We start from the raw sequence: 72,089 nt of genomic DNA on the forward strand, positions 1-72,089 counted from the left end.
TCCGTGAACATATTTCTGCAGCGGAAGACCTGCGCATGACCGCGGAAAAAAATTGCATGTGTGTTCGGTTTTCTGCACGGACGTACCCTGTATTGTTTGTGTGGTAGAACGCAAGCAGGGAATGACGTCAGAAAATTGTCCAACCTCCTGGAAACACCCTTCCATCGCTCAGGTGACCGCCCAGGGACACTCTTGTGCTGTCGTGGAGACAGCTGTTCTGAGAGCCTTCAGAATAGGATACTGCTCTCCAGGCTTGGCTGGTTTAGAATACTTTTTTGCAAGTAGTATAAACCACATTATTAAAAAAAAACGTATTCCTGTGGAGGAAGAGCCCAGAAGAACAAGCAAAGGTTGCAGACAGCAAGCTGGATGGTGTGTTGCTCCCCTGACTCTGTCCTGCATTGTCTGCACACACATTCTCCTTCTTTATACCATTTGTTATCTGGTCTCCTAGAAACATGCGTACGAATCTGCATCCATACACAATTTAATTTCGTATGCACTGCGGATCAATGCATACATAGAGATCAATGGCGCTCCTACGCACATCTGCGGTAAAATTCAGCCTGCTGCGATTTTGCTTTCACTCACGCAATCCGCAAGTGTGAGTGAAGCGGCGAAAGTCAACGCATTTGATTGACCGTGTATCATTCATGCAGATGTGATGGTGGTATCCGCAATTCAAATCCATTTATGTGAGATTAGCCGTAGACTGGTGACAGTGTAACACAGTCCTTTTGAGCAAGCTTGTTGCGACACGATTATGAACACGCTATAACGAAGCGCTGCATCTGTACTCCCAAGACAGGGTTGTTCTCTTTTTCCAGATGCTATGCTCTCAATCAGGGATGTGTCCCACAATGCCCTTAGTCCTGGCAGTGCCATCTCTTATCAGGTCTGTGCCGTCAGACACTCTTCACATGAGCATCTCTCTAGCCCTTACACCACTTCATGCTGAGCTCTAGAGACTGTAGGACCTGTGGGTAGTCCTTTACATTACACTGCACCAAAAAAGCATATTTTCCACTCCATATGCATGTAGCCTTAAAACTACAATTCACCCCCTAAAAGCAATCCTCACACAGCTCCATTAAGTGAAAGAATAGGTATCGCACGTCGAATATTGTGATTGTTCTCAGCAAGAGAAACAACGTAATCTTGTAGATATGATACCTTTTAATGGCTAACAAAAATACATGATGTAATAATAGCGAGCTTCCGAACCAACGCAGGGTTCTTCTTTAGGCTTATGGATTGGATCTGACGTCGAATATTGTGACACATAGCAGATGCTTTGATTTCAAGTTGGTTTTACAAAAAAGATATACACTTGCTATTGGGTGTCGCACCAACTGCACCACTATCTGGGCACAGCTTCCCAGATAGGGGCCAATAGGAATTTGAGAATGGAGTAATGTTAAGCAGGTGATAAAATTGTAGACTACTGCAGGTGCTGACGGCAACGGCCAAGATTGCCCCAAGTCCTCCCTGTCGCACCATCTTCTGGAAATGTACTTTGTGCCTGACAATTGTTGTATGTTACAACTTTAATGAAGTTACAGTAAACGGACATTACCAACCGTTCCCGGTTAGTCCGGAAAGTATCCCTGTTTGTGGACTATTCTATTTCACCATCAAAATTCACGGCAGAGGACGGAACGTTTGCGTCATGAGTGACGAGACAATTTCAGATAACCTCCGGTTACACTTTCCCTGTGACCTCCCCCAGAAGTAACTTGGACAGGTCCACAGCTGCCCCTAGGGGAGGAGATGGTAGCGCCACCGTGACGGGCCCTCATCTGCCTCGTCATCTCCTTCGCTATGGGCATGCTCCTTTGACGCTGCACAAGATATGTACCTATACTGTTTGCACTTAAAAGAACATGGAGTACGTGCTGTAGCAGGTTTATACATCCGGTAGAAATTATGGTGCTACGGGTACACAATTCCTAGTTATTGGTAGGATCATTTATGGTAGTATGGATTAATATGATTAGTATAGAAGAGATCATTTGTGTAGATCCACATAAAATATAAAACCATGTTCATGTATATAAACACCTTATTTTAGTATACAAATGCAGAATATATATAAATACGATTTTTAACATGTGAATCGTGGATTGCTTTTTATTACATGGGGGGAGGCAAACAAAAGAAAAATAGCAATTATGACCATGAATTTTGTGTGCCGATTGTCACGTGCAAATGGCCCTTAAGCCACTGTCTTAGATGTATGTGACGGTTTAAAGTACATTGGTTACTGCTGTAAAAAACGTATTGGTGCTCACGAAATGGTTAAATGGGAGTGGTATGCTACTAAATGTCAGGGATTGGGGGGGTGGGGGTGAGAATCTTTCACCAACCCTCCTACACTGCTAACTATGTATAATGGTATGCCCATATGCGAACATAGGATATAAGAGGAGCCAGCTAAGAAAATCTATGGTCAACTGTGCAGCCCTGAGAACTTGTATGACCTGTACTGTAACTTGCAATACTCGCACTGCTGCTCTATAGAGATATATTACACACAGGTTTATGCCACCTTTCTAAGATGTCACACAACTGGTTATTATACTAGACGTCTTAATTTAGGAGGAGTGTGCGGCGTCTTGACTCTCTAAACATAGACGTTCCAGTCTGGTGTGAAAACTTCTCAGCCTGCCCTGACCCGAGTCCTTGTTCATGGGGCCAGTAGTCGTAGTACTGCCTATAGGAGGGCAATATTTTAGTAGTTGCATTTCACTTGGGCCACTGGGTCAGTGGTTGTTTGTGTCTTTTTTCTTTACTTAATATTATTTTTTTTTAATGAGTTTTAATTAGAGATGAGCGAACGCGTTCGTCCGAGCTTGATATTCGTGCGAATATTAGGGTGTTCGGGATGTTCGTTATTCGTAACGAACACCATGCGGTGTTCTGGTTACTTTCACTTCCTTCCCTGAGACGTTAGCGCGCTTTTCTGGCCAATTGAAAGACAGGGAAGGCATTACAACTTCCCCCTGCAACGTTTAAGCCCTATACCACCCCCCTGCTGTGAGTGGCTGGCGAGATCAGGTGTTCGCCTAATATAAAAGTCGGCCCCTCCCGCGGCTCGCCTCAGATGCGGTGTGAGTTAGATGAGGGACAGTGCTGTTTATACCGGAGCTGCTGTAGGGAAAGAATTGGTAGTTAGTGTAGGCTTCAAGACCCCCCAAAGGTCCTTATTAGGGCCACTGATAGCTGTGTGTTGGCTGCTGTTAGCAGTGGCATTTTTTTTTTTCTCAAAATCGCCTCTGCAGACCGTTGCACCTGGCATTAGGGACAGAAGTGCTGCATAGGCAGGGAGAGTGTTAGGAGTGAGTGTAACCTTCAAGAACCTCAACGGTCCTTTCTAGGGCCATATTTATCCGTGTGCAGTACTGTCCAGGCTGCTGTTAGCTGTGCTGCATTTTTTTTGGGCTTCTCAAAATCGCCTCTGCAGAGCATTCCACCCTCCATTGATACTGCAGGGAAAGAATTGTATAGGCAGGGCCACAACACAGTTATTATTCATAGAATATACGCAGTGCTGCCTGTTGGTGGGAAAAAACTGAAAACAAATCTATTTGTCCAGCCTCTGTCCGTCCTAACGCCTGTGGACACGTGTGAGCTGCGTGAAAAACATTGCTAAATCATACGCACCCAGCTACGCTTTACTGCTGGGTTCGCCATTTGCTTTCCTTAATTGGGAAAAAAAATACCTGCTCTGCCAGAGTTATAATAACTCTGCTACCCTCACGTTCTGTGACACATAAGCAGGGACACAGCACAGTTATTAAACTTCTCATGTTCATTGAATATACGCAGTGCTGCCTGTTTGTGGGAAAAAACTGAAAACAAATCTATTTGTCCAGCCTCTGTCCGTCCTAACGCCTGTGGACACGTGTGAGCTGCGTGAAAAACATTGCTAAATCATACGCACCCAGCTACGCTTTACTGCTGGCTTCGCCATTTGCTTTCCTTAATTGGGAAAAAAAATACCTGCTCTGCCAGAGTTATAATAACTCTGCTACCCTCACGTTCTGTGACACATAAGCAGGGACACAGCACAGTTATTAAACTTAGATTATTCATTCACTAGAGGCAGTGGGGCCTTTCGTTTTCCCAAAAGGGCAAAAATCATATTTGGCCTGCAGTCTTGCGCCAATTTATTTCCTGCCTGTTAAATCAAATCACTGGTAATACAGCATGCTGAGGGGTAGGGGTAGGCCTAGAGGACGTGGACGCGGCCGAGGACGCGGAGGGCCAAGTCAGGGTGTGGGCACAGCCCGAGCTCCTGATCCCGGTGTGTCGCAGCCGACTGCTGCGCGATTAGGAGAGAGGCACGTTTCTGGCGTCCCCACATTCATCGCCCAATTAATGGGTCCACGCGGGAGACGGTTATTAGAAAATGAGCAGTGTGAGCAGGTCCTGTCCTGGATGGCAGAAAGTGCTTCGAGCAACCTATCGTCAACACGCAGTTCTGCGCCGTCCACTGCTGCAAATCCGAATCCTCTGTCTGCTGCTCCTCCTTCCTCCCAGCCTCCTCACTCCACTACAATGACACCTGCTCAGGAGCGGGAACACTCCCAGGAACTGTTCTCGGGCCCCTGCTCAGATTGGGCAGCAGCGGTTCCTCTCCCACCAGAGGAGTTTATAGTCACTGATGCCCAACCATTCGAAAGTTCCCGGGGTCCGGGGGATGAGGCTGGGGACTTCCGCCAACTGTCTCAACAACTTTCTGTGGGTGAGGAGGACGATGACGATCATACACAGTTGTCTTGCAGTGAGGTAGTAGTAAGGGCAGTAAGTCCGAGGGAGCAGCGCACAGAGGATTCGGAGGAAGAGCAGCAGGACGATGAGGTGACTGACCCCACCTGGTGTGCAACGCTTACTCAGGAGGACAGGTCTTCAGAGGGGGAGTCAAGGGCATCAGCAGGGCAGGTTGCAAGAGGCAGTGCGGTGGCCAGGGCCAGGGGTAGAGGCAGGGCCAGACCGAATAATCCACCAAGTGTTTCCCAAAGCGCCCCCTCGCGCCATGCCACCCTGCAGAGGCCGAGGTGCTCTAAGGTCTGGCAGTTTTTCACAGAGACGCCTGACGACCGACGAACAGTGGTGTGCAACCTTTGTTGCGCAAAGCTCAGCCGGGGAGCCAACACCAACAGCCTCACCACCACCACCATGCGCAGGCATATGATGGCCAAGCACCCCACAAGGTGGGACGAAGGCCGTTCACCGCCTCCGGTTTGCACCCCTGCCTCTCCCCCTGTGCCTCAACCTGCCACTGAGATGCAACCCCCCTCTCAGGACACAGGCACGACCGTCTCCTGGCCTGCACCCACACCCTCACCTCCGCTGTCCTCGGCCCCATCCACCAATGTCTCGCACCGCACAGTCCAGCCGTCGCTAGCGCAACTGTTGGAGCGCAAGCGCAAGTATGCCGCCACGCACCCGCACGCTCAAACGTTAACCGTCCGCATCGCAAAATTCATCAGCCTTGAGATGCTGCCGTATAGGGTTGTGGAAACGGAGTCCTTCAAAAGTATCATGGAGGCGGCGGCCCCGCGCTACTCAGTTCCCAGTCGCCACTACTTTTCCCGATGTGCCGTCCCAGCCCTGCACGACCACGTCTCCCGCAACATTGTACGCGCCCTCACCAACGCGGTTACTGCCACGGTCCACTTAACTACGGACACGTGGACAAGCACAGGCGGGCAGGGCCACTACATCTCCCTGACGGCACATTGGGTGAATTTAGTGGAGGCTGGGACAGAGTCAGAGCCTGGGACCGCTCACGTCCTACCCACCCCCAGAATTGCGGGCCCCAGCTCGGTGGTGGTATCTGCGGAGGTGTATGCTTCCTCCACTAAAGCACCCTCCTCCTCCTCCTCCTCCTCCTCTGTCTCGCAATCAAGATGTGTTAGCAGCAGCATGTCGCCAGCAGTCGGTGTCGCGCGGTGTGGCAGCACAGCGGTGGGCAAGCGTCAGCAGGCCGTGCTGAAACTACTCAGCTTAGGCGATAAGAGGCACACGGCCCACGAACTGCTGCAGGGTCTGACACAGCAGACCGACCGCTGGCTTGCGCCGCTGAGCCTCCAACCGGGCATGGTCGTGTGTGACAACGGCCGTAACCTGGTGGCGGCTCTGCAGCTTGGCAGCCTCACGCACGTGCCATGCCTGGCCCACGTCTTTAATTTGGTGGTTCAGCGGTTTCTGAAAAGCTACCCACGCTTGTCAGACCTGCTCGTAAAGGCGCGCCGGCTCTGCGCACATTTCCGCAAGTCCCACACGGACGCTGCCACCCTGCGCACCCTGCAACATCACTTTAAGCTGCCAGTGCACCGACTGCTGTGCGACGTGCCCACACGGTGGAACTCTACGCTCCACATGTTGGCCAGGCTCTATGAACAACGTAGAGCTATAGTCGAATACCAACTCCAACATGGGCGGCGCAGTGGGAGTCAGCCTCCTCAATTCCTTTCAGAAGAGTGGGCCTGGTTGGCAGACATCTGCCATGTCCTTGGTAATTTTGAGGAGTCTACCCAGGTGGTGAGCGGCGATGCTACAATCATTAGCGTCACCATTCCTCTGCTATGCATCTTGAGAAATTCCCTGCAAACCATAAAGGCAGCTGCTTTGCGCTCGGAAACGGGGGCGGGGGAAGACAGTATGCCGCTGGATAGTCAGGGCACCCTCCTGTCTATTTCTCAGCGCGTACAGGAGGAGGAGGAGGAGCATGAGGGGGAAGAGACAGCTTGGGCCGCTGCTGACGGTACACCGGCTGATTGCCTGTCATCCTTTCAGCGTGTATGGCCTGAGGAGGAGGAGGAGGAGGAGGAGGATCCTGAAAGTGATCTTCCTAGTGAGGACAGCCATGTGTTGCGTACTGGTACCCTGGCACACATGGCTGACTTCATGTTAGGATGCCTTTCTCGTGACCCTCGCGTTGCACGCATTCTGGCCACGACGGATTACTGGGTGTACACACTGCTCGATCCACGGTATAAGGAGAACCTGCCCACTCTGATTCCCGAAGAGGAAAGGGGTTCGAGAGTGTTGCTATACCACAGGACCCTTGCGGACAAGCTGATGGTAAAATTCCCAGCCGACAGCGCTAGTGGCAGAAGGCGCAGTTCCGAGGGCCATGTTGCAGGGGATGTGCGTAGATCGAGCAGCATGTACATCCCAGGCAGTGCAACAGTCTTTAAGGGCCTGGCCAGCTTTATGGCTCCCCACCAAGACTGTGTCACCGCTCCCCAGTCACGGCTGAGTCGGCGGGAGCACTGTAAAAGGATGGTGAGGGAGTACGTAGCGGATCGCACGACCATCCTTGGTGACGCCTCTGCCCCCTACAACTACTGGGTGTCGAAGCTGGACACGTGGCCTGAACTAGCCCTGTATGCCCTTGAGGTGCTTGCTTGTCCTGCGGCTAGCGTCTTGTCGGAAAGGGTGTTTAGTGCGGCTGGGGGAATCATCACAGATAAGCGTAGCCGCTTGTCAACCGACAGTGCCGACAGGCTAACACTCATCAAGATGAACAAAGGCTGGATTTCCCCAGACTTCTGTTCTCCACCAGCGGACAGCAGCGATACCTAAGCAATACGTAGGCTGCACCCGCGGATGGAAGCTACGTTCTCTCTCACCATCCAAAACGGGGACATTTCTGCTTCATCAATCTGTGTCTAATATTCCTCCTCCTCCTCCTCCTGCTCCTCCTCCTGAAACCTCACGTAATCACGCTGAACGGGCAATTTTTCTTAGGGCCACAAGGCTCACTCAAATAATTTTTCAGAACAATTTTTATAAGTTTCAATTAGCTTAAAAGCGTTGGAACTTTAACTTGAACCAATTTTTCGTTACACTGGGCTGCCTCCAGGCCTAGTTACCACTTAAGCCACATTAACCAAAGCGATTCACCTGCCATCTTGGTTGGGCATGGCCAATTTTTACTGAGGTACATTAGTACTGTTGGCACACCAATTTTTTGGGGCCCTCACCTACAGTGTAATCATAGTAATTTCTATGTTCTTCGCCTGCACTCATGGTACAGAAAGGTGTGTGGGGTTGGCCTACTGTTTAGCTACATAAATGTAACTTGTGCCTTGGCTATACTAAGGCTACTGAAATGGAACTAAGACTGCGCTCCCGCTATACTGCTGCTTCAGAATTGTTACTGGGGCCTGTCTTGAGTGCTACTATTGCTTACATGGAACGAAGACTGCGCTCCCGCTATACTGCTGCTTCAGAATTGTTACTGGGGCCTGTCTTGAGTGCTACTATTGCTTACATGGAACGAAGACTGCGCTCCCGCTATACTGCTGCTTCAGAATTGTTACTGGGGCCTGTCTTGAGTGCTACTATTGCTTACATGGAACGAAGACTGCGCTCCCGCTATACTGCTGCTTCAGAATTGTTACTGGGGCCTGTCTTGAGTGCTACTATTGCTTACATGGAACGGACACGTGGAGAGGACACGTAGTGCCTCAAAAACATCCCCCTCCTCCTCCAACAGGGAAAACATTGTTGGCAAATGCCTTTGCATTGGTTCGTCTGGTGGCAGTCCAAGAATTTCACCTTTACCGACACTACAAGAGAGCCCCGCCACGGCCCACTTAATCCTGGCCACATTCCGAAAACCAACAAAATACAACCGTGGTACTAGGTCCGCAGTCACCACCACATTACCACCAACGCGGTTACTGTTAAGGTGCATATTACCAGTCTGACTGGGGCATGCAGACACCTTGACAGAATGAATAGTGTGTGGCACATAGGTTCCCCATTGCTATGCCCACGTGTGCAGCTCCTGATGGCGGTGGCACAGGATTCTATTTCTCATTGCTTCTGTACAGCATTGTGGGCTATCGCCCCGCCCCTATTAAAGAGGGTCGCTACCTAGCCGTGCCAACCCTGTGCAGTGTGTGCCTGCGGTCCCTCGTCGTGGCAGACGCACTTCTAAATAGACATGAGGGTGGTGTGGCATGAGGGCAGCTGAAGGCTGCGCAGGGACAGTTTGGTGTGCGCTGTGGGGGGGAGGGGGTGCGGTTGGGCAGCATGTAACACAGGAGAAGTGGCAGTGGAGTGTCATGCAGGCGGTGATTGTGCTTTGTTGGAGGTAGTGTGGTGCTTAGCAAAGGTATGCCATGCTAATGAGGGCTTTTCAGAAGTAAAAGTTGTTGGGAGGGGGGGGGCCCACTCTTGCCGCTATTGTGGCTTAATAGTGGGACCTGTGAACTTGAGATGCAGCCCAACATGTAGCCCCTCGCCTGCCCTATCCGTTTCTGTGTCATTCCCATCACTTTCCTGAATTGCCCAGATTTTCACACATGAAAACCTTAGCGAGCATCGGCGAAATACAAAAATGTTCTGGTCGCCCATTGACTTCAATGGGGTTCGTTGTTCGAAATGAACCCTCGAGCATCACGGGAAGTTCGTTCCGAATAACGAACACCCGAACATTTTGGTGTTCGCTCATCTCTAATAATTATAATATTTTTAAGAAAGTTTAAAATGGGGAGGTATTTTTATACGTGTAAAAATGCACAAAAGATAGAAATTTCTTTAGGAAAATCACAAGCAAAACTGGGTTTTTTTTGTTTTTTTTTTGCTGACCAAATTTGCAAATTCTTATGTGACTATACCCTAACAGTTGGATTTCCTGAGAGTAGAGGCTGCTGAAGTGTGACAAGTAAGCTGACTAGAGTAAAACCGAGCCAATCAGTTGCTTCCGCCAGTTAGAATACCTGTATACCGCTGTTTCTCTTCAGTAAAGGAACTGTTTGAGCAACATGTGGCGTTACTTGTTTTCCGCTGCACCATTTGTTTAACCCCCTACTAGACATTGGCTGTGACTCTGTTAAAGTATTACTGCCTCAAAATGATTTAAACCTGTCTGATGTCTGAAGTGTTAGTGGGGGGACAGGATTCAATATATTGCTCTGGGGCTTTTATGGGTTCTAAATACTTGCTAAACTGCAGAGAGACTTTGTTTCCATACAGTTCTAACTGTAAGGGGTTCATACAAACTTTGAGGGTCACTTACATATTTCTGTTTTGTCAGATGGACAGGAAACCTATACGTTTGATAGAGACTGTGGAGATGCCGATCAATGTAACGCCACAGGCAGCATAACCAGCTTGTTATCAGTCCAAACTCATAGTACATGTTGTGATACAGACTCCTGCACACCACCGCAGCCAACCTGTGAGTACTGGAATCTTGAACCTCATGGGATAGAAGTGGCTTTCTCGGAACTGGAGGAGAAACATCCACTTTCCTAATCCTTGTCAACCTATTATGACCAGCTTCGGTTCAGGGTGGGCATGCTATACCTTAGAAATGAGCATATGTGGGGGTCTAGGGACAGGTATGGCGGTCCTCCATCAGCCCGTGCTCTGCTGGACCTCTTCTTTGAAATTGCCAGAGCTCGGTGAGTCCAATCACCTTGTCTATTGGAAAAAGGGGATCAGGACACTGTATTTTTGCTGATTTAACTTTTATTATAACGGCAATGAAATGGTTGCTTATGGCTCTGGTGCAAATGCCGGGGTTCTAGTTTTGAACAAATCTGTTACAAATGGGACAGCCAGTGCAATGCGCAAGTCTCTGTATTGGCAGATTAGTCTGAAAAAACTCCAGTACTTGACTTGGTATGTGGAGTTCTGGCTCTAAAGGAGAGGCTCACCCAGACATAATGTGCCTTGATGTGCAGCAACAATCACAATGGCAGTCCCCGTTCCATGCCTCTTGGCTCTGTGGTATATAGCTTCAGCTTAGCACTGGTGTGTTTGAGAAACTTCAGTGTCACCGAAGGAGTCAGGACTCCTTAAAAGTAGTCAGAGGTCCATGCAGAACATTGATGCCAACCAAGTTGCTTCTGCTCGGCTTAATATGGTGCTGGCCTTGCTTCTGCTTAGCGTACAACTAGGTGAGATTCTCCTCACATTATGCATTTAAATAAAGGAAATAACAATATCCTGATACAGCATGAAAGCGGAATACCTTATGCAAGGGTAGCCCAGAGGGCACTTCTTACAACTTAATTCGTGATTTTATAAAATGACCTTTGGTTTGTACAGTCAGTCTATTAAAAACTGGTACAAGACCCTTAAAATGGATTTCACAATAGCTGACCTGCAGAATTGAATCGCCACATATTACCAGTTTGGTCAGGACCATAGGTATGCAAGCACATGGATGTGGAAAGGTCCCGCTTCATTCTTAATGGAGTTCTAGGCATACTTTCTGACCTTGCCAAAGATGGGGAAAGGGAGCTGCAATAAGGAAGGCCGGTGTCACAGATTTGACTAAAAAAATGCCGGAAAAATAGCCAAGCAGCTGGTCGGGGAGCAGGCAAACTATTTAGCCGTGGGGATCCCCCTTTCCTGCTCCCCAATGTAAATGTGAACCAGACTAACAGTGTGTTTCTTCTTTGCTTTTTGTTTTTTTTGTTTTTTGCTTCTCAGTAACTGATGGAAAAAAGTTATCCAATGATATCCAGTGTCCCGTCTGCCTCGCTCGTAATGCAGGACAGTGTTCTCCCTTGAATGTCCAAAACTGTACTGGAGATGAGGAGTACTGTGGAGTTTACAAATTAACGACTGAGACAGGTGGGTTTGCAGGTCAAAACCTACTATATGTATTCTGCAAATGGCTCTTGGTGGTCAAACAATGATTTTCATGTTAGGGGCGCCTAAAATAAATTCTGTAAATTTTAGCATAACAATGGTCCTTCAAATATTACTAAACAGGGCCCAAATGGCACCATACAGTACTAAGTTTGGGGTACTAACTATGCACCCTAATTCACTGCTGGCCCATCCCCTCATCATGTGAGGGGGAGGGAGGTTGTTTTTTGGGTTTTTTTGTTTTTTTGTCTGATGGGGCGTTCACAGAAACTATTGCAAAACTCATGCTTTTGAGTGCAAAAAAAAGTTATGTCAAGTAATTTAATATATCTATGCCTGAGAACTTAGTTCTACTTATATATTGTGGCTAGTATGGGATGGAATGATGGCTGTATGAATCTGTCTTTGGTGAGCTCCTTTAGTAACCGCTGTATCGGTGCTAGGGTAGCAATTAAAACCAAATCTGCTGTATAGCAGTTGTGTGCTCTGCCTCTATTGGAAGTATACCATTGCACTCTGGCCAGCATTGACCAAGATTGCCCAGTTTTCCCCTCTTCCATATGCTTTGTGGAAGTGCAGAAGACGTTTATACAGTTGGTGTCCAACAGGATGAAGCTAAACTAGTTTCAAGGGAAACTAGTAGAGTTTTGAAAATGTCCCTAGATATTTCATGATGTAGCTTAAAGCATCCCTTCCAGTTCTGGGGACAAAATGTGAAGCTAGACTGAAGAGAGGGTAAATAATGACCAGGTGCACTCCATTTGCCATGGTTTCCATGCCTCTTCTGTTTTCTGGGGTGGCAGCTGTGCTCTCCTCACTACTTGATGCATACTGTGTATTGATAGTACCTTGGTAGTCTGAAACACTTCACATTTTTGTATTGGCCAGCACTTGCCAATCTAAGTAGTCAGGGAAGTACTCATGCCATTTCAGAAGAGAGGCCCTGGAACGGATAAACTCAGGGCATCAGGTGATACTTACACACTCACCCCAATCTAGTATTTATGCTGACTGATACTGTGAAAATGCTGGTGAAATTTGGTGAAAAAACTGATACTGTATATGCCTATAGAGTGGCACACCTCATCTGTAGTTGAAGGCAAGTTCAGGCTCATAGATATGTTTGACACATGAATTAGGAGTAATGCTATTGCTGGTCAATGCTTGATTCACTTTAAACTATATAGGTTGTGCCCAAGAAATTTGTGGGCAACTTACATTGGACAGCATACGGACACCAATCTGTGTGCTGCCTGATGTATACGGACCCCACACATGTGCTATTCTCCTCCATAAAATGGGACAAGAATGGGGCATGGAGCTATTTATATATCTCCCCCCCCCCCCCCCCCTTACCCTCCCCCGCCAGACATTATATTCCCACTATTATATATTTCCCCACACTGGACATTGGTCCTTGTGAAAAATTGGCTATTGTGGGGCTGTTTGCTATCTGTGGAATACTAGAAACACACGGCCTGAGTAGGACTGTGAATGGGACCCTTAGGGGATGGGGGCAAGCGATGTTTTATATAAACAGTATATAGTGATTGTTCACTAGCTTAATGTATTTCTCAGTGGAAGAATGCTAATGACACACTGTATACTCTTCTACAGCAGCTCGAAATCCTTTTTACTGACTACTATGTCATTTAATGTCAAAAGGTGATAACCTATTAAAAGTATCATTTTAATAGGTTATATAAAATGACAGTTCTTATTATAACAGTCATTTTATATATCAATCAACGCAAATATATTAATAAATCATCCACTAAGAACAGGATGAAAGTCTTTGTATTTTATAATCCACAAAGAATGGCTATATTATGCACTGGGGGCTGAATATACTGTTGTGGATACCCAAAAGCACAAATCAATAGAAGTTCATTGTCCCAAAATTGATGTTTTGAGCAATGTTGGGTTGCTGAGGTTGGTTGTTAAGTCTTGGCTATATACCGAGCGATCACTGCATTAGATACTCCTATTCAATAACTGGTTTCACATGTCGGGAGGGAGGGGGTTGACAGACTTCACAATATGATGAACATCCTGCATACTCAACTTCACACATGTCTGCTGCAGCAACACTATCAGTTGGATCTTCAGCCATGTGTCCAAGATCCATTGATGCCTTTCCTGGGCCAATGCAAGTAGATTTGTCTAACTTGTCTGCTGTTGTACTGCTGGGTCAGTTGGTCCACCATTAAACATTGTTGCTGAGATAGCAGATGTGCGACCAGACACACTTTTTTAGGATCAACCACAATTGGCCTACCACTGTGATTTTACTTGGATGGTTGTCCATGGTTCAGCCAGTCTTCGCACACTCTTAATACTGTGGTTCAGCAACAGCCAATAAGTGTCACGGTTTCAGAAACACTGGCACCACTCCTCCGGGCACGAACAATCTGCTCACTGGCAGTGTTACTCAAGTCACCGTGTTTACCCATGACTGCCAAATGTTTCCTTCTGCTGTGCAGAAAAGAGGTAAACTCCTTATCTGATAGCGGATCGTGCTACCATTGCGTGGTACTGCATTACTGATCTCAAAACGGCACACTCTATTCTTCCTAATGCAGTGATTGGTCAGTAGATTGTACAAATATTCCCTTTGGACAATGTATTTGTTGCTATCAGACCTGACGTACTGTGGCATCAGTTATCGGAGTATACAATAAATATACTCCTGGACCCCTTTAAGTTTACTGTCTGAAAAATGTGGTATTTCAGTATATGGATAGATATGTTGGCACTTGTGACGGCTCTTATTGCCTTACTATATATTTCCTAATTTTCTCTCTTTGCCTCCACTTTACCTGCTAATCCCCTAATGGTGGAGTGCTCATTGCTGCCACCGCCATTTTCTTGTTCCCCAACTCCTCTATGGTCCAGTTACCAGATTATTTTCCTCTTGCTCATATATAATATTGTTTTCCAGAGAGTACCATCCTTATGGGCTGCGCTAGTGAGTCTTTCTGCCATACAGCTCAAAGTCAGAAACTCGTTAATGGAAAAATCACAAAGGTGACAGCAAGATGTATTCGAAGTTGGAGCGACCGTCTGAAGGCCCAAATCTTCCATCTTCTCCCTGTTCTTCTGGGGACACTGGTTTATATTATCTGATATGTACAAAACACCCTGGCAAGCTGATTATTGTTTGAAGGAATCATGAGATTGAATCTCCTCTTCTCTTATGAGACCTATGCTAGGAGGGGGGTTCTATGACTATGGAAGACCCTAATTGGATAATGACATTAGTCTTCCTGTTTGAAAAGACCATGAAACCTCTTTGGGTTTATATAAATATTAATGTTATTTCTATGTAATTTAATGCATTATTTTTTTTTATAAATAAAGACACTTGGTTTGAGGTACAGTCATCATGGTATTTGAGATCACCAAGATCTGTATCTACAGTAAACTCATTTTCTTAAATGCATTGTAGAAGTGCAATCCATAGAGATGGCCGAAAGTCTGAGGTCTGTGTCAGACCAGGCTGTAGTGCAGCCATGAGTCTGACAGGTATGGCATGCCGTAAAATGCATAATGAAATGGCAGTTGACTGGGGACCGGGGCTAAAAGGGTTAATAGTGAGCACAGCTTAAGGGGGTGGAGTTAGTTCAGGAAGTGAAGTGGGAGGCAACGGAAGAAGATGATCAGAAGGAGCAGCGTGAAGAGAAGGCGGAGGGAGCAGGACAAGACACCCACCCTGGAGGGGTGAAGGAATGATGGACAAGAAGTAAGCAGGATACAGGTTTAGTAAGTTGTCACAGCTAGTGTTAGGCCTGGAGCTTTCCATGCTGGCTACGGGAAAGGAAGGTTTGCAAGCCTAAGGAGATTTGAGCTTACGAACGTCCTTTGGACTGTCACAGCTTAAAGTTCATTGGGTTATGGCATGGAAAGGGTTGTTGAAAATAAAGTTATTTAAGTATCAATATATGTTATAGTTTAATAAAGCTGTGGCCTACCCCACGTTTTACAGCAAGAAGTTGTTGGCGGGTTTATTTTACAGTAAGTGAGCACTCGGTTCAGGTGTGTCCTCAGTCAGGATGCCCCCAGACTGACACCCTGATTGAGTATGCTAATGGACATTGTTGACAGGTGTAGTGCTAGATAGTAACATAGTATGTAAGGCTGAAAAAGGACACATGTTCAGCATATTATTCCCCAGTGTTGATCCAGAGGAAGGCAAAAAAAAACCCAATGAGGTAGATGCCAATTTTTCCCATTTAAGGGGAAAAATTATTTCCAGAATCTAATCTGGCAATCGGAATAATCCCCAGATCAACAACCCTTTTTGAAGTTATTAATGATAACATGTAATATTGTATTGTTCAAGAAAGTAATGTCAGTGTATAAACCTTCTTTCTTCTAAATGTAGAGCATGCCTCCTTGTTCTAGTCACAGTCCTGGGTATAAATAGATAAGGGGAGAGATCTCTGTATTGTCCCCTGATATATAGTTGCAAAAACACATTTACTAACATGATCTAACCCCTGGCATAAGTTCTTCCACACATGACTCATTTACTGGACTATGTGAAAATTTATTTGTAGCCCCTTAGGGCTTAGTCAGACGGGCGTTTTTTGCCGCGATTTGCGCATGCGTCCGGTGATTTTTTAAAACCATTGCTTCGCAATGGTATCGGACACATGAGCGCTTTTTATGCGCTCGTCCGAAAAATTATAGAACAAAAAATCGCAGATCGCACCTATCTGCGATCTGCGATTCCTGTTCGCTTCTGTATATGCGCTCAATGGGGCCGGCGGCAGCAGCGCCGACCCCATTGAGAACATATAGAAGACAAATCATTCTTCTCTGCCACAGCTGTAACAGCTGTGGCAGAGAAGAACCATGTTTGCCCATTGAATTCAATGGAGCGGCAATACAGCCGCTCCATTGAAAGCAATGGGCTGCCGGCGTGCGCGGGGTTAATTGTCGGGAAGGGGTTAAATATATAAACCCTTCCCTGCAATTCATGCTAAAATGTGTTAAAATAAAAAAAAATTGTATACTCACCTTTCCGCTGCAGCCGGAGTCCAGCCGCGGCCGCTGTCAGTTCTCCTGAACTGCTTCTCGGCACTATTCAGCCGGCGGGGCTTTAAAATCCCCGCCTGCTGAATGATCTGCTCTGATTGGTCACAGCCTGACCAATCAGAGGCCGGTTTCACTCACACACCCATTCATGAATTCATGAATGGGTGAGTGACTGCTGCCTCTCAGCGCTGAGCCAATCAGGGGCAGGTCTGACTCACATCCATTCATGAATGGGTGTGAGTGAGGCATGCCTCTGATTGGCTCAGCGCTGAGCCAATCAGGGGGCAGATCTGACTCACACCCCACTGCATGACAGCTGCCCGGAGCTGCAGGCAGAAGGTGAGAATGCAATTTTTTTTTATTTTAACACATTTTAGGATGGATTGCAGGTAAGGGCTTATATATTTAAGCCCTTACCGACAATTCATCCCGGGCTCGCCCGCAGCGCATTGCTTTCAATGGAGACGGCTGTATTGCCGTCTCCATTGAATGCAATGCGCTGGACAGCTCCGGCCCGTTTCTAATGAAACGCGGCTAGGAGCAGATTTTCGGGCGATTTGCGGGCGACTTGCGCGCACCGGTCACGCGATTTGCGGATGCGCATCCGTCATGCGATCCGCAAATCGCGGCAAAAAACGCCCGTCTGACTAAGGCCTTAGGCTGTGTTCATGTGTTTTTTGTTTTTTTTTTGGAGGGGGGGGGGGGGGGGGGTGTTGTTGAATTTTGTGAACCACAATTAAGCAGATCAAAAAATTTCAGACAGTATTCAAAAACCACATGTTTTTAACAAACTGATGCGCCATTAAAAACGGCAAGTGGATTTAAACAGTGCATGTGACTTTTGATGCATTTTTTTAAAATTGTGTGCAATTGTATATAGGAGATGTATAACTTATACCAGCTGTACATATATAATTATATACAGGAGATACACAGATTATACCAGCATGGTCAATATCACTATATACAGGGATATGTATAACTTCTATCAGTTGTACATGTATAATGTATATAGCGATATTGACCATACTGTTATATAATTATATACAAAAGATGCACAGGGTATATATACAGCTGGTAGAAGCGGGGAGCTGTCACAGAAGATGAGAAGCCAGCGAGTGCTAACGTGTATTTTTAAGCTGACTGAAAAGTCAGTTTAACCAACCGGAAATGGCAAGTGAGCAATATTTTCACTTTACTCTGAACAATTTTTACTCATTATTCTTTGTAAAAAGGTCTTAATCAAAGTGCTAATGACCACTTGTCCGTTAGTGTGTGAATGCTTCAAATACTTCGCCCCTGATCACATGATGGGATGTCATCGCAGGTCCTAAAGTACATATAAAACACAGAGCCTGACAGCAGCCATGTGCTCACAGGACCTGTGATAATGCCACGGTCATGTGATCAGTCGCATGACTGAGTTCCGCCCTCTGATTACATGATGGTGACATCATTGCAGGTCATTCACTTTATTAAAACCCTGCAGAGCCCGACAGCAGGCACATTAACATCTTCATCAACACTTCTGTCCTATTCAGCAGTTCCAGCAACCTGATTGGTTCTGATTCACAATTTCAGCAACCTGATTGGTTGTTTGGGTTGGCTGATTCACAATTCCAGTACCCTGATTGGTGATTAGGGCAGAAGTATTGATGAAGATGTTAATATGCTGCCAGCAGCCATGTAATGATAGGACCTCTGATTATGTCACCACCATGTGATCAGTCACATGGTCTCTGAGCTCCACCCCTGATTACAGGACTGTGACATCATCTCAGGTCCTAAACTAGCAGACCCTGATCACATGATGGTGATGTCATCACAGGTCCTTTATTCTTATGTATTGAATGAGGGATTATGGGTGGACTACATTCCCTGCAGCCTCAGTTGCTATGGATACACCAGTACTCAGTCTGGCAGTTTGTAGCTAGGTGTGAGACAGCTGCACACTGGTGTGGAGAGTCTAATAATTGACACCTCACAAATGTCCCCTTACATAGCTGGCGCTGCATATTGACTAACAACATTGAAGCATAGTCCTTCACCACTATCGTCACATCCCCTGAACGTGATATCATGTCATCTCAAGTGCTAATGCCACCAACAGCAGTCCAGCCTTCATCTAATCGTCAACCGTTGTCCAGTGTTGAAACAAACTGTTGCTGTCGTGCAAACATGACACCACAGAGACTGACACATGTGAGAAACATGACACTGTGACAAGCTACGATTTCACCTTGACTGAAGTCTGTAAATCTCGTGCAGCAGATATGCTCAAGCTACGAGCGAACATGTCTTCTCTGTGAGCAGCTTAATTACATGCAGCTAGTATGTGAAAGCAATAAGGCAAAATGTCTCTTCCGTGAGCTGCTGAAGTTCGTAAATCCCTATTTCCAATGTTCTGAAAAATTGTAAATAATGCCAATAGCTTACTATTTGCACAGAAATATTTGTACCAACTCCAATTCCTTACACTATATATTAGTAAGTGGTGCAGTGCATCACCAGAAACACTGGTAAATGTTGCAGCATCGGTATTGCTATTTTGTACATTTACTGACATTTTCTTACTTGTAGATGTTTGCACTGATAAGCAAAATTGCAAATAATGGCAATAGCTTACTATTTTCACAGAAATATTTTGATCAACTCCAATCCTTTTCACTATATATTATATTAGTAAGTGGTGCGTTGCGCCACCAGAAACACTGGTGCTATAGATGATACTAGTACTACCTAAGAATCACAAGAATTGGTATACACATTAAATAACTTCATTGTTTTATCAAATAGATTAACACAATTATGTTTTCCGTACAATGAGCTCTATCATGTTTCTACAGAAAGTACTAATTCAGAGATGCAGTTTTCCACATATTATCTGTATCTGACAAAGAAATTACCCGAGGAAGGTAAACCGATGTGTTTGGTACAAAGTTCCAGCACAGCTCTGTTATCACCCGCAACATACAATTGCCAATAAATGTGCTTGTGTTTGACTGTATAGCGTAATGTCTATCTCTTTCTAGCAGGCCTGCTTACGGTCTGTCCATGTTTACTTATGTGCGCACACTTGGTTTTTGAGTTCCATCTTCCCTTACGTCTGCGTGTCCCTTTTACTGTGTTAGTAGTAGCTCGTCTCCCAGAGCATGATGACTTCCAGTCCAACAAGTGGGTGATCATGTATCAATCTGATGAGTTAGGCCTCATGTCCATGGGACAATTCTGATTTAAAATCCGCAGCGGTCTTCCCGCACGCAAATCAGCGGCCCATAGGGATGCATTGGACACCCGCAGGTAAGTACCTGCGGATGTCATTTTTCCCTTCAGGCGCGGATCCGTGTGCGGGAAAAAAAACGCGACTTGCTTCATTTTAGTGCGAGTCTCCTGTGGGGATGGCTCCCGCAGGCTTCTATGGAAGCCGTCCAGATCCGTGGAACACCCACACCAGAATTAAAACTCACCTGTCCTGGACGCTGCGGGTCTCCCCTCCGTCGCGGCCGGATCTTCTTTCTTCGGCCCGGCGGATGTGCCCAGCGCATGCACGCGGCATGCTGCCGGTGGGCCGAGCACATTCGCCGGGCTGAAGAAAGAAGACCCAGCCACGACGGATGGGAGACCCGCAGCGTCCAGGACAGGTGAGTTTATTCTTATTTTTAGGCCTCATGTCCGCGGGGCAGGAGGGACCCGCTGCTGATTCTGCATGGAGAATCTGCGGCGGGCCTGATTTTCCCCGTGGACATCAGGCCTTACTCTATTGTCCTGTGTCACATGCCCAACAGTGGGGACCTTACTGTTGTCTTTGTGCTCCAGCGGCATATCTTCCTGCAGCTTTTCACCTCTAGGAATCTTCCCTGAGTACAACGTTTGCTCTGACAGTGGTAAGCAGCACACCTAGTCTCTCAGTGGCCACTGCACTCTTCATCACGAGCCAGATCCCATGCTCACTCTATGGGGCTATGTCATTAAGGAGTTAATAAAGTGATCTGCATTGGTTTCTTCACTGTAATTATGTTAATTGTAATACATAATGATACTCTCTTTACTGGAATATTCTTTTGTTTGCAACTATATTTAGTCATGGAGCAACGCCAGTTTCATACAAGTGCAAAATCTGGATTCGACATGTAGCTAATGAGCTGAATTAACCACGTCATCAAGATAATTTGTATGATGCTTATGGGAAAACTGGCTTAAGGACTCATTTTCACATACACTGATATGTATAGCTGAGAGAGAGAGTGCACACTCAGGAAGTGCATGTGCTGGCTTCACTCCAATAGTAATAGTGGCCACAGTAGAAATTGACCCCATAGTAGTCCTAGGGATGCTGCTCAGCCAGAGGCAAAAAGAACCCCCCCCCCCCTATTGGCCTTTGTACAGGCACCATCCCTACAGGCTTTACGATCGCCCCGCCTGCAACTCTGGTCCGGAACCACTGCTGAGAGTGTGACCGCTGACCCCTCACTTTGGCGCAGAGGTCAGCGGTCATAGACTTAGACTGCACCACCAGCCGGGAGCTGCAGGCAGGGTGAATAGAATTAATTTAATGTTATCCAGGAAGTGCCTGCCGGGGTACATTGGGGTTGGAGCGGAAGCACTGCTCTAACCCATGCAGTGGCCAGCGTTCATAATTTCAAGCTCATGTCTCGTTAAAATCAATGAGACCCCAGCATGCAGCTAAAAGCTCAGCTCCCATTGAGTGCTGCGCCTGAAATTATGAGTGTCGGCCTCTACACAGTGCTTCCGGCAGACCTCAATGTACCGTGGTGGGGGCTGCCAGCATAACACCTGGTTGAGGTTTAACGCATAGCTGGCAAGCCACATAAAGTAAATCATGTCCCGATATCGTGCTTGCCAACATGTGATGTCCCCGCGGATGCGAGACGTTTTTATATCAAAACCGCATTGCATCAGTTCGGGGAAGTTGCGATGGCAGAGCACCTCTTATTGTTTTAAACGTAGAGACCTTGCATCTAACTCACGTGCACCTAGCATTTGATGCTACCATCAACTCTATTGAAAACAGGTGATGCGATGTGAAAGCCCGCCCAAAGATAGGATGTGCCGCAATTTTTTTCCCATGTGTATGACCCCATTAAAAAGAATGGGGTACATTTTTGTGCATCTTGCAACGCCGAAATCTCCCGTGAGAATCTCGCCTGTATGAAGCCAGCCTATGGGTTCATGAACATAGCCAGATTAGAGGAAGAGAGAGAGCTAGCACCAAGCATACATAAGCAGTCCCCGCTGTGCTTGGACCCTGTTGCCCCCATAGTTGCAGGTTGCAGAGGTCCAACATCTACCAGACATAATCTATATGAAGCTAGAGCACTTTCACAGGTCGATGATATCATCATCCGAATCTCTGGGTGGCTGTGCCTTCTCTGTACGGCAGACACCCTTCTAATTGATGGTTGTGCAATATTAGTGACTTAACTAACCTACTTCTTTGCACTTTCTGAGGATATAAGAACATATACAGTCAGCAGCTTTAACACAGAAACCGCTGGTTAGAAATTAGAGGATCTGAGGCCACTCGCCATGAAGACGCTTCCTATAATACTCATCAGCTACAGTGTGACCTTTCTCCCCACAGGTGAGAACTCGCTCTTATGCCTGAGGGCATTGTGATACTGCAGGTTCTGTACCTTGTAATTTAGTTGTTTATGAGGTGTTTTACAGTATAGCTGCTTTAAGCAGATGCTGGATTCTTCCACGAAATTGCCAAAATATTGCACTGTCGTAGACAATATTAAAATAAATTACTAATATATATCACATTATTTTCACATCTCGTAATGCTTCTCGGTTTCGTCTTGTGAGATTCTATCAACTTCCAGTTTAGTAATAGTCATGAAATTGATAGTCCTGTATGTGTTTCTATCATATACCTGATTAAAGGAATCTTAGGCTCTATTCACATCTGCAGCGAAGGCTTTATTTTTGGGTCTCCATCCTAGATTCATCCAAGAATTCTGGGCGAAATAACACAGCATGCTGCGCTATTTCATTCAGGAAAGTACCAGAGGGCAGGTGGAAGTCAGGTGGACTCCGTTATAGTCAATGGCGTTCATCTAGCGCTGTTCAGTTCTGGCGTTGCACGTTTTCAACTTCCAGTTTTTCTGTTCCTATGCTGGAACAAAAGAACGGAAAACGTAGCACAGATGTGAACATAGCTTTACTATAGTTTACATCAATGAGATCTTCTGTTATCTGTTGGCACTGTTCTTTCTATAACTGTTGGACTAAACCATGGTGTGAACGCCCAAAGTGTTGGGGTTCCAGCTATGGGTTCTGCCTGAATCGCCACCAATGGGATTCAGATGGACCCTGGAGTGAAACTATAGACTTTAATAACTGGATACCAATAAGGTCTTAGTTTGATCAGGTTTCTGTTTGTGGCATTTGTGTTTGAACAACATTGTATATTCAACTATGCTGTTCTGTTGGTCACAAATACAAAAAACGAGTGGAAACTTAGTGAAACACAGATCCTATTGGTCTCCATTTGTCTAATTAAAGTCTATGGTCCAGTTCAGGATTCTGTTTGAAGCTTTTTTTCCGGACTTCAGATGGAACCCCAGGACATAGACTGAACCAATTCCTTCACACACAGATTTCTTTTGGCTTGTAAAAAGAAAAATAATCATGTTTTTCATGCATTCTTTTTATAAGGCTGGGTTCATACGGGGCGGATTTGCCGCGGAAATTCGGTGCGGAATTTCGCCGCAGCGAAATCCCGGGATTAGCCAGCCATGTGGACGAGATTTCTCAGAAATCTCGTCCACACGGGACAGCAAATCCGCTGCGGCTAAGCCGGCAGAAGGCGCTGCTGCGGCGCGGATTTGCAGAACGCAGCATGTCTATTTTTTTTTTCCTGCTGCGGTCACATTCTCCTCTATGGGAGCGCCGGCCGCAGCGGAAGAGCGAGCAGCCGGGCCGCTTCAAAGCCGCTGCGGCTTTTTCCGCGGCAGTTCTTCCGGTGGAAATGTCGCGGTTTTTGCTGCGGCCAAACCGCGACATTTCCGTCGGGAATCCGCCCTGTGTGACCGTGGCCTAAGCCTTATTTTACTCACACATTTTTTATGCATTGAACTTTTTTTCTTGCATTTTTCCAGTCCTAAAGAGTCTGTGGGAAAAAAACATGCAAAAAGTCACACACAGAGTAGACTGCAACTTGAAACAACTACCAGTGAGTCAAACACATCGAAAGTGAAGAAAACCACACACTGCCTGTAGTGTATTTGATATTTCTATGTTGGCTTTAAGCCACAGTAACATCTGGCCACAGCGTTTTTAGCAAATAAAAAGTCAGGAAAACCCACAAAAATGTGTTTTTCCTAATATAAAAAAATGCCATCTGTAAATTCACTCGAAAAGGATTTTCCAATTTTATGTAAATGAAGATTATTCTTTGTAAATTAAACGCTACACCTTTCTACTATATACCCTGTGCATGAATTCTTCACCAGTTTCAAGAATTATGCTTGTTGTCAGTGAATGGAAACATGCTTACATCCAGAGGTTGAAAACTCGTCCCAGTCATGTTTAATTGACATAATAACGTCCATGTGGAATATATGTAATAATGATCAACCCTGTGTGAATTATGTATTTCAGTATACTCCATTATGTGTGAGAGGTGCTTCGATAAAAATGTAACTAGATGTACCAGCTCCAATGTCACATGTGGCTCCTCGGTGAAATTATGTTGCAGTAGCATAACCGCATTATCGCACAGTAAGTGGCCTTCCAATGGGGAACCTTCTAAAATAATAAAATGATTACAATTCCGTTGTATTAATGATGGGGGCTAATTGTGTTAACACTGCTATTGTGTAACTTAGTTAAAGTGACCCTGCAATTTTGGGACAGAATTCTGTTCATGGACAGGAGTGGGAGGTGGTGTACATTACCTGCAGTTATTTTTCACTTTCTCCCCTCCGATCCACTGGTTTTGGGTCCCCACAGTGCTTTCATAGTGTTAGACTATCCATGCACTATATTTGCTCTCTGATTGCCCAGAGCTGCTCATATGATCAGCACTGGCCAATCATATAACCATGTACAGTGTGCATTAGGTAGTTACAAAATTGCTGCAGTCATCTTGGACAGCCAAAAATGTGTCCAAGAACCAGCAGGATTGAAGGGAAGACTGAGAAGAACAACTACAGGTAATAGAGCTTCTCTCCCTCCAAACTCAAAACACCTTTTTGTTCAGAAACTAGAGGATTGCTTTAAAATATATAGAAAATGAAAGGTTAAAATTCCCATTTGGGATTTTTTTTTAAAAGTTAAATTATTTTTGTTTATTAATGTGAAAATTGAACACTAGAAAAATGGGCTTACAAACATGCATTTTTTTTAGAATAAATAAACTTTATTAAATATACCGTATTTAAAATAGTAACTAACAGGCTAGCAAAAGTCAGTGATTTAATTCACAGCTGTTAGTTCCAGTCGAAGTAAAGAAGAAAAATATAAAAGCTGCAACTCAGAGCAGGAGGTCCCATGGCGGATGGAGCTATGTGCACTCCTGTATACTGTCAGATCTGGGTCGACTGTGTCGGCCTGACTGAGCAGATGTGCGGCAGACGTCTCTGACAGCCATACAACGCAGGTTCCAGCATGTGTCGCTAGACGTCATTCAGAGATCCTTGTAGAGCCACTCATGTAAGCAACCAACGCAGATAAGTGTACTCATGTGGGCCTTTACCTCTATCTTTCTTTTATTCTCCCTTGTGCAGGCTGGCAGAGCATTGCTTTCTGCAAGTGGGGCTTGAATGCCCCGCCTCCAGAAAGCTAATGCTCTGATTGGCTAACTTAGTCTGGCGTTAGCCAATCACATCCATTTAATGCCAGCATGCACGAGGGAGCGACAGCCTACAGCAGCACCGCGGGAGGTGAGTATTGATTTTTTGGGGGGGGGGCACTGTATACCCGGCGTATAAGACGACCCACGACTGCAGAGCAGATTTTTCGGGGTTAAAAGGTCGTCTTATACGCCGGAAAATACGGTAATTCCCATCATGACCATAACTTGTATAATATATGAATAGCGTAATTTATTATGTTTGGTGTATTTCTGAAAAAAATAAATAAAACTGCAGCAGAATTGCTTTTTTAAGCATTTTTGTCAGAATAAAAAAAAAATTTAAAAGATAATGAAAAATACGGCACCTGCAGAAATGATAACAATGCCTCTATCTACCAATACAAATATCCTGAGTGGGAAATAAAACAGTTATGACCGTTGGATTGCAAGAAAAGAAATATAAAAATGTTCTTGGCCTCAAAGATGAATATTGACGCAGCCCTCAAGGAGTTAAATGTATTCTATTTCTCTAGAATGTGTCTATTAGAGATGAGCAAACCTACTCGGCCACGCCCCTTTTTCGCCCGAGCGACGCCATTTTCGAGTACTTCCGTACTCGGGTGAAAAGATTCGGGGGGCGCCGTGGGTGAGTGGGGGGTTGCAGCGGGGAGTGGGGGGGGGGGAGAGGGGGAGAGAGAGGGCTCCCTCCTTTTCCCTGCTGCTACCCCCCACTCCGCCATGCCTCCCCCCGCCCCCCGGCGCCCTCCGAATCTTTTCACCCGAGTACAGAAGTACTCGAAAATCGCGGTGCTCGATCGAGTAATTACTCGAAACGAGTATATTCACTCATCTCTAGTGTCTATCGTTCCTGTCTTCATGTTAGTGCTCACTCTGTATATCATCTCATAAATTATCACTATTTGGGGGAAATACATTTGCATATTCAGCTGTGTTCAGACAATTTATAATAAACCATAGGTGTCCGTCTTTGAACAACCAAAACCTTGGAATTTACAATATTGTGTAATTTTTGTTTACTTTGTTTGGAAAAGAGCACACTTCTAGTGATGTAGCCAGCAGGTGGCGCTGTTAGTGCAGTGTTATGGTGTACTGGCACATTGCCGGAAGAGAGAGTAGTTAGTTGTCTGCTGACATGACAGGGCCAGCTATGTGTATAGATATATTGTTTGTTTTATGTAATATATGTTTTGGTGTGATTGCTAATGGATATAATATTTAGGCTGGGTTCACACAGGGCAGATTTGCTGCGGTTTTGCCGCGGATCGCCGTTGCTTATCCGCACTGCGGCAAAACCACTGCGTTTGCAGTGCAATGCAGCACAAATGAGTTTTGCAAAAAAGCTGTTCTCACAGGGCGGATTTTTTCCGCACAGCCGCAGTGCGGAAATGCAACTGCGGCACGGTTTTCAAAGATGCAGCATGTCCATTCTTCTGTCTTTTCCGCAGCGCTTTATGTCCATAGACCTCTATGGACGCAGCAAAATCCGCGGCAAAAAGTAAAAAACGCTTGCCGATTTTTCCGCAAGAAAATCCGCAGGAAAATCCGCAAGCCCAAATTAACCTTTGAAGCGGTTTTGCCGCAGAAGCATTTCTTCTGCGGCAAAACCGCAACGAAAAGACCGCAGCAAATCCGCCCTGTGTGAACCCAGGCTTATAGTGTATTTACCACTAAAGTGTTCAAGCTGCAACTAGGCTCATGGATGCCATAAGTTGAGGGGTATTACTTGGGACCTTCTCTTCTATTAGACTAGGGGAAGATTTGCTGCAAACAATTCCTGTTCTGTAGGACTTGTTGTAACATGGCCACCCATTCATTTCAACAGAAGTTATGCACTACCCCATTTCCCCTGCAGGAGAAAAGTGCAGCATGCCCAGTGAAATCAGTTGATCACTGGCAGTTTCATCCGCCAGACACATAGCAATCCATTGAACACCAAGGGAGCTTCAGAGCTACAGTTGTCGTCTTTTTAAATATAATTCACTCCAGAATTCTCTTTCATATCAATAAACTTCTACCCGAAATTATATTAGCCATGGAGTGTCTTAATGAGATTTTAGGACATATGAATACCATGGGGGTATCGCTCAATCAGGACCCCCTTCTATGACCACAGAGGAGAGATCCTCTGACCTCGCCCAGAAAAGTGTTATCAAGCTGCACACAACTGAGCTGATTGCTGAGCTTTTATCCCCTCACCTATGACAGTACTTCCCGGGAAGACCTCCCATCGTTGGACAGGACACCTGATGAGATAAAAGCAGGAGGTTCCTCTCCACTCCTCCGTTCAGGTTTCCTGTCCAAAGATAGGACGTCCTGTGAAGGTCTCTTAACCTCCTTTTATCTTTAGAGATTCACCTTTGGGTTGCAGGTTCTCCGACACAATGGCAGGGTAGTGGGTTTCCCCAGTGGCATAAGATACTCCAGAGAGCAGCTGATAGTAGCAGAACTAGATATAACAGGACTTGTTTCCTTATTCAATCTCTGGCCCGAACATGCCACCTGCACCTCAGAAATATTGCTAAAATCAGGCCGTTCTTCACCACGGACACACTAAAGACACTGGTGGTTGCCCTCATCCACTTCCGACTCGACTACTGCAACTTGCTATTTATTGGCCTTCCCCCGCACCAGACTCTCCCCTTTCCAATCCATACTGATCGCGGCAGCTAGGCTCATTTTTCTATCCAGCCATTTCTCAGATGCCTCTGCACTATGCCAGTCACCGCATAACAAAATTTAAACTTCTCACCGACAAAGCTGTCCATGGCACAGTGCATCGCTTCACTCCTGTCAGTACACCACCCAGCCAACACACTCCGATCCACTAAAACACTCAGACTAAATACCCCTCTAATATGAACCTCACATGCTCGCCTACAGGACTTCACCAGAGCAGCACCCATCCTCTGGAACACTCTACCCCAAGGCATTTGGACAATTTCCGAGGCACTAAACTTCAGACGCACCTTAAAAATGCACCTCTTCAGGGAGGCATGCCAAATATCCTGACCTAGTCCCTCTGCCCCTCCCTATACTCCCCACACCTTCCAGCCTGCTTATTGCATACAACCTCTAACCCTGCACCTCCTTACCACCCCCACCCCGTTTGCTTCCTAATAACTGATTTCCATATGCAATTCCTGTACCACCTGTGTTCCCCCGTGCCTCTTTCATTATATCACATGAAATGGTTGTACTGTCTGTGTTCTCCCATGCCTGAAAGCGCTGCGGAATAAGTTGGCGCTATACAAATAAAGATTATTATTATTACGTGTTGGTTTCCCAACTGAAGCTTCCATGCAGATGACCCCCTGTGGCGGTTCTGTTTGAGTGGTCAGGAGTGCCATATGGACGGTCATTTCTAGCTGCCTTCTCTGTCACTTCTGGTGATGTCAGCAGACCTTAGGAGGTCAGAAGTGCTTTCTTTAGGGGCAGCAGTTAGCATTCACTGCCTGGAATTTTTTGCCAGCTGACCCCTTTTAAGCAGCAGTTCCTCTACAAACCAATATTTTTTCCTTCCCCTCGGACAACATCAGAGTATTGAGAATGTGCTGCATACACTGAAAAAGGAAAAAGTGACCCTCAACCATCTAGTCCAGTATTCCTAGTGGTGATGGGTGTGGGGATCCTCTTTCTTGATAAGACATTTAGTAATTGTAGTTTATATTTGTCTCTTCCTTAACCCCTTAGTGACCAAGCCTGTTTGCGCCTTAATGACCAGGCCAAATTTTGCAAATCTGACATGTGTCACTTTAACATGGAAAAACACCAGAAAGGTTTTGCATATCCAAGCGATTCTGACATTGTTTTTTCGCCACATGTTGTGCTTCATTTAGGCGGAAAAAATAGACCGATAGAAATTGTGTTTATTTATTAAAAGCGCCAAAATTGGGAAAATTTTGAAAAAATCGTCATTTTTTCACATTTCCAACTGCAATATCTTAAATATGTGCAAACATAATATAGAAATTTTTGCTAAGATTTATATTTCCACCCGTTTACTTTATTTTGGGCGCACATTGGAAAAACTTTCGTTTTTTTTTAACTATTTAGGAGACGTACAAATTTAACATTACTTTTTAGCATTTTGAGGAACACTTTGTTTTCCTATACCAAGCCGAGATTGGAAAGGCTCATGAGTGTCAGAATAATAGATACCCCCCCAAATGACCTCATTTTAAAAACTACACCCCTTAATGTATTCACTGAGGGGTGTCATGAGTATTTTGACCCCACAGTTTTTTTTCAGGAATTAATTCAATTTAGAGGAGAAAAAGTAAAATTTCATATTTTTGCAAATCTGTCATTTTAAAGACATAATTTTTTCCTATAGTTTACATGAAAATCAGGATTTACACCCCAAAATGGATACCCCTATTTCTGCCGTGTTCAGAAATATACCCATTGTGGCCCTATTGTTATATCTGAGTCCACAACGGGGCCCAAAATGAAAGGAGTAGTCAGTGTCTTTCAAAACAGAAATTTTGCTTGAAGTCCTTTTAGGCCCCATAGCACACATGTAGAGTTCTTGAGCGCCCAAAACCATAGAAAACCCCCACAAATGACCCCATTTTGAAAACTAGACCCCTTAAGGAATTTATCTAGGGGTGTACTGCATATTTTGACCCCACAGTTTTTGAATGAATTCAAACCAAGCAAAAGGAAAAAATTGTGATTTTCGTTTTTTCGGCAATTCTGTCATTTTAAAAACAGCTTTTTTTGTACAGCACACATATGAAGGAAGACTTGCACCCAAAAATGGATACCCCTGTTTGTCCCGTGTTCAGAGACATACCCATTGTGGCCCTAATCTTATGTCTGGATACACAACGGAGCCCAAAATGAAAGGAGCGACCGGTGGCTTTCGGAACACAAATTTTGCTTGAAGTCCTTTTAGGCCCCATTGCCCACTTGTAGAGTTCTTGAGCGCCCAAAACCATAGAGAACCCCCACAAATGACCCCATTTTGAAAACTAGACTCCTTAACGAATTTATCTAAGGGTGTACTGCGCATTTTGACCCCACAGTTTTTGAATAAATTCAAGCAAAGCAAAAGGAAAAAATTAGGATTTTTGTTTTTTTGGCAATTCTGTCATTTTAAAAACAGCTTTTTTTGTACAGCACACATATGAAGGAAGACTTACACCCCAAAATGGATACCCCTGTTTGTGCTGTTTTCAGAAATATACCCATTGTGGCCCTAATCTTATTTCCGCATGCACAACGGGGCCCAAAATAAAAGGAGTAATCGGTGGCTTTCAGAACATAGATTTTGCTTGAAGTCCTTTTAGGCCCCATTGCCCACTTGTAGAGTTCTTGAGCGCCCAAAACCATATAGAACCCCCACAAATGACCCCATTTTGAAAACTAGACCCCTTAACGAATTTATCTAGGGATGTACTGCATATTTTGACCCCACAGTTTTTGAATAAATTTAAGCAAAGCAAAAGGAAAAAAATAGGATTTTCATTTTTTGGGCTATTGTGTCAATTTAAAAACAGTTTTTTTTGTACAGCACACATATAAATGAAGGCTTTCACCCCAAAATGGATACCCCTGTTTGTCCCGTGTTCAGAAACATACCCATTGTGGCCCTAATAGACTTACAGGACCCATGGCTAGGCCTACAATGAAAGGAATACCCGTTGGATTTCAGGGTACAGCTGAATAAATTCCAGGCCCCATTGCCCACTTATAGAGCCATTGAGCGGCCAAAACTATAAAGAACCCCCTCAAATGACCCCATTTTGAAAACTAGACCCCTTAACGAATTCATCTAGGGGTGTACTGCGTATTTTGACCCCACAGTATTTGAATGAATCTAAGCAAAGCAGAAGGAAAAAGTTACGATTTTCAATTTTTTTGGCAATTTTTTCAATTTAAAAACAGTTTTTTTGTACAGTGCACATAGGAATGAAGACGTTCACCCCAAAATGGATACCCCCGTTTGTCCCGAGTTCAGAAACATACCCATTGTGGCCCTAATCTACTTACAGGACGCATGGCAAGGCCTATAAAGGACGGAACACCTGTTGGATTTTAGGGCACAACTGAATAAATTCCAGGCCCCATTGCTTATTTGTACAGAATAAAGATTGACTCCCTAAAAATCCCCCCCCTCCCCCTCAGCGCCCTTTTTGGCGTTCGCAAATCTTAGATAAAAGTAAAAATGTGAACTGTGTAGTATTTCCGAAGACAGGGGTAATTACGGAGGCTGGTTGAATGGGCCCATGGGGCAATAAAACCGGGTATCCCCCCCCTCCTCTCATGCTTTTTGGGGGTATTTCATGACCTCAGTGGCGGGTATGGGGTGTAAAAAGTGGCGTTCCGTGAGTCTCCGTAAGCTTGATGAGGTGCGGCGGTCTCACACAGAAGGCGCTCAACAAGGTGCTCCTGGAACTGCAGGAAAGCGAGCGTTCCCGGGGCTTCTTGTAAAATACGTATCACAGGTAGCGGTCTGAATAACGCCGGGCTCACGCGGGTGCAGGCGGAATCCGCTTGCGGAGGCCCACAGCGGATCCCATCTGTGAGCCCGGCTGTGACCCTGCGTACGGCTGCGTAATGTACTGCGCATAACTGCCTACTCACACAGGCGGTCATGCACAGTACACCTTTGTTTGTATTTCCCGCACCATCGCTTAGCGATGACGCGGGTACCCGCAGCCCGTATACAATGTAGTTGCGTATGGGCTGCGGGTATATCCACGACCATGGAGCACAATGGGCTCTATGTTGCCGATATCCGCAGTAAAATAGAACCTGCTGCGTTCTCTTTTCTGCGAGTGGATAACACAATTCTGACCCGCTAATGTGAGCGGAATTGTGTAATCCAATGCGATTGATCTGCGTATTACCGCGGATCAGACGCATGCGGAATCCGTCATTCCTATCCGGTCATGTGAGACCGGCCTAAGGTAGATCGCTACCTTTTTATCACGTGACCGGGGACCGCTCAACGAGGCCCCTGGTCACTGCTCCAGGCTCTCTGTGACCGTTGGTCGCTGGGAGCAAGGAGATTTTAAATTTCCTGGGCTCCCTGACTCCTGCGCATGTGTCCGGCTTTTTGCCGGCAATCGCATGTGCAGAATCCTGGAAGGTCCACGGAGGAAGATCGCGTCGGGATTCAAATACGGAGGCCTCCGGTAAAAAGATTCATCTCCTCTCACCGATCGCATCAGTGAGGGGAGATGAAACTTCAAATTTTTTTTTTAACTTTTACGTGATCGCCATTATTGGATAATGGCGAACACGTGACCAGGAACCGCTCACCGCGGACCCCCATTAAATCTCCATGCTCTTGGCTACGTTTTGTAGCCAGGAGCAGGGAGAATTTAAATTATCCTGGCAATCCACAGCTTTTGCGCATGCGCCCGCCATTTTGGCGACGGGCGCGTGTGCAGAAGCTGTGGTAAGGTCCGCGGATAAATCTGGGGGCCTTAGGTACGTACTTTCATCCTCCCTCACGGATATGATCCATGAGGGGAGATGAAACGTACGCTTTTTAAACTTTTAAAAACTTTTTTTTACTTTTTTTTTTTTTTACTTTTTTACACTTTTTTCTCACTTTACATGATCACTGTCATCCATTGGATGACAGTGATCATGTCCCCGGTATAATCTCTCTGCTCCCAGCTACACATGGCAGCCAGAAGCAGAGGGATTTTAAATTTCCCGGGGCTCGAGCCCGTCTGTTCACGCGCCCGATGTCAATCATCGGGCGCGCATGCGCAGACGGGGATTCGGGTCCCGGGACATCGGGACACCGCTGAGGACTGGGGGTGAGTATTTTCACCTCCCCTCATGGATCCGATCCATGAGGGGAGGTGAAACTGACTTTTTTTAAACTTTTTTTTAACTTTTTCGCGATCGCCGCTAACCATTGGATAACGGCGATCGCGGTACCGGGGACCGCTCACCGCAGTCCCCGCTGACATCTCCTGCCTCCCGGCTACCTACAGGAGCCGGGAGCCAGGAGATTTTAAATCTCCCGCGCCGCCGGGCCTTCTGCGCATGCGGCTGACGTAATGCCGCCTGGCGCGCATGCGCAGAAGACCGGCTTCGGGCCCCGGAGCGGCAGGAGAGCGGGGAGCAGCGTGCCAGACCTGGGTGAGTAATTTCAGCTGCTCCGATGGATCCGATCCATCAGAGCAGCTGAATCTTTAACTTTTATGTACGTTTATTTACTTTTTTTGCGATCGGCGCTATCCATTGCATAGCGCCGATCGCAATGCCGGGGGGGGCTCCGAACAGCCCGGGATGACAGCTCCATGCTGTCAGCTACCTGCGGACACCGACAGCATGGAGCTGTCACGTCCACAGCCCGAGGGGCACTATTCTCTGCAGGAAGCATGTTTTTACGTCCTCAGAGAATAGAGCCCACTTCGGGAGGACGTAAAAACACTATGGGCTGGTCGTTAAGGGGTTAAAATAGGGCTCTAAAGGGACTGCAAAGACTAAGGGGAAAGAATGCGCAGTATGCAAGGAAGTTATCCTCCTCTTTCCCAAAGCCCTTATGTTCCTCCTATAAAGATAATATTGTTATGGAAGAAATACTTAATCGTCTTAATACATAAGACAAATTGTTAGAAAAGAGGTCAGAAGTTCAAAAATATTAAAAAGAATTATGAAGGTCTCAGCACTTCTTTGGGACATATAGGGTAGTCTGACGTTTCTTCTGAGAAAAGGGACACGTGGAGGATGGAGTGCTTTTTTTCCCTCTTCCTCGGAGGATGATATGTTGGGAGGCAAATGTATGTTTCCCAAGGAGGATACTGATAAACCCGTTAAAACTATCAGGGTCACAATGCTTGGGGAACAGATAAAAAAAAGGAGACCAGTGCAGGATTCTATTTTTGAGGGATTAGTCTCAAGACGTCAGAGAACCTTCCGGATCCATAAAAATATTAAGAGCACCTTAAAAGAGAATGGAAAAATTCTGACAAAGAAATTCTTTATTCCTTGCATTGTAAAAAGAAAATACTCTATTTAGGCGGATGGATCTAAAGACTAGGACAGAGCCCCAAAGTTTGACACATCTATTGCAAACATGCTAAGAAAAAATATCTTACCCATTGAAGATCTAGGCTGTCTTCCTGATCCTATAGATCATAAGGCCGCTATTTTTCTAAAAATAAAAATCCTAGGAGGCTGTTACTTCTTTCTTCAGGTTTAGTATATCTGCCAAGATAGAGATCTGCTTAAATGACAAGACACCTAGGGACCATATTTTAAATTCTCTTCCAAACCTTTATAAAACCAAGGTACAGATTTTCAGGTGAGTGCCTCTATTGGCTTCGCCACCCTGGTGGATGTTGCTCTTGCAAATTCTGCCAGGAGGGCTTTATGGGTAAAGCCCTGGAAAACAGATGTATCTTCAAAGGGCAAGCTTGGCACTAGAAATATAATCCCTTAAAAAGGTTTTCTTGTCACAGAACAAGTGAACAATCATTGCCTTGTGAAAATGGGCACATCAACAGATTTCTTCAATGGGATATCCTTCAAGTTTGGGATGGAACAAGAGTCTCCCTGAACAGTACTTTTTCCCTATTCTACAAAACCCGGATTTTCCTGAGGTGGTTGATGGATCTTTCAAATCCACAAAGGGAGATCCAATGGATTGTCTCCGCTTTAAGATGCATTACAAAAGATACCAGTTCTCGGGGGTGTCAGAGCTCAAACTCATGACCTCTCTCAGCTAGGCTATCAGGACTTGGACAGTTCCATTGCTAAAACCAAGCCTTGTTCTGTATTTCTTAGCTTCATAGTTCCTGCCTCCTGGTTCTGACCTCGCCTTTGTTCCTGATTGCACTTCCTTTTTTTAGCCTAGCCCTGCCACTCCTTCAGTGGGGAATTATTGAGCTCCCAGCCTGTAATCAGCCCCGCTGCTACCTGCTACGATTCCTGCCTCATCCTCTGTACTGCAGCTGAGACCACCTGCTAATGACCCGGCTTTCACTTGACTACAATTCCTGCCTCATCCTCTGTACTGCAGCTGAGACCACCTGCTAATGACCCGGCTTCCACTTGACTACGATTCCTGCCTCATCCTCTGTACTGCAACTGAGACCACCTGCTAATGACCCGGCTTCCACTTGACTATGATTCCTGCCTCATCCTCTGTACTGCAACTGAGACCACCTGCTAACGACCCGGCTTCCACTTGACTACGATTCCTGCCTCATCCTCTGTACTGCAACTGAGACCAACTGCTGATGACCCGGCTTCCACTTGACTATGATTCCTGCCTCATCCTCTGTACTGCAACTGAGACCACCTGCTAACGACCCGGCTTCCACTTGACTATGATTCCTGCCTCATCCTCTGTACTGCAACTGAGAATACCTGCTAACGACCCGGCATCCACTTGACTACGATTCTTGCCTCATCCTCTGTACTGCAACTGAGACCACCTGCTAATAACTAGGCTTCCACTTGACAACTCTCCAGTCTGGCTTGGCTACTACACTTGGGCTCCAATCCAGCGCTGGTAAGACATTACATGTTGACATTCACGTTTTGGCTTCCTCCGAGGTTCATGGAACAATGAGAAAAGATTAATGTCTTTCAACTACAAGAAATTTCTAGCAGTTCATCAGGTCCTCCTCCTTTTGAGTTCCACAGATATTAAGAACCAACATCAAAATGTACTCAGACAATACAACTATGGTATCTTAGCTAAACAAGTTGGGACCAGATCAGAAACTCTTATGACCCTAGCAAATCAATTTTTTTAATCTAGCAGATAAGGCAGGAAAAGTGGGTTCTAAACCCAGACATTATTGTCTTAACAGATAAATGGGTTTGTATATCTGTAGACCTTTTTGCAACCAGATTTATTTCACTGAACCCCAAAAGCAAGCCTACAGTGGTGGATGCATTACCTAATCGTAGAGTAGAGAGAAAGCTTACACCCCCCCCCCCCCCCCTTTACCTAATCCCCACGGTAATAAAATACTGAAGGAGGACAAGGCCTCAGTAATATTGGTAGCCCCATTCTAGCCAGAAAGGTCATCCTTGGATTCTCCTGGATAGGAGGGATCTTCTACTTCAAGAAGCAGTAAAACATCCACACAGTCTAAAATTATATTTAACACCTTGAAAGCTGAGAGGTTAATCCTTTCTTGAAGGTGACTATCAGACATTACCATGTTAGCCAGCAGGATTAAGTACACTAAAAGTCCAAATTTTAGCTTGAAGTTTGTTTTTTCATTTTAAAAAATGTACATACAATCTCTGGATTTGAAGATTTATTACTGTGCTTCATAGACAGAAGTCAAGGGAAAGACCTACTCTCTCTCATTGGGCTCTTAATCCAGTATTTAAAGCCTTAAAGGGGTTGTCCCGCGCCGAAACAGGTTTTTTTTTTTTTTCAATAGCCCCCCCCGTTCGGCGCGAGACAAACCCGATGCATGTGTTAAAAAAAAAAAACGGATAGTACTCACCCGAATCCCCGCGCTGCGGCGACTTCTTCCTTACCTTGCGAAGATGGCCGCCGGGATCTTCACCCACGGTGGACCGCAGGTCTTCTCCCATGGTGCACCGTGGGCTCTGTGCGTTCCATTGCCTATTCCAGCCTCCTGATTGGCTGGAATCGGCACAAGTGACGGGGCGGAGCTACGAGGAGCAGCTCTCCGGCACGAGCGGCCCCATTCAGAAGGGAGAAGACCGGACTGCGCAAGCGCGTCTAATCGGGCGATTAGACACTGAAATTAGACGGCTCCATGGAGACGAGGACGCCAGCAACGGAACAGGTAAGTGAATAACTTCTGTATGGCTCATATTTAATGCACGATGTATATTACAAAGTGCATTAATATGGCCATACAGAAGTGCTGAACCCCACTTGCTTTCGCGGGACAACCCCTTTAACTAGACCCGCATTACAGACAATCTCTTCAGCTTCTTTAAAACATATTTCCTTAAAGTTAATTTTTCTTCTGGCTATTACAACAGGCCGCAGAGTAGGCAAGTTGGAGGCCTTCTCAGTGTTTTCCCCCCTCATACAACCATCTAAGAAGAGTCCTCTTTAAAAGCTGTCTCAGACTTCCACAAGAACACACAAATTACTCTTCTTTTCTTTTGTGATGATCCTAAAAACTCAAAAGAAGAGGCCTTCCATTGCCTAGATGTAAGGAAATGTCTGTGTGATTATCTAGACATAGAGTTACTAGGTGGATTAAGGTAAGGTAAAGTCCCCTGGTGCAAGCACCGAGTCATGACTGACTCCTCAGGCAACGTCACAACGTGAAGTTTTCTCGGCAGACTGTTTTTTGCGGTGTGGCTTGCCATTGCCTTCCCAAGTCATCTTTTTACCGACTAGCAAGCTGGGTACTCATTTTACCAGCCTCGAAAGGATGGACCACACAGGAATTGAACCTGCAACCTTCAGGTCGTGAGTGAGACTGCATTTCTGCTGCCCTAACACTCTGCACTCTGGGTTAAATAAGCTATTAATTTAGCCTATACCAGTCAATCCTTCTCTCCACCAAAATAATAGGGCTTAATTTACTAGGGCAAATTTTACTTCACAGGCAGAAGAGGCTGAAGTGTGTCTGGAACAAATCTATAATCCTGTTACTTGGAACTCTCCTAACATCTTTCTAAAATGTTAAAGACGTCACTTATAGCCTCAGTCGGAACTGACTTTTGGACGTAAAGTTCTACAAGTGGTAGTCCCACCATAATTGCAATTCTGTTTTAAATCTTCAGCACTGCTGTCATGGGTGAGAGGGGGTAAAAGAGTATTAATTCCTACTGGTAATCTGGTTTTCACAATCCCATGACAGCACCCCCGAGGGTGGGGGGTAAACACACACAGTCATTAAATAAAAGTGATCAAATATGTGTATGAATCCCTAATTAGTACTAACAAAAAAACATACCTTGTTCCTCAACACAACATTAAAAAAGCATTCAGTTATCTTTGGTGTTCCCATTGAAGTGAATGAAGCAGAGGTGCGCATTTGCATCCTTAGCTGCCCACACTTCATGACACACCAGTGCTCATTGTCAGGATCGGTGTGGGTCCCAGCAGACAGACCCCCAATGACCAGCAAGGTATCACCTATCCTGTGGATAGGGTACAATCTGCTCTGGTAGGACTACTTCTTTAAAATCTTAAAGAGGTTATTTTAAGATGTGACAATCCTTCTATCAGATTGGTATAGATTTTGTATTCCGACTATGATGCACCTTTGAACCAAATTGTATGTACCGGTAATTTCAGAAACTAAGTGAAGCTTTGATTTTGCATGGTATTGGAAGGTCTATAATAATGATGCATTAAATTACTACGCTGATATCTGATTCTAACATTGTTTTATGTATCGTTTCCTTAGAAAAACTAAAAATAGAGATGCCTCAAAAATTCTGTGGCATTCCTGGGATTCAGAACATATCCTATTCGATTACCTTAAACCAAACTCATATAGCATCGGAGGCTCTGTGCTGCGAATCGGACGTATGCAATAAGGCTATTCCACAGAGTGAGTATTGTATGAGGAAACGTTCACTCATGTCCTCTCCCATTACTCTTGGCAACCAATAAAATTATAAGGGATTGTGATAAGATTAAAAGATTACTATTCAAATTCATGAACCCCTTAGATTAAATAGACGTATAATAGAATAGCTATACCCCTACCCTACATATACTGTATATAATTAGTTTGGGCTATAACTCGCACACTAATCACGTCTTATCTTACAGCGCCTCCAAGGAACTTGACGAAGAATGAAATGAAATGTCCTTACTGCATTAAACAAGGACTGGGTGGTTGCGAACCAATGAATCAAACATTGTGTACTGGTCTAGAAGTCATGTGCGTCCACTTTTCAGGATACTTGGGCTTTGGAGGTAAAGTTAATCTGTCTGAATATTTTCAGGCTTTTTTTGCTTCATTTATATATACAGGACCTATTTCAAAATTTTGCTGGCTATCTATAAAGCAAACCAAAATTGTTTGACTCCTTCCTTTTGTCAGAGATGAGACCTAACCGCTAAACGAACACTGACTTACATACGTTTCTCATTCTATGTACTTGTAGCAGCTTGCAGCACCCCCCGGTGGTGGGTGTTGGCTCCACCCACTGATGTCACCATAAACATGTCAATGGCTTGACCCAATCAACATCAGGAGGCGTATCTTATTTTTCCGTGACCGGAGCTTTGCTCCACCCACTTACGGCATTGTTTCCACTTCACTCATCCTGACCAGTGTCTTTCTTCCCGGAGGCCGGTGGCTGCACTATGCTGCAACTATCACTGTAAGGCCACTCTCACACATGCGCTTATAAAAACACTGCATTTTTTAACACTGTGTTTACTGCGTTTTCAGCAGATTTATAAATGCAGCAAAGCAAGCTGATAATGTCGGAACTGAAAAAACGCAGTCAAAAACACAGTAAAAAGACCAGCTTTCCGTGTCCCCCAGTAGCTTGGTCTGAGTGAGGCTCTCTTGGGGACTGGCCACCTAGTTGGCCGAAACGCGTAGTGAAAGATGTGGAGCCTCACCATCAGAGGTTTTTGGACTCTGTACATCTTGTATGAACTTTTTTATATATGACCAGTACCTATGAAATAAATGAAGATTTGAGGAAAATCTGTATCTGACACTAATCGGAAGCATTTGGAAGCAAACTTGGATATCAGGGGAAGGAGGTTTATTTCCCGGAGCAATTCATTCACACAGGGATACCTCCTTACCCTATAGAAGTGAGCACCCGTATTTTTTGATTTTCTCCACTCAAGGAGCACATATACTTTCACATTCTACTCCATTTACAGTGGTGTCATGAACGATGAAACTTAACTGCTAGTAGAACCGGGTTGTCTTCAATGACAAATCCAGGTTTAGTTTGCGTGCGGACGACAATTGTATTAATGTCTGGAGACCTAGGGGTGAGCGTGTCATTCCTGCCTATGCTGTAGAGGTCTAGGGGCCTTCACATGTGACAGTTGGTCACCCCTAGTGGTATGATGGACAATGACTGCTCAGCGATGTGTTCAGGACATCCTGCAGCCACATGTGTTCTCTCATGGCAGCTTCCAAGAAGCATTTTCCAGCAAGATAATGCTCGGCTATACACAGCAAGGGTGCCAAAGGAATGCCTCGACAACATTGCCACACTTCTGTGGCTTGCCTGGTCGCCAGATTTGTTGCCAATAAAACATGTATTGGGACCATCTGGGAAGCCAACTTTGACAGCCTACAAGTTTGCATGATCTAGATGCTCAGTTACAGCAAATGTGGACCGATATGCTGCAGGATACCATACAGAACCTGTATGCCTATATGCCCGCCTGTATCGCATCTTGCATCCAAGCTAGAGGTGGCCCAACAGGGTACTGGAGCCTCCATTCAAGAGGGCAGTTTTCCACAATAAATTATTTTTTTGCTCTGATATTGTAATCACTTACTTATATCAACATCACACACATAAAGTTTCAATAGATTCTGATAACTCCTTCTAAGTGCTTCATTTTTATTTAACAATGAGTGTATAATGAAGGCACTATGAGGCACTCAACTAATACATAAACAGTGGCAGTCTTGTCTATGGATTGTGTCCAATGCTTCAGCTCATCCTCATTTCCTTCAAGTATATCACAAAATGATTGTCTAGTCTATGTATATTGCGGAATCAAGTGAATTTCAATTTTATTGCAATTTTTTTCCAGGAACGCCAAAAGAAATGTCTTATCAAGGTTGTGCCACTCCAAGTGCGTGTCCGCAGTCAACACCAGATGCGAACAGTAACATGTGGACCAACTGTACTAAAGCCGTCCACCGCAGTAATAACGAGGGTTCTCACAGCATGCCTATTATCAATTAAAATATTTTATTGTACTTCTTTTTGTCTTATGTACTTAAAGGGCTTGTACAAATTAACAAAAAAAAATTGAACAACTGGCCATGCCTCAAAAAAAACAATACTCACCTCTCTTCTTACCCAGGAAAACTCTGTATTGGCTCCCACAGCAGTCCTGGTCTCTGCCGACAGCGAAAGTCAGGTGACTGCTGTAGCCAATCGGAGGTCACAACACCATTCAGAACTCCTGGCATCCTGGCACACAGGAAGTGAGCACAGATGTCAGGAGTTCTGAATGGTGTTGCTGCGGTCACTCACTACCTCACTACCACTGACAGCAAAGACCAGGAGTGCTGTGGGAGCTAGTGCGCTTCTTTTCTGAAGAAGAAGAGAGATGAGTATTGTTTCTTTTTGTATTTTGAGGCAAGGCCAGTTATTCAATTTTTTTTTAACTTGGACAACCCCTTTAAATCTTTTTTTTATATGAGCAGCACAATGGAATTAATGTCACTGTAAAAATAAATCATATACAGTATAATAACTAAACATTTCTGCCTATACCACAGTAACGGGGCATTCCCACGAATGTATATCGGCTCGGTTTTCACGCTGAGCCGATATACGTTGTCCTCGTGTGCAAGGGGGGGGGAGGATGGAAGAGCCAGGAGCAGGAACTGAGCTCCCGCCCCCTCTCTGCCTCCTCTCCACCCTTCTGCACTATTTGCAATGAAAGGAGGCGGGGCGGGGCTAGGTTCCGAAAATTGGCCCCCGTCCCGTATCTCCCCATTGCAATTAGTGCAGAGGGGCGGAGAGGAGGCAGAGAGAGGGCGGGAGCTCAGCTCCTGCTCCTGGCTCTTCCAGCTCCCCCCCCCCCCCCCCTGCAGATGAGCAGGACATATATCGGCTCGGCGTGAAAACCGAGCCGATATACGTTCGTGGGAATGCAGCCTAAAGCAACAGACTATTGTAAAATAACTAACAAAACTTGTTGTTTGTATAGTGCCAACTTATTCTGCAGCACTTTCAAGTAATTTATTTATTACCCCCACCAAGCTAGGTACTCATTTTACCGACTTCGGAAGAATAGAAGGCTGAGTCAACATTGAGCCAGCTACCTGAACCATGCTGGCATTGAACCCATAACCTTCAGGTCATGAGTGAGAGCTTGGGACTGCATTTCTGCTGCCATAGCACTCTGTGTGAAATCTAAGTGTAATTCAAAAATGGAGAAAGAAAGGGATTTTTGTGCTACATAAAGAGAATTGTTACAGTTAGCTCTCAGTGATTTTCTTGCAGTTGACATTATCATATTATATTAATTGTCAAACAAAATCAAGCACCTAGAAGGCGGGCATGGAGGCACAGAAGTTCTATGTGGTATCCTGCAGCATATCGGTCCATATTTGCTGTAAGTGAGCCTGTAGATCATGCATACTCGTAGGCTGTTGAAGCTGGCATCCCAGATGGTCCCATACATGTTCTATTGGTGATAAATAGAATCAAATAAGGATAGAGTTGCAAGGGACCTCTAGGGTCATCTGGTCCAACCCCCTGCTTAGTACAGAATTCAGTAATTCATCCCAGACAGATATTTGTCCAGCCTCTGTTTGAACACTTCCATTAAAGGAGAACTCACCACCTCCCGTGGTAACCTGTTCCACTCATTGATCACCCTCACTGTCAGAAAGTTGTTTCTAGTATCTAATCTGAGTCTCCTACCTTTCAGTTTCATCCCATTGCTCTCTTTCCTTGTGCAAATCTTGTGCTGGGCGGGTCACAGAAGTGGAGGCATTTCTGTGACCACCTTGTGTGTGTGCGGCCGAGCATTATCCTGCTGGAAAATATCTCTTGGAAGCCGCCATGAGAGGAACACATGTGGCTGCAGGATGTCCTGAACATATCACTGAGCGGTCATTGTCCCTCGAACCACTACTAGGGGTGACTGATTGTCGTATGCGATGCCCCCCTGACCATCACACCAGAGGGGGGGGGGGAGCAGTGTGCCACTCCACAGCAAGGGCAGGATTGAGGCGCTCAACCCGAGGTCTCTAGATGCAATCACAGCCATCATCAGTGCCCAAACTAAACCTGAATTCATCATTGAAGACAACGCGGTTCCATTCCATAGGATCCCAGTTTCGTTGTTCATGACGCAACTGCAAACAGAGATGTAACTATCCCAAGTTTTGCAGCAAAATAACATTTTATAGGGGCTTGTATTTTTTGTTTTTTTTCTTTACAAAGAGTGTATTCAAGGGCATTAGCAAGGGGAGGTAGGTATGACACTTGAACCCAGTGCAGTAAGGTAAAGATGTGGAGAGGAACACAAGGTAAGGCTGCCTGGAGATTCTGCTATCCTCTGCCTCTGCTTCATTTAGAAGCCCCCTAACACAGAACGATTATCATTCAGTTTCTTACTGGATCATGAGAAACTGAACGATAAGGCTGGGTTCACACAATGCGAAATTGCCGCGGAATTTGCGTGCAGACTTTTCACACGAAAATTCAGCTTGCAATCTTAATCCTGAGATTAAGCAGCAAAGTGGGCGAGTTTTGCAAAGATCTCATCCACATGCAGCCAAACTGCACAGAAGCTGACATACGGCGCTGAATTCAAATCCACGGCATGTCAATTGTATCGCTGTTTCCACTGCAGGCTCTGTCCTCTCTATGGAAAGAGATTCTCGCAGTGGTATAGAGGTGGACAAGACCCTTCAAACCCGTGCCCAACGGCACTCCCGCTGCAGCCGTCTGCCCAGCTCCTTCACAACCCCCCCAAAAAGCTCCCAGCACCCGGCCCCCAGGAACAGATGCCGCTGGAAGTGGCTCCAGCACTCCCGCTGTGGCCGTTCCTGCTGCTAGCCGCCCAGGTCCTCCAGCAAGCCGGGAAAGTTCCTGCCACACATGAGCACATGCTGCTGGTAGTGGCCGCGGGACTCCCACTGTGGCTGCTCCTACGAGGGACGTACCAAAAATCTCTCCAGCGGCCCTCACGAACAAATGCCACTGAAAGCGGCTCCAGTACCCCCGCTGTGGCCGATCCTGCTGGGGGTGTTCAAAAAATTTCTCCGGGTGCCAATCCCCAGCTGGGGGCGTTACCTGCCCACTCAGGCTGTCCAACCCCTGTCTTCACCCACACTGATGGTGGAGACATATTAGACTAATACCAATTGTCCTCTTATCGTTTGTCATTCAGTTTAGGCAGGACTAAAGGCCCATTTAGACACAATGATCACTCAAAAGCCATCTTTTGAGCAATAATCGTTGGGTCTAAACGTGCGGCCATCGTGCACTATTCGCTCATTGTTCACTTTCAGCAAGCTAACAATCATTTATGAGCCAGCTGAAAGCTCCGAGAACATGGCAGCTGTTGGCAATCCGGCTGTCTTCTGCATACCCCGCTCGGAGCTCTCAGCTCTGAGCTCCAAGAACAAAGCAGCTGTTTGCAGAAGACAGCACTTCCACTGTCCTCTGCATACAGCGGGAGCCTTCATTTACACACTAATAAGCTCCTAAAGGAATTGTCGGGCCACGCAGGGTGAAATCTTTTTCTAATAATAATGCTTCCCTTTCACTAAGCATTGTAAAATACATGGGTTCAAAAAGCCGGGCATATTACCTGTAATGTCTGTTTCTTACTTTGTAATCTGATGTTGAATGCAGCTTTTAAAAATGGCGTCGTTGTGTTGCCTTCCTACAATGTCCTGTGCTCTTGCCCCCATGTTTGCGCACTCCCAATGATAGCAGGACATGTAGACATGAAAAAGCAGGGTTTCCTGGCCCTGCCCATCTCTGTTGACCTGATCGACAATCTCTCCAGGCCTCTCCCCTTCAAAGTCTCTCTTCGCCCAGGCACCACCCCTTCTAAGTCCCTCTAGAGTACAGCATGTTCTCCTGCAGTGCAGTGTACTTAGAGGGGGTGAAAATCACTGAAGCAGGACGAACACCAGATGACCAATTCAATCTATTCACTGTAGGGTTCGAGAAAAAACTAAAATATAACTTTTAATAAATATCATATTAAAAGGGAACTTGAAACACAAGTTTCCGAAGGACACACAAAAAAAAACATAAACAGATCCTTCTCCAGTAGGTAATCCCAACAATGCTAGTGTAATGAGGGATACCGTATTTCATGAAGAGCAAAAAAACCTCATATTTAGTGAAAGTGCACACTACGGCTTTGACAATAGTCAGAGGCTATCTTGTAATGCATATAGTGTAACCACAGCCGTTTAATTAGAGGGTCAACGCGACTAGTATATTCAAAGTTTAGCCGGAAGCTTCCTTGGTCTAATGATGGAAAATTCCTTGATCTCGAGTGTGCCTGGGAAGTAAATGGCTTCACTTCTCTAGCACTTTTTCTTATAGAGACCAAACGGAAATTACTACTGGGATGAATCACACCCTGTCAGGAGAAAGTGCATGGGATGTAGATGAATCCCCGTATTGCGCACAATCTAACCAATGATCAAAAAGACTTTGGGTAGATTCCTTTCAAAGAAGAGGATGGTATCAGTGGACCATTACTAGCAGAAAACAGCCTAAGGCTGCAAAATAGAGGATAAAGACGTAGCTTTTTCAGTAAATTACGCGGTTCAACGCGTTTCTGCCGCAATCATTGCAGCGTCATCAGGAACCTATTTCTTAACACAACGTCAAATAGAATGGTAGAAATATCCTCACTAGCTAGACAGTAGCGCTAGCCAAACTGCAGCAACACTTGCTAGACCGTAGCGCTAGCCAAACTGCAGCAAAAGATAAAGGTAGGAGAGATAGATGATGCTATCACTAAGAAAGATTAAATATTCCCCCAGAGATTCCCCTTTAAAATAAAAAAGACCAGAGTGGTAGCAGCACCAGCCCTTGTGGTAGGCTGGCGGCTAATGACCCAGTGTGTGTCTCAAAGGGGTTTATATAGTGGAGTGGTACCTCCCCTAATCATGCCTTTGACCACTAGGGTTTAAACATGATGTAACTCCGCCCAAAATGGGCGTTCTGTATCCAGAGGAACTTTGCCTGTATGTATAACAAAGACAAAAAGGTGATAGAGAGCTTTTATACTGGGGTTGCGTTAAGCATCTATTCAATAAGTTATTTATTCCTTGCATATGGTGGCTAGACCAGTACCGATCTTTATTTAGGATGCAATCGGCTGTCTAATACACATGCCATTGCTATGGAGCTTAGTGTAGCGTTCGGCGTCACAGCGTGGTCACGTGAGCCCTATCGGTCACGTGATCCAGCGCGTGACGTCAGCACGCTAAATAGGAGGAATGACAGGGATCTATTACCATCCAGCGCGGTAATGTGTGCGCTATAGCGGTCCCATGACCGGGCACATTGCGCGGTAATGTGCACGTAAGTCAGAGTTAGGCATCGGACCCGCTCCGGGGGCGTGGAGTGGGCGGAGCAATTACATTCCTCATGATGTATTGTGGATAACACATGCAGTGTATCCCTAAGCTATAACAGAGTTAGCGATCGGCGATTTTAGGCTATTACTGCCAAGGAAAAAGCATATTTGATCCCATAGAGGTCTAAAGTGGTTCTGATGCCAATAACACAGAACAAAAATGGCCAGATCATCAATAGTGCACTGTTCAGTGTGAGGATAGCCTTATGCACAAATTAACTGCCTGTAGCCATTTTAACACTGCGAGTGCCAGCCTCTGAGAGAATGTTGATATATTGAATGGAGTGAACAAAACCCAATCAATTTTATAAAATATATCAAATACATACGCAAGGGTTGTAATTAGAGATGAGCGAACACCAAAATGTTCGGGTGTTCGTTATTCGAAACGAACTTCCCGCGATGTTCGAGGGTTCGTTTCGAATAACGAACCCCATTGAAGTCAATGGGCGACCAGAGCATTTTTGTATTTCGCCGATGCTCGCTAAGGTTTCCATGTGTGAAAATCGGGGCAATTCAAGAAAGTGATGGGAACGACACAGCAACGGATAGGGCAGGCGAGGGGCTACATGTTGGGCTGCATCTCAAGTTCACAGGTCCCACTATTAAGCCACAATAGCGGCAAGAGTGGGCCCCCCCCCCCCTCCCAACAACTTTTACTTCTGAAAAGCCCTCATTAGCATGGCATACCTTAGCTAAGCACCACACTACCTCCAACAAAGCACAATCACTGCCTGCATGACACTCCACTGCCACTTCTCCTGGGTTACATGCTGCCCAACCCCCCCCCCCCCTCCCCCCCACAGCGCACACCAAAGTGTCCCTGCGCAGCCTTCAGCTGCCCTCATGCCACACCACCCTCATGTCTATTTAGAAGTGCGTCTGCCATGACGAGGAACCGCAGGCACACACTGCAGAGGGTTGGCACGGCTAGGCAGCGAAGCTCTTTAAAAGGGGCGGGGCGATAGCCCACAATGCTGTACAGAAGCAATGAGAAATAGAATCCTGTGCCACCGCCATCAGGAGCTGCACACGAGGGCATAGCAATGGGGAACCTATGTGCCACACACTATTCATTCTGTCAAGGTGTCTGCATGCCCCAGTCAGACCGCGGTTTTTAATTCATAGACACAGGCAGGTACAACTCCCTATTGTGAAGTCCCTGTGGACCCACAGCATGGGTGGCTCCCTGGAACCCACCGGCGGTACATAAAAATATCCCATTGCATTGCCCAACACAGCTGAGGTAGTAATGTCGTGCTTAATGCAGGTGGGCTTCGGCCCACACTGCATGCCCCAGTCAGACTGGAGTTCTTTACAAGTGGAAACAGATGCATTTATAATTCCCTGTGGACCCACAGCATGGGTGGGTGCCAGGAAGCCACCGGCGGTACATAGAAATATCCCATTGCATTGCCCAACACAGCTGAGGTAGTAATGTCGTGCTTAATACAGGTAGGCTTCGGCCCACACTGCATGCCCCAGTCAGACTGGGGTTCTTTACAAGTGGACAAATGTAGGTTAAACTCCGTGTGCACCTACAGCATGGGTGGCGCCCTGGAACCCACCAGCGGTACATAAAAATATCCCATTGCATTGCCCAACACAGCTGAGGTAGTAATGTCGTGCTTAATGCAGGTGGGCTTCGGCCCACACTGCATGCCCCAGTCTGACTGGGGTTCTTTACAAGTGGACACATGCAGTTACAACTCCGTGTGGACCCACAGCATGGGTGGGTGCCAGGAAGCCACCTGCGGTACATAAATATATCCCATTGCATTGCCCATCACAGCTGAGGTAATGTCATGTTTACTGCAAGTGGGCTTCGGCCCACACTGCATGCCCCAGTCAGACTGGGGCTCTTTAGAAGTGGACACATGTAGTTACAACTCCGTGTGGACCCACGGCATGGGTGGCTCCCTGGAACCCACCGGCGGTATATAAATATATCCCATTGCAGTGCCCAACACAGCTGAGGTAGTAATGTCGTGCTTAATGCAGGTGGGCTTCGGCCCACACTGCACGCCCCAGTCAGACTGGGGTTCTTTACAAGTGGAAACAGATGCATTTATAATTCCCTGTGGACCCACAGCATGGGTGGGTGCCAGGAAGCCACCGGCGGTACATATAAATATCCCATTGCATTGCCCAACACAGCTGAGGTAGTAATGTCGTGCTTAATACAGGTGGGCTTCGGCCCACACTGCATGCCCCAGTCAGACTGGGGTTCTTTACAAGTGGACAAATGTAGGTTAAACTCCGTGTGCACCTACAGCATGGGTGGCTCCCTGGAACCCACCGGCGGTACATAAAAATATCCCATTGCATTTCCCAACACAGCTGAGGTAGTAATGTCGTGCTTAATGCAGGTGGGCTTCGGCCCACACTGCATGCCCCAGTCTGACTGGGGTTCTTTACAAGTGGACACATGCAGTTACAACTCCGTGTGGACCCACAGCATGGGTGGGTGCCAGGAAGCCACCTGCGGTACATAAATATATCCCATTGCATTGCCCATCACAGCTGAGGTAATGTCATGTTTACTGCAAGTGGGCTTCGGCCCACACTGCATGCCCCAGTCAGACTGGGGCTCTTTAGAAGTGGACACATGTAGTTACAACTCCGTGTGGACCCACGGCATGGGTGGCTCCCTGGAACCCACCGTCGGTACATAAATATATCCCATTGCAGTGCCCAACACAGCTGAGGTAGTAATGTCGTGCTTAATGCAGGTGGGCTTCGGCCCACACTGCACGCCCCAGTCAGACTGGGGTTCTTTACAAGTGGAAACAGATGCATTTATAATTCCCTGTGGACCCACAGCATGGGTGGGTGCCAGGAAGCCACCGGCGGTACATAGAAATATCCCATTGCATTGCCCAACACAGCTGAGGTAGTAATGTCGTGCTTAATACAGGTGGGCTTTGGCCCACACTGCATGCCCCAGTCAGACTGGGGTTCTTTACAAGTGGACACATGTAGGTTAAACTCCGTGTGCACCTACAGCATGGGTGGCTCCCTGGAACCCACCGGCGATACACAAAAATATCCCATTGCATTACCCAACACAGCGGATGTAACGTCAGCTGTAATGCAGGTGGGCTAAAAATTCATTTGATTACACTGTAGGCGAGGGCCCACAAAAATTGCTGTATCAACAGTACTAATGTACATCCAAAAAATTGGCCATGCCCAACCAAGATGGCAGGTGAAACCCATTAATCGCTTTGGTTAATGTGGCTTAAGTGGTAACTAGGCCTGGAGGCAGCCCAGTTTAACGAAAAATTGGTTCAAGTTAAAGTTTCAACGCTTTTAAGAGCATTGAAACATATAAAAATTGTTTAGAAAAATTATGAGTGAGCCTTGTGGCCCTAAGAAAAATTGCCCGTTCAGCGTGATTACGTGAGGTTTCAGGAGGAGGAGCAGGAGGAGGAGGAGGAATATTAGACACAGATTGATGAAGCAGAAATGTCCCCGTTTTGGATGGTGAGAGAGAACATAGCTTCCATCCGCGGGTGCAGCCTACGTATTGCTTAGGTATCGCTGCTGTCCGCTGGTGGAGAAGAGAAGTCTGGGGAAATCCAGGCTTTGTTCATCTTGATGAGTGTAAGCCTGTCGGCACTGTCGTTTGACAGGTGGGTACGTTTATCCGTGATGATTCCCCCAGCCACACTAAACACACTCTCTGACAAGACGCTAGCCGCAGGACAAGCAAGCACCTCCAGGGCATACAGCGCGAGTTCAGGCCACGTGTCCAGCTTCGACACCCAGTAGTTGTAGGGGGCAGAGGCGTCACGGAGGACGGTCGTGCGATCGGCTACGTACTCCCTCACCATCCTTTTACAGTGCTCCCGCCGACTCAGCCTTGACTGGGGAGCAGTGACACAGTCTTGCTGGGGAGCCATAGAGCTGGCAAAGGCCTTGGAGAATGTTCCCCTGCCTGCGCTGTACATGCTGCCTGATCTCTGCGCCTCCCCTGCTACCTGGCCCTCGGAACTGCGCCTTCTGCCACTAGCGCTGTCGGATGGGAAGTTTACCATCAGTTTGTCCACCAGCGCCCTGTGGTATAGCAACACTCTCGAACCCCTTTCCTCTTCGGGAATGAGAGTGGGAAGGTTCTCCTTATAGCGTGGGTCGAGCAGTGTGTACACCCAGTAATCCGTAGTGGCCAGAATGCGTGTAACGCGAGGGTCACAAGAAAGGCATCCTAACATGAAGTCAGCCATGTGTGCCAGGGTACCTGTACGCAACACATGGCTGTCTTCACTAGGAAGATCACTTTCAGGATCCTCCTCCTCTTCCTCCTCCTCAGGCCATACACGCTGAAAGGATGACAGCCCAGCAGCATGTGTACCCTCACCAGTGGGCCAAGCTGTCTCTTCCCCCTCCTCCTCATCCTCCTCATGCTCCTCCTCCTCCTCCTCAACGCGCTGAGATATAGACAGGCGGGTGCTCTGACTATCCAGCGACATACTGTCTTCCCCCGGCTCTGTTTCCGAGCGCAAAGCGTCTGCCTTTATGCTTTGCAGGGAACTTCTCAAGATGCATAGCAGAGGAATGGTGACGCTAATGATTGCAGCATCGCCGCTCACCACCTGGGTAGACTCCTCAAATTTTCCAAGGACCTGGCAGATGGCTGCCACCCAGGGCCACTCTTCTGTAAATAATTGAGGAGGCTGACTCCCACTGCGCCGCGCAAGTTGGAGTTGGTATTCCACTATAGCTCTACGCTGCTCATAGAGTCTGGCCAACATGTGGAGCGTAGAGTTCCACTGTGTGGGCACGTCGCACAGCAGTCGGTGCACTGGCAGATTAAACCTATGTTGCAGTGTCCGCAGGGTGGCAGCGTGCGTGTGGGATTTGCGGAAATGTGCGTAGAGCTGGCGCACCTTTCCGAGCAGGTATGACAAGTGGGGGTAGCTTTTCAGAAAGCGCTGAACCACCAAATTAAAGACATGGGCCAGGCATGGCACGTGCGTGAGGCTGCCGAGCTGCAGAGCCGCCACCAGCTTACGGCCGTTGTCACACACGACCATGCCCGGTTGGAGGCTCAGCGGCGCAAGAAAGTGGTCGGTCTGCTCTGTCAGACCCTGCAACAGTTCGTGGGCCGTGTGCCTCTTCTCTCCTAAGCTGAGTAGTTTCAGCACGGCCTGCTGACGCTTGCCCACCGCTGTGCTGCCACGCCGCGTGACACTGACTGCTGGCGACGTGCTGCTGACACATCTTGATTGCGAGACAGAGGTTGCGTTGGAGGAGGAGGAGGAGGAAGGTGCTTTAGTGGAGGAAGCATACACTGCCGCAGATACCACCACCGAGCTGTGGCCCGCAATTCTGGGGGTGGGTAGGACGTGAGCGGTCCCAGGCTCTGACTCTGTCCCAGCCTCCACTAAATTCACCCAATGTGCCGTCAGGGAGATATAGTGGCCCTGCCCGCCTGTGCTTGTCCACATGTCCGTTGTTAAGTGGACCTTGGCAGTAACCGCGTTGGTGAGGGCGCGTACAATGTTGCGGGAGACGTGGTCGTGCAGGGCTGGGACGGCACATCGGGAAAAGTAGTGGCGACTGGGAACCGAGTAGCGCGGGGCAGCCGCCTCCATCATGCTTTTGAAAGCCTCCGTTTCCACAAGTCTATACGGCAGCATCTCTAGGCTGATCAATTTTGCAATGTGCACGTTTAACGCTTGAGCGTGCGGGTGCGTGGCGTCGTAGTTGCGCTTGCGCTCAAACTGTGGCACTAGCGACGTCTGGACGCTGCGCTGAGAGACATTGCTGGATGGGGCCGAGGACAGCGGAGGTGAGGGTGTGGGTGCAGGCCAGGAGACGGTAGTGCCTGTGTCCTCAGAGGGGGGTTGGATCTCAGTGGCAGGTTGGGGCACAGGGGGAGAGGCAGTGGTGCAAACCGGAGGCGGTGAACGGGCATCGTCCCACCTTGTGGGGTGCTTGGCCATCATATGCCTGCGCATGCTGTTGGTGGTGCCTCCCCAGCTGATCTTGGCGCGACAAAGGTTGCACACCACTGTTCGTCGGTCGTCAGGCGTCTCTGTGAAAAACTGCCACACCGTAGAGCACCTTGACCTGTGCAGGGTGGCATGGCGCGAGGGGGCGCTTTGGGAAACAGTTGGTGGATTATTCGGTCTGGCCCTGCCTCTACCCCTGGCCACCGCACTGGCTCGGCCTGTGCCCACACCCTCACTTGGCCCTCCGCGTCCTTGGCCGCGTCCACATCCTCTAGGCCTACCCCTACCCCTCAGCATGCTGTATTACCAGTGATTTGATTTCCCAGGCAGGAAAGAAATTGGCGCAAGGCTACACTCAACCGTAGCCGGTTGCGTCTGATTTTTGTACGTTGTCCACGCAGCACACACGTACACGGAGACCTTAGGACTGACACAGGCAGGCCAAATATAATTTCTTTTCCTTTTTTGCAAAGGGAAGCACCCACTGCGTATATTCAATGAACAAGAAGTTTAATATCTGTGGTGTGGCCCTCAAAAAGTGTCACACAACTATAGTGTAGCAGAGTTATTAACTCTAGCAGAGCAGGTATTTGCCAGTCAGGAAAGACAATGGCGCAAGCCTGCAGTAAACCGTAGCTGGTTGCATCTGATTTTTGTACGTTGTCCACGCAGCACACACGTACACGGAGACCTTAGGACTGACACAGGCTGGCCAAATATAATTTTTTGTCCTTTTTAGCAAAGGGAAGGACCCACTGCGTATATTCAATGAACAATAACTTTTAGAACTGTAGTGTGGCCCTGAAAAAGTGACACACAACTTTAGTGTAGCAGAGTTATTAACTCTAGCAGAGCAGGTATTTGCCAGTCAGGAAAGACAATGGCGCAAGCCTGCAGTAAACCGTAGCTGGTTGCGTCTGATTTTTGTACGTTCTCCACGCAGCACACACGTACACGGAGACCTTAGGACTGACACAGGCTGGCCAAATATAATTTTTGGTCCTTTTTAGCAAAGGGAAGGACCCACTGCGTATATTCAATGAACAATAACTGTGTTGTGGCCCTGCCTACACAATTCTGTCCCTGTAGTATCAATGGAGGGTGCAATGCTCTGCACAGACGATTTTTAGAAAAAAAAAAATATGCAACACTGCTAACAGCAGCCAGCACAGTACTGCACACGCTTAAATTTGGCCCTAGAAAGGACCGTTGAGGTTCTTGAAGGCTACTCTCACTCCTAACACTCTTCCTGCCTATACACCACTTCTGTCCCTAATGCCGGGTGCAATGCTCTGCACTGCCGATTTTGAGAAAAAAAAAACACTGCTAACAGCAGCCTGCACACAGGTAGATGTGGCCCTGAGAAGGACCGTTGGGGTTCTTGAAGCCTACACTGACTCCTAACGCTCTCCCTACAGCAGCACCAGCACGATAGTTCTTTCCCTCAGCTAACTCACAAGGCATGTGTGGCGAGCCGCGGGAGGGGCCGACTTTTATACTCGGGTGACATCTGATCGCCCCAGCCACTCACAGCAGGGGGGTGGTATAGGGCTTGAACATCACAGGGGGAAGTTGTAATGCCTTCCCTGTCTTTCAATTGGCCAGAAAAGCGCGCTAACGTCTCAGAGAGGAAACTGAAAGTAACCGGAACACCGCGTGGTACTCGTTATGAGTAACGAGCATCCCGAACACCCTAATATTCGCACGAATATCAAGCTCGGACGAGTACGTTCGCTCATCTCTAGTTGTAATCTAAGTGATGCATGCAGATTTTATTACCCCTTAATTAGTGGAGTTGTCTGTAATCCGTTGGTACCCAGGCCCGTCAGATTTTGCTCCAGTGTGCCTCTGTATACAGAAATTAGGGTAGGTGGTCACACTGTTGGCGCCTAGAAACCACCTGTTTGAGTATCCGTAAAGGGATACTGATGCATGAAGGCTAGTGGTGTAAAACTGCTCGCTCAACACAAGAGGATATAAAGGCAGGCTGTAATTTAGACCCAGTTTACAGAAAACAAGCAAATGACAAGTTCTCGTTGAGGCCCTTTGGTTGTAGACAGTCGATGCGATACGTCCATTGTGACTCCTTTTGAAGGAGTTTTTTATCAAGGTTACCCCTCCTTCCATAACTCCTGATGGACTCCACTCCCTGAAATTTAAGCAGGTCTGGGTTGCCCCCGTGGTAATCCCTCATGTGATTTGCCACAGGCGTTTTGTCACCCCGTCGAATATTACCCAAATGGGCTAAAATTCGACGCCTGAATTCCTGCTTAGTCTTCCCTACATAGTTCTTCTTGCAGGGGCACGTAGCCATATAGACTAAATAGGAGGAACGACAATTAAAGAACTCTCTCAGGATGTATGTTTTGCCTGTAGTGACACTGGTAATCGTGTCCCCTTTTAGTATATTACGACATGCTAAACAATCAGAGCAGGGAAAGGTGCCTGTGGGTCTGGAAATCGTGAGCCAATTTTCTGATGATTGTGTCCTCAGGTGGCTCTTTACAACCCTATCCCTGATGTTGCGACCCCTTCTGAAGGTAAGTAGTGGATTCGTGGGTAATACAGTTTTGAGGTCTGGGTCCTCTTGGAGGATCCCCCAGTACTTGGACAGAATGTTACGCATGTAAGGGACTCCATTGTCAAAGGTGGATATAATCCTTAGTTGACTGTCAGAGTTCTTTATCTTAGGGACTAACAACGCTGGCCTGCTATGTTTTTCGGAGAATTGATATGCCGTTTCGATGGAATTCCTGGGATAGCCTCTATCAGTAAATCTCTTTTTTAAATCCGTGCTTTTGGTTTCAAAATCCTTTAGGTTTGAACAGTTGCGTTTCAGGCGCAGGAACTGCCCCTTAGGTATCCCTTTCTTCAGGGAATAAGGATGGGCGCTGTCCCAGGCCAGGAGGCTATTTGAAGCAGTCGGTTTTCAGTAGAGGGAAGATTCAAGGAAACCGTCAGTTGTTTTACTGAGACGAACATCCAAGAAAGAGATGGAATTTTCTTGGATCTCCATGGTTAATTTGAGGTTTATTGAATTGGTATTCAGGATATTGACAAATTCCGCAAAGGAATCTTTAGTCCCCTTATACAGAATTAGGATGTCGTCAATAAACCTCAGCCAAAGCGGAATGTTTTCCGTATACTTGGCGAGCTCCTCTGTGAAGACCATCCGTGCCTCCCACCAGCCCAGGAACAAATTTGCGTACGATGGGGCACAGGGACTCCCCATCGCGGTGCCCCTGAGCTGGTGGAATAGATGGCCTTCGAACAGGAAGTAATTTTTTGTTAGTACAAAAGTTAGGAGATTTTGGACAAACTGATTGTGATATTGGAAAGCGTTCCCTCTCTGTTTTAGAAAGTATCCGACTGCTTCAATTCCGATGTTATGAGGAATCGAGCTGTATAGCCCCTCTACGTCCAAACTGGCCAATAGGGTGCCTGGTTCGATGTAAATGCCGTCAACCAATCTCAGTACATCAGTGGAGTCACAGACGTATGATGGTAATGCCGTCACTAAAGGATGCAAAATGCGGTCAATGTAGATACCCGCATTTTGTGTGAGGTTCTCTACCCCCGAGACTATAGGCCTACCTTTTAGAGGGTCCAGACCTTTATGGACCTTGGGTAGGCTGTAGAAGGTAGATATCCCAGGATATGATGGCATAAGAAAATCATATTCCGAGGAATTAATGCAACCCAAAGATTTGGCCTGTAGAAGGATTTTTCTAAGATTGTGCGCAATACAGGGATTCATCTACATCCCATGCACTTTCTCCTGACAGGGTGTGATTCCTCCCAGTAGTAATTTCCGTTTGGTCTCTATAAGAAAAAGTGCTAGAGAAGTGAAACCATTTACTTCCCAGGCACACTCGAGATCAAGGAATTTTCCATCATTAGACCAAGGAAGCTTCCGGCTAAACTTTGAATATACTAGTCGCGTTGACCCTCTAATTAAACGGCTGTGGTTACACTATATGCATTACAAGGTAGCCTCTGACTATTGTCAAAGCCGTAGTGTGCACTTTCACTAAATATGAGGTTTTTTTGCTCTTCATGAAATACGGTATCCCTCATTACACTAGCATTGTTGGGATTACCTACTGGAGAGCGATCTGTTTATGTTTTTTTTTGTGTGTCCTTCGGAAACTCGTGTTTCAAGTTCCCTTTTAATATGATATTTATTAAAAGTTATATTTTAGTTTTTTCTCGAACCCTACAGTGAATACTTAGAGGGGGTGGGGCCAAGACAGACTGTCTATTACGCACATCGTTCAGGATAAAATCCTGAACGATGAGAGTTCAGTGTTAACAGCAGCCATTCAGTACTAAATGGACACTGTTAGGTGAACGGAGAGGGGCAGGGGTGAGCCAGGAGAGAAATCTCCTGCAGCAGCCCCGCTGTGAAGCAACTATACTTGCTCCTGTGCAAAAGCACGTGAGCGGGTACTTGCGAGGATGACATTCGTCCCGTCTGAATACATCCTTCCGTCAGCTTTGATACATCTTTAGTTCAATGTGCAGATATATCCAAGCCGATCTGGTGTGATACTTCTGCTGTGCTGCTGTATCTAAGCAATTCCTATGTGGTACGTCAGCTGAGCAGATGTATCACACAGGATCGGGTTAGATACATCAGCTCATCAGACAGTATCACACGTGATAATTGACCCAGCAGTAATAGTGACCCCCCAATTGCCCCAGCAGTAATTCTGACCTCCCACAGTTGCCCCAGCAGTAATTGTGACCCCCAGTAGTTGCGCCAGCAAAAAAGTGACCCCCAATATGTTACCATGCGGCGGCTGCCAGGGCGGTGGGTGGTTGGTCGGCGCGGTGCCCGCACTCGTGGGTCCAGGCGGCGATGTGCGTGTGCGCACCTGTGAGTGCAGCTCTATGCACGGGTCCCTGGTTATGGGATTCTGCTGGGAGGTGTCGCCTCCCCCTCTCCGCCCCTGGGCGGAGGCTCCTGTTTATAAGGCTGGGAGTGAGGTCCATTCACTGCCAGTTATTGGTTTCTGTCAGTGTGTTTGCTTCCTGCTCTGTCAGTCTCCTGTTTTCAGCTTGTTTGCTTTATCTGCCAGGTTATCCATCTGCCTCGGTCTGCTTGTATATTCTGTTGGTTTATTCATCTGCTCTTCCTGTCGGTATTCTACTCTGTTCCATCTTGGTACGCCAGCGTCGCTCCTCGGTCCCTAGCGAGCGTAGGGACCGCCGCCCAGTTGCCCGCCTGGTGTTAGCCAGGAGTGGAGGCAAGTAGGCAGGGACAGGGGTTTGTGAGTAAGTTCTTGGGCAACCCGGGCTGGCGTATCATCGGGTAGGATACCGTAACACAATATTTGCCTCAGCAAAAAAGTGACACCCCCCCAGGATTTGCCCCAGCAGTAATAGTGACCCCCAGTATTTGCACAGCAGTAAGTGACCCGCAGTATTTGCACAACGGTAATAGTGAACCCCAATAATTGCCCCAGCAGTAATAGTGACCCCCAATAATTGACCCAGCACAAATGGTTACCACCAATAATTGCTCCAGCAATAATAGTGACCCCCATTAATTGCCTCAGCAATAATAGTGACCCCCAATAATTGCCCCAGCACTAATAGTGATCCCCAATAATTACCCAGCACAAATAGTGACCCGCAATAATTGCTCCAGCAGGGATAGGGACCCGCAATAGTTGCCGCAGCGCCAATAGTGACCCACAATAATTGCCCCAGTAGCAATAGTGACCCCCAATAATTGCCCCAGCACAAATGGTGACCACCAATAATTGCTCCAGCAATAATAGTGACCCCCCAATAATTGCCTCAACAATAATAGTGACCCCAAAAAATTGCCCCAGCACTAATAGTGACCACCAATAATTGCCCCAGCACAAAGTGACCCGCAATAATTGCCCCAGCAGTAAAAGGGACCCCCAAATAGCTGCCCCAGTAGTAATAGTAACCCCCAATAGTTGCCCCAGTAGTAATGGTGACACCCCCCCATCCTTGACACTGCCCCGAGTATTAATGGTGACAGCTTCCCAACCCTGCCACGAGTAGTAATGGTGACAGACTCTCTCCACCTCCCCGACACTGCCCCGAGTATTAATGGTGACAGCTCCCCAACCCTGCCATGAGTAGTAATGGTGACAGACTCTCCCTACCTCTCCGACACTACCCCGAGTAGCAATGGTGACACCCCACTCCCCCCACACTGCCCCCAGTAGTGATAGTGACACCCACCCCCGGCAGTAATACTTACCCTTCAGCTGAGAACCATGAACGCTCCTGTCCGGATCGGCTTCAGTGCGAACTGCACATGCACAAAGAATATGCCGTGCATTTCCGAGCCAACAAGCGCCACTGTGCATGCCTGACGAAAAAAGAAGAACGAAGACAGAATTTGGCGTAACCAGGGATGACCGGATCGCCAACACTTGGAGGGGGGGGGGGGGCAGCAATGTAGGTAACTATAAATCTTCCATATGGCTCATTTACAAAGCACAAAGTATATTACAAAGTGCTTTGCAATGGCCATACAGAAGTGTATACATGCATTTGCCAGGGCTCGACAACCCCTTTAAGTAGCTAATTAGCTACTTAAGAGTTTATGCAAAGTGATTGATCAAAATTGTCACTCAAACTGCCATTTGAGTGATCATCTTGCCATGTAAATGCACCTTTAGAAATGTATGATGTATGTGTAAACAGACAATCTTTCATCTATGAATGACTAATTGTTTACTGTGAATGGAGGTGGGCGGCCGGAAGTGATCTCTGGCCTGCTGCACCTTCATTTCCTGAATACATTATCACTCCTGCATGAAAACACAAAAGTGATAGTCCTTGAGATGACTGCCAGGTGCTAAGTAAAGGCCCATTTACACTAGCAGATGATCACTCAAAGATCGCTCAAACATCAGTTTGAGTGACAGCTTTGAGCGATCATTTTGCATAAACTATTAAGTAGCTACTTAAGTACTAATTAAGAGTGCAAATGAAGCCTTCATTGAATGCAGTTAACAGCCCCAGGGCGCTTATCTGCATTCAGATCCTTTGTTCTCCAATGATTTTCAATGGCTTCATATTTATTTGAACTTTTTTTGTGGTCCCCCTGGGGATGAAGGAATCTTCTGCCATAGCTGTCACAGCTGTGGCAGAAATCTGCGATGTGCTCCCTATGTTTTCAATGGTGCTGGCGATGTTGCCTTATTAAAAACAATGAGCAATAATGCAGAGATATCGCAGCGTTTTCTCCGTGCTGCGAGGCACTGGATCTCGCATCGCTAGAAAAAAAACCGCTAGTGGGTAGGCACTAGAGATGAGCGAGCACCAAAATGCTCGGGTGCTCGTTACTCGGGACGAAATTTTAGCGATGCTCGAGGGTTCGTTTCGAGTAACGAACCCCATTGAAATCAATGGGCGACCCGAGCATTTTTGTATATCGCCGATGCTCGCTAAGGTTTTCATTTGTGAAAATTGGGGCAATTCAAGAAAGTGATGGGAACGACACAGCAACGGATAGGGCAGGCGAGGGGCTACATGTTGGGCTGCATCTCAAGTTCACAGGTCCCACTATTAAGCCACAATAGCGGCAAGAGTGCCCCCCCCCCCCCCCGCACTGTCAGCATAAAGATCGTTCTCCTCTGCCGCAGCTGTAACAGCTGTGGCAGAGAAGAACGATGTTAGCCCATTGAATTCAATGGAGCCGGCAATACAGCAGGTTCCACTGAAAGCAATGGGCTGCCGGCGTGCGCGGGATGAATTGTCGGGAAGGGCTTAAATATATAAGCCCTTCCCTGCAATTCATCCAGAAATGTGTAAAAATAAAAATATATACCGTATATACCGGCGTATAAGGCGACGGGGCGTATAAGACGACCCCCCCAACTGTCATCTTATACGCCGGGAATACAGCGGAGCAAAGAATAAAAATCATTACTCACTTCCCCCGGCGTTCTGCGGCGCTGCTGCAGGCTGTCGCTCCCTCCTGGTCCCCGGCAGAGCATTGCTTTCTGGACGCAGGGCTTGAAATCCCCGCCTCCAGAAAACACACGTGCCTTCAGCCAATCACAGCCAATGACAATGATGTCATTGAATGGCTGTGATTGGCTGACGGCGTGTGTTAGCTAATCACAGTAGCTTTCTGGAGGCGGGGATTTCAAGCCCTGCGTCCAGAAAGCATTGCTCTGCCGGGGACCAGGAGGGAGCGACATCCTGCAGCAGCGCCGCAGAACGCCCGGGGAGGTGAGTAATGATTTTTATTCTTTGCTCCGCTGTATTCCCAGCGTATAAGGTGACAGTTGGGGGGTCGTCTTATACGCCGGTATATACGGTATATATTTTTATTGTAACACATTTCTGGATGAATTGCAGGGAAGGGCTTATATATTTAACCCCTTCCCGACAATTCATCCCGCGATCGCCGGCAGCCCATTGCTTTCAGTGGAACCTGCTGTATTGCCGGCTCCATTGAATTCAATGGGCAAACATCGTTCTTCTCTGCCACAGCTGTTACAGCTGTGACAGAGAAGAATGATTTGTCTTCTATATGTTCTCAATGGGGTCGGCGCTGCTGCCCCCAGCCCCATTGAGCGCATATAGAGAAGAGAACAGGAATCACAGATCGCACATAGGTGCGATCTGCGATTTCTATGGCCTAAGAAGGACCGTTGGGGTTCTTGAAGCCTAAAATCACTCCTAACGCTCTCCCTATAGCAGCTCCGGCATCAACAGCACTTTCCCTGAACTATGTCAGAATGCATCTGAGCCGAGCCGAGGGCGGGCAGATTTTAATACTCGGGTGACACCTAATCTCGCCAGCCACTCACTGCAGGGGGGTGGTATAGGGCTTGAACGTCGCAGGGGGAAGTTGTAATGCCTTCCCTGTCTTTCTATTGGCCAGAAAAGCGTGCAAATTTCTCAGGGAAGAAAATGAAAGTGACTCGAACATCGCGTGGTACTCGTCACGAGTAACGAGCATCTCGAACACCCTAATACTCGAACGAGTATCAAGCTCGGACGAGTATGCTCGCTCATCTCTAGTAGGCACCCTTACAATGCAGTTGCCAAACCTCTTGCCAAATCTGTTTCATCACTGAAGATCACTTTATAAGGCTCATCTGAAGTTGTTGTGTCAATTTTGCAAATTCTGTCCAACGGTCTGAGTCGTCTTCCATCAGGTGTTGTAGCATCTGCAATTTGTAAGGATGCCATTTATGCATAAACAAAATTCGCTGTATGGAGGTACGGCTCACCCCATCTTCTTGAGACAGGGGATGAGTTTTAGGTTGTGGGCTCTTGCTGAATGATGATAGAACAGCAGTTGCTGTTGCTACATTCAAAGAGGTTTGGGTCATCCATCTTTCGTTTTTTTTGGTGACAAAACCTGTTTCTCAGAATGCAAGAGGTTTGACCACTGCAGCTTAGGTAATGAGAGGTCTGGTTGATAGAAATCTGCTGCAATGACATGTGTGCTTCGTTCACCTGACATAGGAACATTCTCAACATGTTCTGCTTCAGATAACTCCATCATTCAATATGTTAACATGAAAACGAATACAGTTACATTAAAATCTCTGCCAGTTTGATATATCACACACCTACCTTCCCATTGGGAAAATTAGAGTTGAATCCAAGATGGCAGCATTCAAAATGGCTGTCATGTTGGTGACCTGGCCTAACAGGTTATCCCTTCCCATGCAGTTTGTATGCAAAATTAGTACACAATCTGCCAAATTGTTTTCATAGTATATGGGCCTTTCCACACTTTAGAGACAGCCTTTATCATGGGCATCCAATTTACTAGAAGAGCTGACAGATGCTTCTTACCGACCATTATGACTAGTTCATGTGCCCCATTCTATGTCTTACCATAGCAGTCCAACGTTACTTGTTCCTCTCCTGACAACCGAGCTTTCCCAGCAACAGATACAACTAAATGAGCTGGATAGATTGAAGATTACAGATATGTAATAAGTAGTTATCTTCTTTAGATAAGATATATGATGACAAATGTAAGCAGACAATATAATGATAGCTTGAGGATCCTTGGATGTTGTCCAGTTACATAGAGTCCACTTGTCCTGTGAGAACATTTTGTAATACCCATAAATAACATTGATATTGTAAGGATTCCATCCAATGAATATGTGGGAACGTTCCTTATAGAGTTAAAGGGGTTGTCCTGCTCCGTTGCTGGCGTCCTCGTCTCCATGGTGCCGACTAATTTTCGGCCTCTAATGGCCAAATTAGCCGCGCTTGCGCAGTCCGGGTCTTCTGCTGTCTTCAATGGGGCCGCTCGTGCAGAATGCCGGCTCCATGTAGCTCCGCCCCGTCACGTGCCGATTCCAGCCAATCAGGAGGCTGGAATCGGCAATGGACCGCACAGAAGAGCTGCGGTCCACGGAGGTAGAAGATCCCGGCGGCCATCTTCAGCAGGTGAGTATGAAGACGCCGGACCGCCGGGATTCGGGTAAGTACTACCCGGTTTGTTTTTTTAACCCCTGCATCGGGGTTGTCTCGCGCCGAACGGGGGGGGGGGTTAAAAAAAAAAAAAACCTGTTTCGGCGCGGGACAACCCCTTTAGACGCTCTTAACCCTGGAATACTACCCTGAGTGAATATGCAAAGAAAACATTCAATATTCTTCTAAAAATGTTCACTTTCTAACAACACAGTGATATGTTAACCCTGTCCCTCCATATGATGTAAGGGTACATCCTGGTGGCGGGGTACTTCCCACAACTGGACGTACCCTTATGTTATAAGGATAGCGCGAGATCATAAGAGCTCTCGCGCTATCCAGCAGCCTCCCACTGCAACAGCGGGGGGGGGGGGGGCATCAGAGATGCGCTCCCTGCTGTTAACCCCTTTCCTCCCGCGATCTATGTAGATCGCGTCATGGGAGTGGTTCACAGAGGGAGTGCGCTCCCTCTGTGACATTGGCAGGCTCTCGCAATATAATCGCAGAGACTCCAGCTGGTTGCCATGGCAACAGATACTGGTGTCCTGTATTGCCAGTGCCTCTGATCACTGTAATAAGCGATAAGGCATTGCAGGACAGAAGTCCTGCAATGCCTTATCTTAGCGATCAGAGCTGGTATGGTGCAAGTCCATCAGAGGGACAGAAATGGTGTAAAAAAGAAGAGAAAAATGTACAAAAAATAAAAATGTTAAAAAAAACTTTTTTTAAGGCTTTTTGTCATATTAGCATAAAAAAATTAATTTAAAAAACCCACATATTTTGTATCAGCATGTCCATAACGACACATACAATAAGATGAACATGCTTTTTATCCTGCATGGCAAAAAGCGTAAAAAAAAGCTTAAAAACTGAGGCAAAATGCTAATTTTTTGCATTTTTTGAGAGGCAAAATGCAATAAAAATTATCAAAAAAGTTGTTTGTCCCCCAATAAAAACTACAGCTTGTCTAGCAAAAAATAAGTCCTCACAGAGCTCCGCCCATGAAAAATAAAAAAGTTATTGGACTTTGAATGCAGCGATTTAGAAAAAAAAAAGGATTTCCAAAAAAAGGATTTTTACTAGAGATGAGCGAGCGTACTCGCTAAGGGCAAATACTTGAGCGAGTACCGGCGGGGGGCGGGGAGCGGTGGGGGAGAGCGGGGAGAAATGGGGGGGAGATCTCTCCGCCCCCCCAGGTACTCGCAAAAGGCAATACTCGCTCAAGTATTTGCCCTTAGCGAGTGCGCTCGCTCATCTCCAGTTTTTACTGCAGAAAAGTGGAAAAACTTTAAAAAATATATAAGAATTTTGGTATTGTTGTAATTGTACCGACCCGCAGAAAAAAATGTATTGTATCATTTATGCTGTATAATTAACGCTTTAAAAAAAAAAATCTATGGCAGAATTTATGCATTTTCTCTCCCTGTGGTCATAAAAAAAATGTAAAAAGTTTTATAATATAGTATATGTACCCAAAAATGGCACCGATAAAAACTACAGTTCGCAATGCAAAAAACAAGCCCTTATGCGGCCGTGTCGATGAAAAAATAAAAAAAAGTTATGACTTTTGAAAAATGGAGATGAAAATCCGCCAAAAATAGTTGCGTCCTTCAGCCCAAAATAGGCCATGTCCTTAAGGGTTTAAAGGAGTATTCCGGCAATTCAAAATGAAAGTTATGTGTCATAATTTTTTGCAGCATAATGTTATAACTTGTTTACAAAGCTACAGACATATTCCTTACCTTTGGTCTTCCCCCTCGAGCATAGCTCTCTGTTGGTATCCAATGGTTATGTCCTGTGAGCAGGCCCTCAGCCGAGGAGACAGCAGGGTAAACTAAGTAGCACCTTTGTCATGGGGCTCTACTGCCTCCTCTAAATGGCTGGCTAAGAACCCGTCCTCGTTACTAACCAGGGGAGATCACGTTTAATAACTTGAGTTACCTTAAGTTCCTGTTTTGTCACCATGATGCCAACGTTCCTTCAGCTGTGGATTACCCAGCTTGAAAAAAAAAAGTAGTCCACACGCAGAAAGTACTTTTTCAACAAGAACCAGGAACGTTCAATCTTGTTCTTTTTACTTCAACGTCTTTTTCAATCAACAGAAGAACAACTTGTATGAAGCAACTTGTACAGTACTAGATTAGTGTTAGTAGTGTTCTTACATTCCTCGCCCAAGGTACATACATCCACCGTCTCAGTTATCTGTTGGATCTCTCTCTCTCTCTTGGACGAAACTCTCTCAACTGGATGGACTCTAGACCTCTTTCCCACTTGTGGTTACATTAAGCAGTCACTCACTGTTCTCGCATGACTTGCGGTTTCTGAATAGGAACATGCTGTTCTTGTGCTCTCACACTCATCCATTCTCAGCATGTCCAGGGTTCAAAACCCCAAAAGGGCAAACTTCTATAAGAAGGGATTCCGCCATGGCTGAGCTCCTGCAGGAGCAGCAGCCCATCTATCTTCCATCTCCATCACTCGAACACCACCCCAGACTCATCAGGTACAAACCAACCAATACATGACAAGACAAATTGATACATTTTCCAGACATCATCAGACATTACCAGACGTTAACCCTTTCATCCCCTAATACACATATTACTGACTCATCCTACATTCATGACAATGACATAAGACATACATAGAACATGCATTCTACAGTGCTGGAGGGGATCCCCAAACTCTGAACCCCTAGACTGGCAGTGGGGCATTGTGGGAGATGTAATTTTTGCACTCCCTGGCAGCCATTTTAAATAATAATTTGGAAATTTGATGCTGGCTGGCAAGCAGCAGTTGTGCAGGTTGGCAAAAAAGGTACTGGAGTTCAGTTTAATGATTTAAATGGGCATTTAGAATAATGGCAATAAGTGGAAATGTTTGGGAAATGTAGAAAATGTTGCCCAGTCTCTGGAATATCCCTTTAATTTAATACATATTATGATATATTTGGCAATTGTTGTACAATAGAGATGAGCGAACGTACTCGTCCGAGCTTGATATTCGTGCGAATATTAGGGTGTTCGGGATGCTCGTTACTCGTAACGAGTACCACGCGATGTTCTGGTTACTTTCAGTTTCCTCTCTGAGACGTTAGCGCGCTTTTCTGGCCAATTGAAAGACAGGGAAGGCATTACAACTTCCCCCTGTGACGTTCAAGCCCTATACCACCCCCCTGCTGTGAGTGGCTGGGGAGATCTGATGTCACCCGAGTATAAAAATCGGCCCCTCCCACGGCTCGGCTCAGATGCCTTGTGAGTTAGCTGAGGGAAAGTGCTATCGTGCTGGAGCTGCTGTAGGGAGAGCGTTAGGAGTTAGTGTAGGCTTCAAGAACCCCAACGGTCCTTCTCAGGGCCACATCTAATAGTGTGCAGTACTGTGTTAGCACTGTATTTTTTTATTTTTTTTTCAAAATTGGATCTGCAGAGCATTGCGCCCTGCAATAGGGACAGAAGTGGTGGTTAGGCAGGGAGAGTGTTAGCAGTGAGTGTAGGCTTCAAGAACCCCAACGGTCCTTTCTAGGGCCACATCTATCCGTGTGCAGTACTGTCCAGGCTGCTGTTAGCAGTGTTGCATTTATTTTTTTTCTTCTCAAAACCGGCTGTGCAGACCATTGCACCCGGCATTAATACTACAGGGATAGAATTGCGTAGGCAGGGCCAGAAGACATACATTATTCATTGAATAGACGCAGTGTGGCTTTTCCTTTGAAAAACAAGGGAAAAAATTCTATTTCGCCTGCCTCTGACAGTCCTCAGGGCTCTGGGTACGTGTGTGCTGCGTGCAGAACGTTAAAAAAAATCAGACGCAGCCAGCTACGTTTTACTGCAGGCTTGCGCCAATTTTTTTCCTGCATGGGAAATCCCTGATCTGCTGTAGCGAATAACTTTGCATCACTGCAGTTCTGTGACACATTTGCAGGGCCACAACACAGTTATTAAACTTAGTAGTATTCATTAAATACACGCAGTGTGGCTTGTCCTTTGAAAAACAAGGGAAAAAATTCTATCTTGGCTGCAGGCTTGCGCCAATTTTTTTCCTGCATGGGAAATCCCTGATCTGCTGTAGCGAATAACTTTGCATCACTGCAATTCTCTGACACATTTGCAGGGCCACAACACAGTTATTAAACCTAGTAGTATTCATTGAATACACGCAGTGTGGCTTGTCCTTTGAAAAACAAGGGAAAAAATTCTATTTTGGCTGCAGGCTTGCGCCAATTTCTTTCCTGGCTTGGAAATCACTGGTAATACAGCATGCTGAGGGGTAGGGGTAGGCCTAGAGGACGTGGTCGCGGCCGAGGACGCGTAGGCCCAAGTGAGGGTGTGGGCACAGGCCGAGCTCCTGATCCAGGTGTGTCGCAGCCGACTGCTGCGCGATTAGGAGAGAGGCACGTTTCTGGTGTCCCCACATTCATCGCCCAATTAATGGATCCACGCGGGAGACCTTTATTAGAAAATGAGCAGTGTGAGCAAGTCCTGTCGTGGATGGCAGAAAGTGCTTCGAGCAAGCTATCATCCACCCAGAGTTCTGCGCCGTCCAGTGCTGCAAATCCGAATCCTCTGTCTGCTGCTCCTCCTTCCTCCCAGCCTCCTCACTCCACTACAATGACACATGCTCAGGAGTGGGAAGACTCCCAGGAACTGTTCTCGGGCCCCTGCTCAGATTGGGCAGCAGTGGTTCCTCTCCCGCCAGAGGAGTTTATCGTCACTGATGCACAACCATTGGAAAGTTCCCGGGGTCCGGGGGATGAGGCTGGGGACTTCCGGCAACTGTCTCAAGACCTTTCAGTGGGTGAGGAGGACGATGACGATGAGACACAGTTGTCTTGCAGTGAGGTAGTAGTAAGGGCAGTAAGTCCGAGGGAGGAGCGCACAGAGGATTCGGAGGAAGAGCAGCAGGACGATGAGGTGACTGACCCCACCTGGTGTGCAACGCCTACTCAGGACAGGTCTTCAGAGGGGCAGGCAAGGGCAGCAGCAGGGCAGGTTGCAAGAGGCAGTGCGGTGGCCAGGGGTGGAGGCAGGGCCAGACCGAATAATCCACCAACTGTTTCCCAAAGCGCACCCTCACGCCATGACACCCTGCAGAGGCCGAGGTGCTCTAAGGTCTGGCAGTTTTTCACAGAGACGCCTGACGACCGACGAACAGTGGTGTGCAACCTTTGTCGCGCCAAGATCAGCCGGGGAGCCACCACCAACAGCCTCACCACCACCAGCATGCGCAGACATATGATGGCCAAGCACCCCACAAGGTGGGACGAAGGCTGTTCACCGCCTCCGGTTTGCACCGCTGCCTCTCCCCCTGTGCCCCAACCTGCCACTGAGATCCAACCCCCCTCTCAGGACACAGGCACTACCGTCTCCTGGCCTGCACCCACACCCTCACCTCCGCTGTCCTAGGCCCCATCCACCAATGTCTCGCACCGCACAGTCCAGCCGTCGCTAGCGCAAGTGTTGGAGCGCAAGCGCAAATACGCCGCCACGCACCCGCACGCTCAATCGTTAACCGTCCACATAGCCAAATTTATCAGCCTTGAGATGCTGGCGTATAGGGTTGTGGAAACGGAGGCTTTCAAAGCTATGATGGCGGCGGCGGCCCCGCGCTACTCAGTTCCCAGTCGCCACTGCTTTTCCCGATGTGCCGTCCCAGCCCTGCACGACCACGTCTCCCGCAACATTGTACGCGCCCTCACCAATGCGGTTAGTGGCAAGGTCCACTTAACTACGGACACGTGGACAAGCACAGGCGGGCAGGGCCACTACATCTCCCTGACGGCACATTGGGTGAATTTAGTGGAGGCTGGGACAGAGTCAGAGCCTGGGACCGCTCACGTCCTACCCACCCCCAGAATTGCGGGCCCCAGCTCGGTGGTGGTATGTTCGGCGGTGTATGCTTCCTCCACTAAAGCACCCTCCTCCTCCTCCTCCTCCTCCTCCTCAACCTCTGTCTCGCAATCTAGATGTGTCAGCAGCAGCAGGACGTCGCCAGCAGTCGGTGTCGCGCGGCGTGGCAGCACAGCGGTGGGCAAGCGTCAGCAGGCCGTGCTGAAACTACTCAGCTTAGGAGATAGGAGGCACACGGCCCACGAACTGCTGCAAGGTCTGACAGAGCAGACCGACCGTTGGCTTGCGCCGCTGAGCCTCCAACCGGGCATGGTCGTGTGTGACAACGGCCGTAACCTGGTGGCGGCTCTGCAGCTCGGCAGTCTCACGCACGTGCCATGCCTGGCCCACGTCTTTAATTTGGTGGTTCAGCGCTTTCTGAAAAGCTACCCACGCTTGTCAGACCTGCTCGTAAAGGTGCGCCGGCTCTGCGTACATTTCCGCAAGTCCCATACGGACGCTGCCACCCTGCGCACCCTGCAACATCGGTTTAATCTGCCAGTGCACCGACTGCTGTGCGACGTGCCCACACGGTGGAACTCTACGCTACCCATGTTGGCTAGGCTCTATGAGCAGCGTAGAGCTATAGTGGAATACCAACTCCAACATGGGCGGCGCAGTGGGAGTCAGCCTCCTCAATTCTTTTCAGAAGAGTGGGCCTGGTTGGCAGACATCTGCCAGGTCCTTCGAAACTTTGAGCAGTCTACCCAGGTGGTGAGCGGCGATGCTGCAATCATTATCGTCACCATTCCTCTGCTATGCATCTTGAGAACTTCCCTGCAAACCATAAAGGCAGCCGCTTTGCGCTCGGAAACAGAGCCGGGGGAAGACAGTATGTCGCTGGATAGTCAGAGCACCCTCCTGTCTATATCTCAGCGCGTTCAGGAGGAGGAGGAGGAGCATGAGGAGGATGAGGAGGAGGGGGAAGAGACAGCTTGGCCCACTGCTGACGGTACCCATGCTGCTTGCCTGTCATCATTTCAGCGTGTATGGCCTGAGGAGGAGGAGGAGGAGGAGGATCCTGAAAGTGATCTTCCTAGTGAAGACAGCCATGTGTTGCGTACAGGTACCCTGGCACACATGGCTGACTTCATGTTAGGATGCCTTTCTCGTGACCCTCGCGTTACACGCATTCTGGCCACTACGGATTAATGGGTGTACACACTGCTCGACCCACGCTATAAGGAGAACCTTCCCACTCTCATTCCCGAAGAGGAAAGGGGTTCGAGAGTGTTGCTATACCACAGGACCCTTGCGGACAAGCTGATGGTAAAATTCCCACCCGATAGCGCTAGTGGCAGAAGGCGCAGTTCCGAGGGCCAGGTAGCAGGGGAGGTGCGGAGATCGAGCAGCATGTACAGCCCAGGCAGTGCAACAGTCTTTAAGGGCCTGGACAGCTTTATGGCTCCCCAGCAAGACTGTGTCACCGCTCCCCAGTCAAGGCTGAGTCGGCGGGAGCACTATAAAAGGATGGTGAGGGAGTACGTAGCCGATCGCACGACCGTCCTCCGTGACGCCTCTGCCACCTACAACTACTGGGTGTCGAAGCTGGACACGTGGCCTGAACTAGCGCTGTATGCCCTGGAGGTGCTTGCTTGTCCTGCGGCTAGCGTCTTGTCGGAGAGGGTGTTTAGTGCGGCTGGGGGAATCATCACAGATAAGCGTACCCGCCTGTCAACCGACAGTGCCGACAGGCTAACACTCATCAAGATGAACAAAGCCTGGATTTCCCCAGACTTCTCTTCTCCACCAGCGGACAGCAGCGATACCTAAGCAATACGTAGGCTGCACCCGCGGATGGAAGCATAGTTCTCTCTCACCATCCAAAACGGGGACATTTCTGCTTCATCAATCTGTGTATAATATTTCTCCTCCTCCTCCTGCTCCTCCTCCTGAAACCTCACGTAATCACGCTGAACGGGCAATTTTTCTTAGGGCCACAAGGCTCACTCATATAATTTTTCTAAAAAATTTTTATACGTTTCAATGCTCTTAAAAGCGTTGGAACTTTAACTTGAACCAATTTTTCGTTAAACTGGGCTGCCTCCAGGCCTAGTTACCACTTAAGCCACATTAACCAAAGCGATTAATGGGTTTCACCTGCCATCTTGGTTGGGCATGGCCAATTTTTACTGAGGTACATTAGTACTGTTGGTACACCAATTTTTTTGGGCCCTCACCTACAGTGTAATCATAGCAATTTCTATGTTCTTCGCCTGCACTCATGGTACAGAAAGGTGTGTGGGGTTGGCCTACACTTTAGCTACATAAATGTAACTTGGGCCTTGGCTATACTGCAGCTACTGAAATGGAACTAAGACTGCGCTCCCACTATACTGCTGCTTCGGAATTGTTCCTGGGGCCTGTGTAGGCTGCTACTATTACTTAAATGGAACTTAGACTATGCTCCTCCTATACTGCTGCTTCGGAATTGTTACTGGGGCCTGTCTTGAGTGCTACTATTACTGAAATGGAACTAATACTGTGCTCCCCCTATAATGCTGCTAGTGATATGTTAGTGGGGCCTGTCCTAATGCTACGGCTGAAATGTTACGAATTCTGGCCTCTGCCTATACCGCTGCTAATGGTATGTCTCTGGGGTGTGGAAACAGAGGCTTCCCAAAGACATGATGGCGGCGAGGCCATTTCCCACCAACGCGGTTACTGTTAAGGTGCATATAACCACGGACATGTGGAGAGGACACGTAGTGCCTCAAAAACATCCCCCTCCTCCTCCAACAATGAAAACAATCTTGGCAAATGCCTTTGCATTGGTTCGTCTGGTGGCAGTCCAAGAATTTCACCTTTACCGACACAACAAGAGAGCCCCCCCACCATCCCCCCGCCACGGCCCACTTAATCCTGGCCACATTCCGAAAACCAACAAAATACAACCGTGCTACTAGGTCCGCAGTCACCACCACATTACCACCAACGCGGTTACTGTTAAGGTACATATTACCAGTCTGACTGGGGCATACAGACACCTTGACAGAATGAATAGTGTGTGGCACATAGGTTCCCCATTGCTATGCCCACGTGTGCAGCTCCTGATGGAGGTGGCA

General features: G+C 47.0%; 1 protein-coding gene across 1 annotated transcript; it reads left to right on the forward strand.

The window, feature by feature from the left end:
* Positions 1-22,115: 22,115 nt before the first annotated feature.
* On the forward strand, positions 22,116-41,959 carry LOC136632301 (phospholipase A2 inhibitor and Ly6/PLAUR domain-containing protein-like). The gene is made up of 5 exons (XM_066607083.1): positions 22,116-22,270; positions 24,295-24,414; positions 38,848-38,994; positions 39,219-39,365; positions 41,190-41,959. Exons 1-5 carry the CDS (start codon positions 22,216-22,218, stop codon positions 41,342-41,344), a joined length of 624 nt encoding a protein of 207 aa, XP_066463180.1. The 5' UTR covers positions 22,116-22,215; the 3' UTR covers positions 41,345-41,959.
* Positions 41,960-72,089: the final 30,130 nt, after the last annotated feature.

Source organism: Eleutherodactylus coqui, chromosome 6, assembly GCF_035609145.1.
Source record: "Eleutherodactylus coqui strain aEleCoq1 chromosome 6, aEleCoq1.hap1, whole genome shotgun sequence".
Taxonomy (NCBI): domain Eukaryota; kingdom Metazoa; phylum Chordata; class Amphibia; order Anura; family Eleutherodactylidae; genus Eleutherodactylus; species Eleutherodactylus coqui.

What these genes read in the sequence shown, in the direction of transcription:
- LOC136632301 (XM_066607083.1), top strand. Translation starts at nt 22,216, where the DNA reads ATGAAGACGCTTCCTATAATACTCATCAGCTACAGTGTGACCTTTCTC. An exon ending in TGTGACCTTTCTCCCCACAG is followed by an intron (nt 22,271 to 24,294) that starts GTGAGAACTCGC and finishes TATGTATTTCAG; the next exon opens with TATACTCCATTATGTGTGAG. An exon ending in CATAACCGCATTATCGCACA is followed by an intron (nt 24,415 to 38,847) that starts GTAAGTGGCCTT and finishes TCGTTTCCTTAG; the next exon opens with AAAAACTAAAAATAGAGATG.